General features: G+C 37.6%; 4 protein-coding genes and 1 pseudogene across 4 annotated transcripts; 2 read left to right on the forward strand and 3 right to left on the reverse strand.

Annotated features, from left to right (window-relative positions):
- The first annotated feature begins 14,924 nt into the window (after positions 1-14,924).
- Positions 14,925-19,893, forward strand: LOC104233554 (glucose-6-phosphate/phosphate translocator 1, chloroplastic-like). Its single transcript, XM_009786965.2, has 5 exons — positions 14,925-15,826; positions 16,456-16,681; positions 17,397-17,619; positions 18,235-18,448; positions 19,603-19,893. The coding sequence occupies exons 1-5, from the start codon at positions 15,305-15,307 to the stop codon at positions 19,612-19,614; spliced, it is 1,197 nt and encodes a 398-aa protein (XP_009785267.1). The 5' UTR covers positions 14,925-15,304; the 3' UTR covers positions 19,615-19,893.
- Positions 19,894-20,008: 115 nt separating this feature from the next.
- LOC104233555 (tryptophan synthase beta chain 1-like) lies at positions 20,009-23,804 on the reverse strand. The gene is made up of 5 exons (XM_009786966.2): positions 23,463-23,804; positions 22,232-22,588; positions 20,871-21,313; positions 20,656-20,750; positions 20,009-20,492 (listed from the first exon to the last, which is right to left on the reverse strand). The coding sequence occupies exons 1-5, from the start codon at positions 23,781-23,783 to the stop codon at positions 20,317-20,319; spliced, it is 1,392 nt and encodes a 463-aa protein (XP_009785268.1). The 5' UTR covers positions 23,784-23,804; the 3' UTR covers positions 20,009-20,316.
- A 2,307-nt stretch (positions 23,805-26,111) lies between these two features.
- On the reverse strand, positions 26,112-26,714 carry LOC104233557 (F-box protein CPR1-like). Its single transcript, XM_009786968.2, has one exon. It carries the CDS (start codon positions 26,712-26,714, stop codon positions 26,112-26,114), a length of 603 nt encoding a protein of 200 aa, XP_009785270.2.
- Positions 26,715-31,995: 5,281 nt separating this feature from the next.
- LOC104233556 (septum-promoting GTP-binding protein 1-like) lies at positions 31,996-37,310 on the reverse strand (annotated as a pseudogene).
- Positions 37,311-43,581: 6,271 nt separating this feature from the next.
- On the forward strand, positions 43,582-44,451 carry LOC138873340 (uncharacterized). Its single transcript, XM_070151799.1, has one exon. It carries the CDS (start codon positions 43,582-43,584, stop codon positions 44,449-44,451), a length of 870 nt encoding a protein of 289 aa, XP_070007900.1.
- Positions 44,452-72,089: the final 27,638 nt, after the last annotated feature.

Genomic DNA, 72,089 nt, shown 5'->3' on the forward strand with positions numbered 1-72,089 from the left:
CTTCAAATTAAATCTAACAACATCATAACAAGGATGAAATGATTCAAACTAAAATGAACACTCGACATTAAATCACTTGACGAACAACTAACAAACTTCAAACAAAAAATGAACACAAATTATCTCTAATACAAACAAAGGTCTAGGTTCGAATTCAAACCAAACCATTGGAACACAAACACAAGAAGAAAAGGAACGGAAGATGAATTCACTGAACGAAAACTAAGAGACAAGAGAATGGAAACCTACTAGTTTGAAGCCCGGATTCGAACGGAACCTTGACGCGCTAGTTGACTGGAGTTAGAAGCAGAATGATGGGGGTCACTGGTTGGTCGTTTGGAGGTTGACGACGGGTAGATGAAGCAGTGGGGGCTGGTTCGTTTGTTTGACAAGAAGAAGAACGAAGCAGAAGCAGCAACGCTGCCCAACTGGTGGCGGGCGATGGAGGCGGCGATGCTCGTTTGGACGTGACGATCAAGCTGTGGTCGTTCATGGCTGGAGGTGAAGGACAACTGTGAAAGCTGTGGGCTGTTGGTGGTCGTCACTGGTCGACGAAGAAGGCATCTATGGGAGCTCGAGCTCGACAACGAAGACGAAGCTCGATGGAGCTCGACGACGAAGACGAAGCTCGATGAAGGGGTGGTGCTGGGGCTGTTTGAGGCGATGTGGCTGGAGCTCGAAGTAGTGGCAGCCATGGTCGTCGAGCAAGCAGTGGCAGCCATGGCGATGAGGCGAAGACGAAGCAGTAGGTGGCTGCTTGTGTCGACGACCATGGTTGTGTGTGTGCGTGTGTGTGTCGACGATGAGGGTGGCTGTGTTGTGGGGAAAATGAGGAGGGGGAGGTCGTGGGGAAGCATCCATGGGAGGGGTTGTTTGAGTTTTGGAGAGGATGAAGAGAGGGGGGCGGGTGGTTTGTTAGGTTTAGGGTTAGAAAGAATAAAAAATGAAAAAGAAAAGGGGGTTGGGTCTTTGGGGTTATGGACTGGGTCGACCCGGGTTGAAATGGACCGGGTCGTAGGGGAAGGTTGGGTATCTTTGGGTCTGTGGTTTAAAATTGAAGAAAAGGCCCAATCCGATATTCGTGTATTTTTGTTCTTTTCTATTTATTTAATTTCCTAATTAATAAAGCTAAAAAAATGCTAAGATTAAATTATAAAACCCTAACGTGCTCAAAAAAAATACTAATTAGCTCCTAATAACAATTATCGTACATTTAAATAGCAATTAACGATAAAATCACACAGTTTGGACGTTAAATGCTAAAAATACAACGTACATTATTTTTATGATTTTTTATTTTGTAAAACAAACTTAAATAAATATTAAATGCAAATGGGCATATTTTTATGTTTTTTATTAATTTAACAAATAAACATCCACAGACAAAATACAAATAATTATCCAAAAATGCCACGAAAATTCAAAAAATTGCACACAAAGGAAAATTATTTTGTTTTGAATTTTTGGGAGTAATTCTCATATAGGGCAAAAATCACGTGCTCACAGCTTCCCCTCTTTGCGCGGAAACACGTAGGGTTTTCGTGCAAAGATAAAGTGAGCAGATACGAGCGATTTTTGCCCGTTCGGGTACTTCGTGTGAAGCATCTTTTGAAAGATTTAACCGAACCTCTGCTTCGAAGGTTTCTTACATATCCCTGGCTAAAAGGGAATCAAGTTAATATAGTTTGGGGAGTTTTGGTAGCTGGGACTACCATGACGCTGCGACTTTATTGTTACTGCTGTTGCTGCTGCTACTACTGCTCACTGACCTCCTTATTACATTAAAAAGAAAAATCAAAGCTAAGCTAGCTAACTATGCCTATCAACTACTAGTTACAAGATTCCTATATATAATTCTTTCGCAACTTGATCTTGAGTCTTAGCTGATTCTGCTTGTAGACTTCGATCTGAATCTTGATGCTCGCAAGTTGTAGGCGCTTGTTTATTTCTGCAGCATTGAGTGAAGCGGGATTGGCGGAGCTCGTGACTTCAATCATATTTTGAGCGATACGCACTTTGTCTGTTCCAGTATTTGGGCTCATCTTCTTTTGTTCTTTTCCTCCTTTCTTTTATTCTGGATTGAGACTCACTCCGTAGGTCATCTTGATCCCTGTGCCTCGAGGTCAAACCTGCTCAGACAACAAAACAAACAAACGAACGAAATTTTTCTGCCCCAGTTTCACTAGGAAAATTTCGTGAGTTAATTGCCATAAAAATCTACAGAATTGATGAGGGGATTGGAAACCTCAAGTCTAAAAGACGCAACTCAGGGATTGGAGCCCTAATGTCGGCTAAAGGAAACTTGCTCAACTCAGGGATTGGAGACCTAATGTTGGCTAGAGGAAAATCGCTCAACTCAGGGATTGGAGCCCTAATGTCGGCTAAAAGAAACTTGCTCAACTCAGGGATTGGAGCCCTAACGTCGGCTAAAGGAAACTTGTTCAACTCAGGGATTGGAGCCCTAATGTCGGCTAAAGGAAACTTGCTCAACTCAGGGATTGGAGCCCTAATGTCGGCTAAAGGAAACTTGCTCAACTCAGGGATTGGAGCCCTAATGTCGGCTAAAAGAAAATCGCTCAACTCAGGGATTGGAGCCCTAATGTCGGCTAAAAGAAAATCGCTCAACTCAGGGATTGGAGCCCTAATGTCGGCTAAAGGAAAATTGCTCAACTCAGGGATTGGAGCCCTAATGTCGGCTAAAGGAAAATCGCTCAACTCAGGGATTGGAGCCCTAATGTCGGCTAAAGGAAAATTGCTCAACTCAGGGATTGGAGCTCTAATGTCGTCTAAAAGAAAATTGCTCAACTCAGGGATTGGAGCCCTAATGTCAGCTAAAAGAAACTTGCTCAACTCAGGGATTGAAGCCCTAATGTCGGCTAAAAGAAACTTGCTCAACTCAGGGATTGGATCCCTAATGTCGGCTAAAGGAAAATTGCTCAACTCAGGGATTGGAGCCCTAATGTCGGCTAAAAGAAAATCGCTCAACTCAGGGATTGGAGCCCTAATGTCGGCTAAAGGAAAATTGCTCAACTCAGGGATTGGAGCCCTAATGTCGGCTAAAGGAAACTAGGGAATGGAGGCCCTATGTCTAAAATCTCAACTCAGGGATTGAAGCCCTAATGTTGGCAAATGTGACTAGGGAATGGAGGCCCTATGTCTAAAATCTCAACTCAGGGATTGGAGCCCTAATGTTGGAAAAAGGCGACTAGGGAATGGAGACCCTATGTCTGAAATCTCAACTCAGGAATTGGAGCTCTAATGTTGGCAAAAATAGGTTGATATTGGGGATTCTAAACTAACCCCCTTTTTTGGAACTTTCTTCTTATTTTTCGTTTTTTTTAAAATTATTTTTTGTTCAGTAAAAATGCAGGAAAGAATTTGGAGGAAACTTCCCTTTTGGGTTGATTCCTTGTTGCATAGTTGTTTCTTGCACTTGTGCATTTCTTTTCCCTTTTGGTTGCTCCTGCTTCTTGCACGGTTGCTTTGGATTGCACCTGTTTCAATTTTCCAAACAAAGAACAATTGTCAGTTTGAAAATGGTGGTTGGTTCGGTGACCTTGATCATTCCAGTTGCTTGGTCCCAGCCTCATTCCTATTGAGAAACTTCGCCATTGATTGGCTTCAGAGGCGACCCCCTTTGCAAACTGATAAGACTCAGATTTCACGATTTCATGATGACTCGCCCGTGTAAGGCTTTGGTTCTCATTCCGCTTTCCAGACCTTTGCCTTTGACTTTCTTCTCTTTTTTTTTTCTTTTTTTTTGTTTTCAATGCCTTTACTTTGGAGGTAATCAAACATCATGATCAGTCGGGATTGGACTGACGCACCACTGAGGCTGGGTATTTTCTTTACCTCTTTCCAGACGGAGCTCTGTGAAACCGGTCCTGCCACCTTTTCTTTCTAACACATTTTGGAATTTAGGGTTAAGCCGAAAGGGATTCAAGGAAAGGTAAACAAAGAGCAAAAAAAAACGAATTTAAAAGAGAAGCGTCCTTTTCGGGGGAAAAGAAGGACTTATCTGAAGTGCATGCTGGCTTCAAACTGACATGACATGCTTTTTGGACTGGATGCCCGAACCTCACGAACTTGCATTTCCTCATGAACCAAAACGGATCTATGTTTCCCAACCAGGGAACCTTGCCAGAACTTCTATGGTGAAATCATATTTTCGGCCGACAGCACCCTTTGCGGGTTTTCGCTAGTCGACCTCTCTCATTTCTCTTCTCACCATCACCCGATAGTACCTTTTGTGGGTTTTCACTAAACGGACTCTCTCATTCTTGGTTTCTCTACTCTCGTCGCCTCATGGTGCCCGAAGGTTTTCACCGACAAGACTCTCTCATTTTATTTCTCTCAATTTTAGAATGCATCAGCTTCCAACCATGATATTTCTTGGTTTCCCCCTCCTTTGGCAATTGATCCGAAGGACTTGTACTTGATTTTTGGTAAAAAGAATTGTGGATGAAATTACAACTTCGGAGCCATTTGGTGTGCTCGTGGTTGAACCATTATAACATCTGCCCCAGTTTCAACTTCAGGGAAAATTGGATTTTTGTTTTGGTGTGACTGAACCCCAGAGAGAGACTGCCTACGTATCCTTTTGGAATCAAGTCAGACGTAGTTCAGGCAAATCATTTTATTTTTTCTTCTGTTTTTTTTGATTCGCTTTGTTTTTCACTTTCTTCTTCCCTTCCGTTTCCTTTTTTTTTTCATTTTCATTGTCTTTTCTTCCCCCTTTTTTTGTATATATATTTTCTTATTTTTCCAATTTCTTTCTTCTTCTTTTTTTTCATTTTTCTTTTTCATTTCAATTTCTTTTTTTTTTCACTTTATTTTTCAATAATACTTTCATGTTCCAAAGAGGGTAATCAAAGAAGAGTAACCAGCTCAAATGGGTTTGCAAAGGGTTGATAGTGTTTGGATAGCGAGAATGAAAACCTTCGTCATCTCAACCGAAAAATATTAGAACTATATGTAGGATCCAACATAGTACCTTTTGACTGCATTTGCATTGACAGTTATTTCAAGGGCATTTCCTTCGATGTGTCCCAAGTACAACGTACTTTTTTGGCAATACTCTTGTTACAATGTATGGACCTTTTCAATCTAGAACAAATTTTCCTTCAGATGTTCCAACTCTTTGTCTTATTTCCTTAAACTTTATCTTCATTGCGATCTAATCATTGATTCATTATTTCGAGGTTTGACAACTTTCAGGATCTGGGCATGAAGTCTGCAAGTATGTCGTGTTATTGAAATCTGCATTTAAGAGAATTGAAAAGAGAATAAGAAAGAAAAATGACAAGATTAACATTCCTAGACAATGAAATATTAATTTCATTTATTTATTTTTTTGATTTTGATTGAATATTTTTTGAATTTTTTGAAGATAGAAGGGTTTATACAAGAAAGTAAGACAATAAAGTAAAACATCTGGATCACACCCTGAGATAATCTGGATGCAGAAAGGATAGCAAGACTGGCTACTAAGACTCCCGTCTGATGGGGAACTTTCATGTTTGGCAACCATTTTATGGCTTTTCTTCTATCTCGGCAATGGTTGTAATGACCTTCAGTGCCGGATCAAATTCCTCATCTTCACAAATCATTCCGACTATTGGCCTGTTGTTGTGGGCGGCAACAGATTGTTGATCACATCAGGAGCTTCTTCATCCCGAAAAACGATTCTTTCAGCTTCAATCGAATCTTCAACTGCCCTTTTGAGGATCCAACGGTCCTTTGTACTGTGCCTCACTGCTCCAGAGTGGTATTCACATATAGTGTCAGCTCAGTGCGGTGGGGACTCGGGGTTCAGCCGAATTTGGTCCACTGGCTGCAATAAATCTAGCCTAATCAGCTTTTGGAACAAGCTTGAATACGATTCACCAATAGGGGTGAGCTGATTCTTTCTGAAAGGCTCTCTTGGGCGAGGATTGTACCGGGGAACATCTGATTGAGGATTGTATGGAGCTTGGTAAGGATGGACATTTCTGGGAAGTGGAGCTCAGTTTTGTGGATAATATTGTGGCCGCGTGTAAGGTTGCGCATTCATCAACGCATACCAACAAAACCAATCACCTGAACAGAACCTGGCTAATTTACTCACACACACAACCTTGTTAGTTTTGTGGCATTTAACATATGGGAAATCGCATGTTGGGATGCAATGCACCTAAACAGTTAAATGTTTCTACCATGTGTTTGAACGGGTTGCATGTTTTATCCCGGCCTTAACTAGCCCTTTTCACTATGTACCTCTTCTCTTTTATTCCTGTCTCTCTTTAACCACTCTTGATCTTGTTTTTGCCGCTCTTTTTTTGTTTTTGGCACTTTTTTAAAAAAAAATTCTCTCTTTCTTTTTCATTTTTTACTCAATTATTTTATGGCTATAATCGAATCCGATGGGGATTGCCTACGTATCATGACCCCGCATGAATCAGATCTTGCATAGTTCGGGAGGTCGTGAATGGAGTAAGTAAACTAACTCTTTTTTTTCTTTTTTGGATTTTTTTTAAACAAAAAATGCTTTAAAAGAATAAAGGATTTTTTTGGATTTTTGTTTCTTTTTGGATTTTTCTAAAAAAATGCTTTAAAAGAAGAAAAGGATATTTTTTTGGATTTTTGAATTTGATTCTATTTTTATTTTTTGAAAGAAAGACTTCTAAAAATTCCTTTTCTTTTGATTGGAACTTTGAGAATTTTAGAAGTAAAAAAGAAAATATTTTTGTTTGAATTTTTATTTGTTCTCTCTTTTTCTAAATAAGAAAGAAAATATTTTCTTTGGATTTTGGCTGTCGCCTCTTAATTTTCGAAAGAGGCACTTTTAAGAAAATATTTTGGATTTTTGAGTTTTTTATTTATTTACAAAAGCACTTCTAAAGAAAAGCGAAAATATTTTTGGACTCATATTTTCAAAGTTTTTATGGATATTTACAAAATAAAGACAGCTAAAGAGCAATTTTTTGGATTTTTGTTTCTGATATTTTTTTTGGATTTTTTGGAAAAATACTTCAGAATGAAGGAAACCCGTATTTTAGATTTTGATTTTTATTGATTTTTCTTTCATTTTTGTATGAAAGATATTAGAAAGAAGGAAATCTTTTTTTTTTTTGAGTTTAAAAACTACTTCTTCTTTTTTAAATTTTTTTTAAGGAAATATCTTCAAAGAAGGGACTGGAAGAAAATATTTTTGGATTTTTTTTTGAAAATTGGGGTTGGAACCGATGAGGTTTGCCTACGTATCTCACATCTGGTGAGAATCAGATGCGTAGTTAGGTCAGATAAAACAAACTTCTTTTGAAAAACAACTCTTTTTCCATTGGCAAACAAAACCATTTTTCATAATTGTTTTTTTAAAAAATTCGGCAGAGTTTCGACACTATTTGGACGTTGATTTTTTTCAAAGCAGGCGATTAACTACCTCTATCTCCCTTTCGTCAAGACATTCAAAAGTCGGTCAGCATGCAAGTCCGCAACAAACAAATGCACAAGTAGCAAGTTGGATGCATCAGGATGGTCTTTTGTCATTTTGGTACATCTGTCCTAGAAAGACCCAACCTCTGTGTTGAGCCTCCAAAGTCAAATGCACATGATGCAAACAAGCGTTCCTACTAGGGATACGGCATGAAGCTGAGTTATTCTAGGTTCGTAACCTGGGTATTTGTTCTAGACTGTGTACCCGAGCGGACAACTCGAGTCGAGGAGGGGACTACGTACCGGGGACCCGCGAGATCGTCCGGCTTTGTAGCTTGTCCGGCCTCTTTATTATTTCAGGGTATGACACTAACAGAATAGGAGGTCTCGACCAGCAAGCACATCCCCGTAGATGAGAAGAGGAGGGTTTCAGCACAGTTTATATACAGTTCAGATAATATCAAAACGGTAAAAGGCAACATTTAGCACGTTATGCCCAAACATGTAATAAAGATCAGATAATAAAGCCAAATATAACAATTATTCTAAGCTCGAATTCTTGAACCCTCAACCAGAGATTCTGAGTTCTTTCCCCAGCAGAGTCGCCAGAGCTGTCACACCTCCTTTTTGCGCGCCTACCCCAAAGGATAAATGCGTGAGGGAGTTTTTCCAATTTAAGTGACAATATTCGAAATGAGATTATTTATTTAATTCAGAGTCGCCACTTGGGAAATGTTTGACTTTTGGTGTCCCAAGTCACCGGTTTATCTTGAATCCCAAATCGAGGAAAATTTTGACTTTCCAAATGAAGTCTGCGAACCAGAAATTCTAAGTAAGGAATTCTGTTGACCCGAGGGAAGGTGTTAGGCACCCACGGATCCCGTGGTTCTAGCACGGTCGCTTAAATTGTTATAATGGCTAAATTTATGATTTTAATACATGTTATAACTTGTGTGCTTTTATTAAGTTTAAACCGCTTTTATTATTATTTTTTAATAGAATTGCAACGTCATGAAAATGCATCTCGAACCACGTCGCAATCAATGCACCCGTGGTTGTTAATACATTCCGACTCTGTTGACATTTGGATTTGGGTTGCATAAATGCACACCCATACTTAGGGAAGTAATTTTATTAAAGACGCGCCCTAAGCGATTGGCGTATCGTTATTTTGGGCAAGGCCGTGAAACTTTGCTAAACGGCCCGTCCCGGAGTCTAAGCAACTTTACAAACACGTATAGAGGGCCCCGCAGCTTGTGCATTTTTTTTGTTTGGCGAGGCTCGTCTCATTTATTTTAAAAGGATAATCTTAAAATGACTACATTTTCTATTTTTGTTCGTCTCAAAAATGAAAGAAGAAAATATATGCTAATTAAATTACATGCTTGGCAAGTTCGGGCCTCTTATCAATTATTAGATTACAAAAGATGCTAACGCAAAATTGCGATCGAATTTGCTCAAAAGAAAATTGTTTCGTGTCTTATTCTATAATTAAACATTACCAAAAGAAAAATGAAATTATAAATAAAATATGGAATTGACAAACAATATTATCAAAACAAACAAATTATTCTTTAACTAATTTAGACTTCACATTATTAGATGAATTGAACCATTGGAACTAATTATATTTTTTTAACTATTTGAAACTGAACCAACCTTGACTACCAATGCATACGAAAGTTGTTAAAACTTAATCGACACTTTGAAAATCTATTACATTTAAAGAAACTCTAACAAGCCTTGTTCGAAATCAACTCATGCCTATTAAGTTAATGACCTTAGCTTCACTACATCGAATCAAGCTTCAAATACGACAGACCTACTGATTCTGCGAAATTACTAGCTTAATAAACTACTTTACTAATTTGAGTCAACATTTAACATGCTCATTTTCAGATTACCACTACGGGATATGACATTTATAAAATATCTACATAATTTAACATTCTGTCACAAAAATCTACACGCCTAAAACAGTTCCAATTATACAGTCACATTTCTATTATTCATATAGAATATAAAAACAGAGCTAATATTGGATAAATCTACTTCATTTAACATCTATAGAATTAAAGACGATAAATAGCATCCAAATGTGCAGGTTTGCTGCATAATTCCGTTTCAACTTCAACTCAAGTTACATCAAGGTGATTCGAAATATGTACCTGGAATTCAATGTTCAAAGGAAGAAGAAGAAAAAGTCAGCAGGAGCAGTAGCAACAACACAACAACAGCAGTAATGCGACAGCCCATGTAACAGATTAAAAACCAGCAGAAAAAATTCCAGCTATAACCAATGGAAACAGTAACAAATAACCCCAACAAACTCAGGAGCAACCAATTGAAAACCCAGAAATACCAAAAGCAACTGAGTGAACCAATATAGCAAATTCAACTCCGAAACGAATCAGTGAACCAAACAGAAAACAGAGATTGGCTCACAACACTACCAACACAAGTCAAATGAATTCGAAAAATGCACTAGAGTTACTTAGGATCAGTGTTAATGTGTTTGGATCAGGAAAATGAAATCAATGAAGCAATGGGGTTTTCAACCATCAAATTCTTTTTTTTTTTTTTTAATTCTGACCTCTTAGATTTTAAAAATCAGTCCCCTCTTATTTTTCGGAATCCTTATCTTCTCCCCCCAGAAATCTTCTTCAAAATGTGTCAAATGACTCTATTTATAACAAGACCCTTGTCTTGAACCACTAACCCGAAAATATTTCCCCATGCCTACATGCTTTGTCCCCCACTACATTAAACAAAAGGATTATTCCCCACTATCTTGTGTCTTGTCTCCCATTATATTAAACAAATATATCACCTCCCTACTAACTTATGTCTTGTCCCCCACCATGTACTATTTTAATATTATTAATGCCTAGTGGACGGAGCACTCAAAATAAATAATTGTTTAAATTTTCAATTCCAAAAATACCCCTCTGAAATTACCATTCTACCCCCATCAGCTATAACCAATTCCTAATTAAATTTCATCAACAAATTTAAGCTAGAAACTCAGATTATGTCAAATATCATCAAAACAAAGACTAAGGATTCAGGGAACCAAACCATATGATGAACAATAAGGAAACAACTGAAATTATTTTGACTGAACAAACATTTTTAACAACAAACATACTTTCAGATTCAATAAAGTAACAAATTGAACATAACAAACAGGTAGAGTCAAATCACTAAACTTCAATAATCAATTGAACTTCAAATTAAATCTAACAACATCATAACAAGGATGAAATGATTCAAACTAAAATGAACACTCGACATTAAATCACTTGACGAACAACTAACAAACTTCAAATAAAAAATGAACACAAATTATCCCTAATACAAACAAAGGTCTAGGTTCGAATTCAAACCAAACCATTGGAACACAAACACAAGAAGAAAAGGAACGGAAGATGAATTCGCTGAACGAAAACAAAGAGACAAGAGAATGGAAACCTACTAGTTTGAAGCCCGGATTCGAACGGAACCTTGACGCGCTAGTTGACTGGAGTTAGAAGCAGAACGATGGGGGTCACTGGTTGGTCGTTTGGAGGTTGACGACGGGGAGATGAAGCAGTGGGGGCTGGTTCGTTTGTTTGACAAGAAGAAGAACGAAGCAGCAGCAACAACGCTGCCCCAACTGGTGGCAGGCGATGGAGGCGGCGATGCTCGTTTGGATGTGACGATCGAGCTGTGGTCGTTCATGGCTGGAGGTGAAGGACAACTGTGAAAGCTGTGGGCTGTTGGTGGTCGCCACTGGTCGACGAAGAAGGCAGCCATGGGAGCTCGAGCTCGACGACGAAGACGAAGCTCGATGGAGCTCGACGACGAAGACGAAGCTCGATGAAGGGGTGGTGCTGGGGCTGTTTGAGGCGATGTGGCTGGAGCTCGAAGCAGTGGCAGCCATGGTCGTCGAGCAAGCAGTGGCAGCCATGGCGATGAGGCAAAGACAAAGCAGTAGGTGGCTGCTTGTGTCGACGACCATGGTTATGTGTGTGCGTGTGTGTTTCAACGACGAGGGTGGCTGTGTTGTGGGGAAAATGAGGAGGGGGAGGTCGTGGGGAAGCAGCCATGAGAGGGGTTGTTTGAGTTTTGGAGAGGATGAAGAGAGGGGGGCGGGTGGTTTGTTAGGTTTAGGGTTAGAAAGAATAAAAAATGAAAAAGAAAGGGGGGTTGGGTCTTTGGGATTATGGACTGGGTCGACCCGGGTTGAAATGGACTGGGTCGTAGGGGAAGGTTGGGTATCTTTGGGCCTGTGGTTTAAAATTGAAGAAAAGGCCCAATCCGATATTTGTGTATTTTTGTTCTTTTCTATTTCTTTAATTTCCTAATTAATAAAGCTAAAAAAAATGCTAAGATTAAATTATAAAACCCTAACGTGCTCAAAAAAATACTAATTAGCTCCTAATAACAATTATTGCACATTTAAATAGCAATTAACGATAAAATCACACAGTTTGGACGTTAAATGCTAAAAATGCAACGTACATTATTTTTATGATTTTTCATTTTGTAAAACAAACTTAAATAAATATTAAATGCAAATGCGACATATTTTTATGTTTTTTTATTAATTTAACAAATAAACATGCACAGACAAAATACAAATAATTATCCAAAAATGCCACGAAAATTCAAAAAATTGCACACAAAGGAAAATTGTTTTGTTTTGAATGTTTGGGAGTAATTCTCATATAGGGCAAAAATCACGTGCTCACAGCTGCCCCTCTTTGCGCGGAAACACGTAGGGTTTTCGTGCAAAGATAAAGTGAGCAGATACGAGCGATTTTTGCCCGTTCGGGTACTCCGTGTGAAGCATCTTTTGAAAGATTTAACCGAACCTCTGCTTCGAAGGTTTCTTACATATCCCTGGCTAAAAGGGAATCAGGTTAATGTAGTTTGGGAAGTTTTGGTAGCTGGGACTACCATGACGCTGCGACTTTACTGTTACTGCTGTTGCTGCTGCTACTACTGCTCACTGACCTCCTTATTACATTAAAAAGAAAAATCAAAGATAAGTAAAGAAGGTATAAATCCTAATATCTATTGTATGAGTCAAAATCTATCTCTAGAATATAAGTTAAAATGACATCGGTAAAGCATCTCCAGGTCGCCATGGGTCGAAATGATCTAATCAACAATGAAGGCAGTGGTCGAAGAGTCATCAAGGATCAAGGTCGAGATCGAGCACCGTTGACAGAGTTATAACGGCTAGTTTCAAGATAGGGCAACAATAACAACAACATACCCAGTAAAATCCCACCAGTGGGGTCTGGGGAGAGAAGAGTGTACGCAGACCTTACCCCTACCCCGAAAAGGATAGAGAGGCTGTTTCCAGGAGACTCTCGGCTCAACAAGAGAGACAATAATATCAGAAAAGAAACAAAAGAAAAGGCCTGTAACAACAAAAGATGCCAGAAAGAAAATAACAACAAGGAATAAGGGAAAGGACAATAACACAAAACTATGCCACCAACCATGTGGACACAACATAGACTGCTAACAAACCTAAACAGAACTCTATCAGTCTACCCGGTACAAAGAGAGAAGAACTCTCGACTACCCCTAGCCCACCACCCTAATGCTCGACCTCCACATGTTCCTATCAAGAGCCATGTCCTCGAAAATCTGAAGTCGCGCCATGTCCTCCCTGATCACCTCGCCCCAATACTTCTTTGGCCGCCCTCTGCCTCTTATCGTACCCGCCAAAGTCAACCGCTCACACCTCCTAACCGGTGTATCTAGGCTTCTCCTCCGCACGTGTCCGAACCATCTAAGCAGCGCTTCTCGCATCTTGTCGTCCACGGGAGCCATGCCCACCCTCTCCCGAATATCTTCATTCCTAATCTTATCCAGCCTAGTGCGCCCACACATCCATCTCAACATCCTCATTTCTACTACTTTCATCTTCTGGATATGTGAATTCTTGACTGGCCAACACTCAGCTCCATACAACATGGCTGGTCTAACCACCGCTCTATAGAATTTACCTTTGAGTTTCGGCGGCACATTCTTGTCACACAGGACTCCAGACGCTAGCCTCCATTTCATCCACCCCACCCCAATACGGTGCGTAACATCCCCGTCGATCTCCCCATCTCCCTGGATAATTGACCCTAAGTACTTAAAACTTTCTCTCTTGAGGATGACCTGTGAGTCAAGCCTGACTTCCACATCCGCTTCCCCCGTCACGTCGCTGAACTTATATTCCACATATTCCGGCTTAGTCCTGCTTAACTTGAAATCTTTAGACTCCAGGGAGTTTCAAGATAGGGCGTAAAAGAGAATATTCTAGTAGATATTCTTTTCACTTGTACTGTTAAGATTTTTAGAAACATGTTCCCTATAAATACAAAGAGACAGTGATATGGGGCATGTGATATTCATTTTGTAAAAGACACTTTGACTTGAGAAAGAGAAAATCGGGTTCCAACCATAAGCACACAAAAATAATCTTTTTTCGAAGATTCTTGCATACACTTTTTTACTAGATCCGAAAATATTTTGGGCACTCAAAGATTGATTTATCATTTTCGATTGTCAGAGAGAATATTCATTACTTCCATCTTGTCTTGGATGACTCCTTAGTATTTATTTATATAAATGTCATTTGTTATTATTCATCTACATTCTGCGTTACTTCTATTTTGATTCTTGACTATTGACTATTGCATGCTATCATACCTTTTGGAACAGATTTGCGCATCACTCGTTATACTATTAGGAACTTCTTTTCAGAATATTATTGTTAACAAAAATTTACTCTAGTTTAATTAGTTAAACAAAAATCTACATTTTTGGTCAACATCTACCTTAAGACAACTCCTATTCGACATCTATTAAAATTACAAACTAATCAAGTTCCCCAAGCCCTTATAAATAATTGTTGAGTTGAGGAAGAGAAAATAATTGAGTTGTTTGATTAGGGAATATTTTATCCCATCATATTTTAAAGTATGTTTGTTTATATTTGAAGCTTATAAATAATTGCTGGACTTGTTTGAGGCATTAAACATTTTAAAATTAATTCGAAGGTTTTAAATCATGTGAGAAGTCAAAAGAAAGTTAGGTGCTCCGTACTTAATAAAAATGTATGTCATATTTTCTCTTTTGGTATACTCTGAGACACTATTTCTTTATTTCTAGTAGTTGGTCATAGATGAATAAGTATACCATGGTTTATTTTTCCAATTTAATCTTTTAGTGTTCGAATCTTGAAACTTATCAGTCCAATTAATTTAAATTTGCTTGGGTTATGCTTCTTAGGAATATTAAATAGCACCCTTCAAAAAATCAATAATTTACGACTTGAGCTCGACACTTCTATCATAATTATGCCCATGGTATATTAGAATTCGTTATCTAAATTTTCACAAAAGAAATTCATGGTCAATACTCAACACCATTAAATGAAAATCTTGATTGCACCAACCAATTTTATTTGAAAAGAGCAAGGAAGAATAAAAGAAAACATCATAGCTAGTTGAAATATAATAGGGTTGGCGTTATAACTTATAATAGAAGAACCAAAATTAAGCAGCCACCCTACTTTTCTATACAAACCTACTTTTTTTCTTTTGGATCATCACATGCTGAGAGGATCCTTTGTTTTTAACACACTAAGATTTCACTCTGTTCTGTGTTTATCAGAAAATCTTTCTCTCTCTTCTTTCACATAAATACTCACACGCAGGCCGCATGCTTGTTCAGGCTCTCTCTACGTAGAGCCCTGAACCCTTTCAAATTTTGTAAAATCTTGATCTTGATTTTTGGTGATACTATATTTATTTGTGATCTTTAAAGTTTTTGTCAATTTTGAGTCAAAAACCCCATCTAAAATCTCGCTTGCCAGCTCAAAGTTTTTTTTTTCGCAACTATGATCTCAACAGTGAAGCAATCGGCTGTTACACTCAATGGGTCTGATTTTAATCGGTCAAAGTTCCAAACTTTGACTTCGTTACGCCGTTTCTCACTTTTGCCACCTTTACCGGCGATGAACCCTAGCCAGAGCTCCGGCGTATCTCTTTCAAAGCCTATTTATGTTTCATCTGTTGAAAAGTTTGGAACTTTGAGGAGATCTAAAGGGCATGATCAAGAAAAAAGTTGTTTGGTTAAGTGTAAGGCTTATGAAGCGGATCGGGCCGAACCGATTGATGGGCCCGAGTCCAAAACTGAGGTGGCGAGGAGGGTGAAGATCGGTGTGTATTTTGCTACATGGTGGTTCTTGAATGTGATCTTTAATATATATAATAAGAAAGTGTTGAATGCTTTTCCATTCCCTTGGTTAACTTCAACGTTGTCACTTGCTGCTGGTTCACTTATTATGCTCATTTCTTGGGCTGTTAGAATTGCTGAAACTCCCAAAACTGATCTTGAATTCTGGAAAACCCTCTTCCCGGTAAGAAATTGAATTTTTCGATACCCAATTGCCTAAAGGCAACAACTTTTTGGTTCTTTTCTTGTTTTGATGATCTTTGTGGCCATGATTTTGTTCTTTGATGCCTTGTGTTTAGGTCACTAGCGGTACTTGTGATTTGTTTTTCTAATGTTTGGCTAATTTTGATTGTTTTCCTTCAATTACTGGGGATCTAGTCTTATGGTTATTTTTGTGGGTTTCTGTGGTTTTAGGTTAATAAAGGATTTAACCCCTCTAGGAGGGGCAAAAACCCTACTAACCCAGTTTCAAAATTTTATTTTTCATTTTGTCTGGATTTAACTTTGGGAGAAATATTTTCTGGGTTTGTTGACAGAGAACACAAAACAACAAAATTGTTGGTTTTGAAGTACAAACCAATTGTTTTCTGAAAACAAAGTTTTGTTTTTTTATGGATGAAAACCTTTTCAATGCTAAGTGATTTATTTCCTGCTTAAATTTTGGGGCTCAATAGTTATTCGGTACCTATACTCGTGGAATAGTCAGTATGCACACAAACTAGCTTAGATACTACCATTATCAAAAAGAGCTTTGCTTTTATACCAGACAGAGTCTTAATAAGTCTTTGTTTTTTTTCATGTTCTATGTTCTAGGTTGCAGTTGCACATACAATTGGGCATGTGGCAGCTACTGTGAGCATGTCAAAAGTGGCAGTGTCATTCACTCACATCATCAAGAGTGGTGAACCTGCTTTTAGCGTTTTGGTTTCAAGGTTCCTCTTGGGAGAGTCATTCCCTTTGGCCGTTTACTTATCTCTAATTCCGATCATCGGTGGTTGTGGTCTTTCTGCTCTTACAGAGTTGAACTTCAACTGGATTGGTAATTAATCAACTTTTAATGGTTAAGACTTGATTTCCCATCATTTGTATTGATTTTTCTTGCCTGCGGCATGGTAAAACATTTGTACTGTTATTATCCTCGTATGCTCATAAATTTTTTGAACATTGATGGCAAATTTTTCGTATAAGAGAAGTGGTTTATACACCTAGCTGTAACAGCTGTAGTATAGTGCAGCATTTTCTGAGGGTAATTCTGACTTCTACGTCATGTTAGTACGTTTTCTTTAGGAATAATATTTTTTAGAAGTTTTGTTTTAGTCATGTCAAAGATTTATATGCTAGTAGTATTAATAGAGAACTTCTAGTAGTTTTTATTTTTATCTTTTACAAAATTAGACAGATTACCTTAAACGAAGCGACATGGTCAACAATGATTCATATAGCCAACCCCACTTGCTTGTAATTGAGGCGTAGTTCTTGTTGTTGTAATTTTGACTTCTCGAGTTTGATACCTCTCTGAAAAATGGAAGGACTGTTAGGTGATACACTCAATCACGTTAGATTTCTAAGAGACCTCTTTTATGGATAAAATTGTATCTGGTTTCTGCTAGGCTGACGTAATTCTTATTCAATCAGGTGTCTTGGCATTTTCTGGTGTCTTTGACAATTAAGTTGGTTTTATCTCTTGAAGGCAACTTGCTTATGAATTTGCTTTGCTGATCATTTTAACTGTTTTGTTGGTTTGTCCACGTTAGGTTTCTCGGGGGCTATGATCTCAAATGTGGCATTTGTCTTCAGAAATATATTCTCGAAGAAGGGTATGAAGGGGAAGTCTGTTAGTGGGATGAACTACTATGCTTGCCTGTCTATGCTATCTCTGTTGATTCTCACACCATTTGCCATTGCTGTTGAGGGACCACAGATGTGGGCACTAGGTTTTGAAAAAGCTGTCTCTCAAATTGGACCCCAAATCGTCTGGTAATCACAAAACTGCCACCATTTCTGCTTTACATTTTGTGTCATCTGCACTATGCCAAATACTACATTTGACTGCAGTAAGTTATGTCATGTCAGAGACATATATAAATAAAAATACTTAGAACTTCTGGCACTAGAAAACTATATTTTTAAAATGATATGGACTGACATGGGCTTAATTGGGAGCGACATGGTTAGTGAAAATTCGCATTAGCCGATCCCAACTTGATTGATTGAGGCAGAGTATACAGTAGTTGCTGTTGTTGACTGCAGTAATTTGTAGTGTGAAAGCAGTAAATATTTACTTCACCTGAATTTTACTACGCCTAGAACAATTTAATGCTATTTGTGTAAAGAATAACTGATATGTGAGGAAGTGAATTAATATCAAGAATGGTGGTAGCTTGAGCTGTGTCAGAATGCGACAGGAAGGATTTTGGGAAAATAGTTGCATCACATACTTCACAAGAACTGTGAAAGTAGAATGTCCATGCATTACCCCCGGCCTATTTTCGTTTAATCCAATTAAGGCTTGATAACATATACTTTCTACCTCTAAATTTTAGCTTTGGTGTTGACTGATGTTTTATACGGTGGAATGTTTGTTGATAACAGGTGGATGGCGGCCCAGAGTGTATTTTATCACCTCTACAATCAGGTGTCATACATGTCACTGGATGAGATCTCTCCTTTGACATTTAGTATTGGAAACACCATGAAACGTATATCTGTAATTGTCTCATCCATCATTATCTTCCGTACACCCGTCCAGCCAGTCAATGCTCTTGGAGCTGCCATTGCAATTCTTGGAACTTTCTTGTATTCACAGGTGATAATTTCATTTTTTACCTTTCTGTACCAGGTGTGATTGTTTGTGCTTCCTTGATATGTCTTTCTATGGCCTATTTAGTTTTTTCTGCTCGAGTATGCAAACAAACTAATTTTTCTCCACAACTATTGTCATTTTTAACATGGGAATGAGAAATAACTCTTTTCCTTTCCTCCCAGACGACAACCTTCACTCGGATCTTTTTGTTCCTTTTTTCTTTGTGTTTTTTTGTTTGTTTTGTGTGTGTGTGTTTATGTGTTTTGTTTTCTTTTTCTTTTGGGTTGGCAAAGAGTGTTGGAAAGATTCATCATAATTTAACTATTTTTTGTTTGAAACTTAGATAACCTCTAATTTCCCATGAAATGCAAACCATCTAATGCTGAAATGGATAGAGTAATATTATTATTTCCCGAATTTAAGGGATATCCTATTGGTCATGTCATTCCATCAATTCCTAGCTCAAGTGGGAAGCTCCCTTCGCCTACAACCTTGAGGTTAGGAATTCAAAGTCAGTCAAGTGAGCAAAGTGGGAAAGAGCCATTGGTGACACTCTTGAAGAGGGGTGTGGGGGTGTGGGGTTGGGGGGTTAAGAGATTTAGGTTACCTTATCAAAATAATTACATCAATGGCAGGTGCAATATAACTCAGGAATAAGGAGAAGGGATATTATCTTGAAATTGCAAATGGAATAACAACAACAACAACCCAGTGAAATCCCACAAGTGGGGTCTGGGGAGGGTAGTGTCTACAAATGTAATATATTAGAGAAATAATTTATTGAATAACGGAATGAAATGATTTCAAATGGGCAAAACCGATAGTGAGTATTTATATAAGTTGACCCAAACGTGCATTGGAATGAGAATTTATTGTTGACGTAGTGGGGAGGAGGTTTGCTCAATTTTAATCAATTTCTTTAAATTGCTTGTGGTTTTCTGCCCACTCATTGAGGACGAGTTAAACCCTTGATACTGACATTTGAAGAATTGTACAAGTTTTGGATCTTAACCAATTCCTGCTCCTGATAAGCCTGTAACTTAGACAACTCCTTTGATTCTCATGTTTTCCATGTTTTTGCGCTAATTAGGAAGTTCCATTTTTCATCATTTTGATTGCGACCCTTTCAACTTATAAACTCTTCGATTGTTATGCAGGCAAAACAGTGAAGAGTGGAATTTATATATCGCGCAGGAAAGGTGTCGGAGAGAACCGTGAGGTGTTGAGAAAACGTATCCCAGAATCCTCAATCTACCCTTACTTGAGGTGGAACATGAAACTTATTAGTATGTAGATAGCAATAATGGGTTAAAAATTCAAATCCTATAGAGCTGCGAAGGCGGGTTTCCTTGTTTCGTTATGCATCGAACTTGATAGAGGCATTCAAAACTGTACCAATAAACTGATTACTTGGGTAAGAGTGATATAAATTAGTTCAGTGAAGCAAATTTGGTTTTTACATCTTGAATGAAAAGAGCACGATTGGTCATTCCATGTTCGGCATTGATTGATTTCCAGGGGCAATGAAGCTGAATTTTTTCTCTTGAATTTATACTGAGAATCTATCAAAGTATCTTGTATAAAACTAAACAAAAGAACACACGTTTACTGACAGAAACCAAGTGACAATACTAAGTATACATGGAGAAACCTGAACACTTTCAGATTAGGTGGAAATCTCAGCCTATTAGTAATTTCCAAACGATCAAAAGAATCCTATCAGGTTTGTGAACCAGCAGTTCTAGCAACAAAAATTGAGCAAAATCTTCTTTTAACTTACAAAATTTGTTCTGCCTATAAACAGAAATACTTCAAGATACCTTCATAGAGTACACAGAATCCTCTGGGCCAAGCAATAACAAGGAGCTCCATCAAACCTTCAAATATTTAATAGCAGTCTGAACGTCCTTATCTCCTCTACCACTGCAGTTAAGCACAACCTTAGTTCCATTCGGAAGAGTTGGACACAGCTTCTCTAAGTAGGCCAGAGCATGAGATGTTTCCAGAGCGGGGATAATGCCCTCTAACCGAGATAGCCTTTTGAAGGCTGCAAACATAAAGACATAAGTGAAACTTGAATGGGTTTAGAAGATACATCATAAAAATGCAAGAAAAGTGGAAGCCAGTTACAGACTAGTAAATAGTAACTTCAAAGGGATCCAAATTATACGCAAAGCTTTGAACTAAGAGCAAGTGAAGTCACTTATCACCTTCCAAAGCCTCCTCATCTGTGATACTGTGGTACTCTGCTCTCCCCAAATCTTTCAAGAAGCTGTGTTCTGGCCCAACTCCAGGGTAATCCAACCTAATAATCCGGGGAGAAAACCAGTTAGAAGACATAATTCATAGCGATATGCCTATCCCTCTCAGGATTTCCTAATAGCATAATAAGCACTTAGGTAACAAGTAAAGTTCAAGTTATTACCCAGCACTGATAGAGTGGGGCTCAACTATCTGCCCATCTTCATCCTGCAGTAGATAGCTCATAGCTCCATGAAGAACACCCACCTCTCCCTTTGTCAAAGTGGCAGCATGTTTACCACTGTCTAGACCAAAACCTGCTGCCTCCACCCCAATCAACCTCACATCTTTGTCATCAACAAACTCATGGAACAGTCCCATCGCATTCGAACCTCCACCAACACATGCAACAAGCACATCTGGTTTCCCACCCCACTTGTCTAATGATTGCTTCCTCGTTTCTTTACCGATCACTGCATGGAACTCTCTAACCATCATGGGGTAAGGATGTGGTCCTGCAACAGAACCAAGTATGTAATGAGTTGTTTCAACATTTGTAACCCAATCCCTTATAGCTTCTGAAGTAGCATCCTTGAGCGTAGCAGTTCCAGAGTGGACAGCTCTAACCTACATGTAAATTTGGAGAAGCTAATTAAATATCAGAAAAAGTTACAGTTTCAAGCTGCAAAAGATATTCTTATGTAATTATCCCCATCGGGAATAGCAAACCATGATTTGAATATGAACATGCGTTGCAAGAAGAGGATGGAAAAAATGAACTGAAGATTGACCATCTACAGGAACATATCACAGAAGACAAGCACTGGTACACGTAACCTTCTGTTATTAAGCCATCAGCAGAATGACGAGTGGTCTTCAGATCAAAATCGAGGCAGGGAAATTTATCCAAAAAAGAAAAAGAAAACAATCAATATCAAGACTAATTGGAAGTAACCTCGTGCCATCATCCATTTCTAGTTGGTAGTTGAGGTTTTGGTATTAAGATAGTCAAGCTCAAGAACAAAGATGGCTCACACAAGCATTGCCGATCAATAATTTTTTTAGTTAAACTTCATGCTACCTTCAATTTACTTGACCGATTCATGGATTTTAAGAAGATACACTCTTCTCATCAGTACACATCTAATCCCTACTCTCCAAGTTCATAAAAATTCATAGCATATTCTATTTTTCCCATATACCAATATTTTGCACGCATACATTGTGTAAGGTTGCGTACGATAGACCCTTGTGGTCCGGCCCTTCCCCGGACTCTGGGCATAGCGGGAACTTAGTGCACCGGGCTGCCGTTTATACATTTGTTCCTTGAACCTATAATTCATCCATGGAGCATAGAGAAGAAACCACACAATTTTTCTTGTTAGTGTCACTGAGAGTAGCCAATTCAGTTAATAAAAGGTTGCACTCCTAGAGATTTTTGTGAAGCTGCAAAAGTCAATCAGTGAACTCCTTGTAGAAATTTTCAAAATCTCTCCTGAAGTACGCTAAGAACAGAACAGACAATCCACAATGTAGGACACAAACCTCAGCTCCAAGCAGCCTCATTCTGAAGACATTCAGTGCTTGTCTCTCCATATCTTGAGCACCCATATAAATAACACACTCCAAACCAAACCGAGCACAGACAGTAGCAGTGGCAACACCGTGCTGACCAGCCCCTGTCTCAGCAATAATGCGTTTCTTTCCCAAGCGCTTGGCAAGCAAAGCCTGGGCAACAGCATTATTGATTTTGTGGGCACCAGTGTGGTTTAGATCTTCCCTTTTCAAGTAGATCAATGGTCCTTCACCATCTGCACGTTTATAATGCTCAGTAAGCCGCTCTGCAAAATAAAGAGGGCTCTCTCTGCCAACATAATCTCTCAATATTCCTTCTAGTTCTTTCTGCAGTCAGCATAAATCATGTAAACAAGTTAGAATTTCTATAGGGGTCATAACAAATCTGCCTAATGCAATGCAACTGAAATCAATCAACTACACCACAATCTCAAAACGATTCGCGTCGACTTATCAATCCTCTTTATCTGTTCAGAACTGTTCAAATTATTTTCATTCAAATACTAAATAGTTTCTCCTTTAAGGCAATTACTGAAATTAGGGGTTCTCTAAATCCCAAGTCAAAATGAAAAATAAAAATTTGAAAAAAAGGGGGTTAAGTGAATAAGCTCAGAAGTCATAGCTACAACTGCTTATATCAGATTAAACACTTCAATTATACTAAATTGCAAAACAAAATGCTAGCTCATGCACTAAGAAATTATGCTTAAAGCAAATGTGTATACTTTATTTTAAAACACGCACAATACATGCATTTGAAGCTAGTTCTCAGGAATTTGCTAATTTGTGCCCACCTATTTCATCACGTTATAAAGACACAGACTTTTGATATCAAGAAATACTAGTCCACTAGTTTCATCATTTCACGATTGAATAACTAAAAGAACAGCTTCTTTTTTTGGTCAGTTTCACTATTCATATTTCATAGGATAAGTGAAAAATCAGAAAAGGGTCAGACATCTAATAATAAGTGGCTAACTCCGGGAAAACAAAATAGCCGGTTGTAACGTCCAATCAATCAGATCTGCTCTTCTTACAAAATGCATAATGCGGTTAAAAAAAACAATAACATCAAGTACATCTCAATCCCAAAACTAACATCAAGTAATATACCATTTCGCTCTAATTGGGCCCTATCTCATTCCAATACTCAAAAATTGAAACTAAATCAGCAATTTAAGAATGCAAAAAATTCAAACACCTGAAAGTCATGGTCGGTAGCGAGCGAATTGAAGGCGGTTTCGAGCTCGTCGAGAGCATGCATTAGTGTTTCGGGTACATATTTCCCCCCAAATTTCCCGAACCGGCCGAACGAATCGGGTCGTTGAACGACGGCGGGTTCCGCAACATCCTGAACCGACATTGATTGTACACAAACATTTGCAGGTGGCTTGGTGGGTGAAATCGTAATTTTGCTGAGTTTTAAGGGTATTTGCGATTGGAATAAGGAGGAGGAGGAGGAGAAGCAGTGGTGGGGCTTCGTTAGCTGTGGAGCTGTTTGGCTCGGTGAGGTGAAGGCCATGTTTGGTTGATCTACAATTAAAGGATTTTCATGGACGCCAACTTTATGAAAGGTAAGTGGGACCCAGTTGAATGACGTGGCTGTTTTACAAATTTAGAGTCCAGAGAGATTCTCTTTAGTGACCGAACAATATTAACCCATAACAGGACGAACAACTATTTTTCATCCATATTATATTTATTTATTATATGCATTTCGGTATAAAAATATTTAATAGTAATTTGTTTTTCTTTTAAGGTATTTTTACATTTTTATAAAAGAATTATTAATAGCTTTAGTTATAGAAATATTTGTGTAGAGCTGGAATTGAGGAATGTTACTAGTTTATTTACCATTAAGGGTCATTTGGTCAGGAACAAGGATATTTGGGGATTGTAATCCCACATTCTATGTGGGAAGGTAATATCAAAATTTTGATATAAACTTATACCGATTTTAATTAATATCATCAATCAAACATGAAATAGATGTAACCCAAATTTTATGCTAGAATTAAGAGTTTTCTGAACTCATTTTGAGGCAGAGCTTTTTGATGAATAGTTTTGTTCTTTTTTTAAAAAAAAAAATGGAGGCAATAAGTGTTGCTTTATTTCCTTATATTGCCAAGACCTGATGTTGTAATTCATTGAGGGTAGAGCAAAGTAAATGTGCAGAATACGATCATTTAATCAATTGTTTGAATTGTCTTTCTTATGGTTAATATCATACTTATGCTCTAATAGCTTGTTTGGTCAAGTTGCTAAAATCAATTTATTTTAAAAACTTTTTTTTCAAAAGTACTTCTAGTAAAAAATAATTTGTGTTTGATTAATTAATTTAAAAAGTACTTCTAAACAGCAATTAGTGTTTGGTCAAGTTTTTAAAAAATGTTTCTAAGTATATATTTTTTTCTTCAAAAAAATACTTTTGGGGAGAAACTACTCTTTTTTGTTTCTCCAAAACTGCTTCTGTTTCTATTCAAACGCGTTTGTTTTCCTTCTAAAAGTTTAGCCAAACATTTCAACTTTAGGGGGAAAAAAAACAAGTTTTGAAGGGAAAAAAGTGATTTTGGATTTAGAGAAAGCTTGGCCAAACAGGGTATATGACAAGAGCATAAATACTTAATTAACTATAAACCTTTTGGTTCTTTTACAAATATTTGAGACACAATTGTTCCTGTTCTTATCTTCTAATGGAGAAAGTCTTATAGGGAGTTCTCTTTTTTATTGGCCTTAATTATATGACGTAATATGAATTAGTTCTGGTGGATACCAAATGGTTATACCAAAAGAAAAGTTGTTTTAATGGTCCGTGTAATATAAAATTATAGTACTCTTGATCATGCTTAAAATGATAAATCAAAAAGACACTTGTGATCTTGCAAAAAAAAAAAGAAAAACAATTCTCATTAATTCTATATAAAAACCCCTTTGCCTGCAGTATTACGTGTTTAAGAATTTACTACTCTCTTTTTCACTCCTTTTCTACATTTTTCTGGCCATAGGCCAAAAGAAAAGAAGTGTAACAATTGAAATTTCTATTTACAACAGAATGTTACAGGCTTACAGCTGAAGGAAGACCGAGCAGACTTGGCAGTTTGTAACAGTTTGGCTAGTGTTTATAATAGTTTAATTTTTTGGCTAGACTTAGTAATTATGTGCCCTAAGTGGCATAACTATATATGGTTTGTGATATTTCTGTACGCAACTAATATTAAATTCTATGTTGCTCGGATTCTCCAAAAATATCGATGGGTGTGTGTCGGATCCTCCAAAAATAATGTGCATAGGCTACCGGTTCCCGGGAACCCAATAACTCTTGCGTAGACCCTGTATTTATATTAAGAAATTCACTAAATATTGGTAAATATTTGACTGTGAACCCAGTTATTATTGCATATTAATCTAAAATTACGATAGGAACCCATAGGAACCAATAAGCCTCAAATCCTAGATCCGCCTCTGACGGGTACAACAACTGTTTTGGAGAGTCCGAACAACATAGATATTAATATAACTACTTCCTGTTGGTAAAAAAAAAAAAAAGCATTAACATACAAGAATTCCTGTGCACCTATATAATTCTATTCCTCCAGATTACAGAGTATGCAATTGACGCTATTCCTACTGAGCTAAAAAGTGCTGGAAATGCAATTATTAGCGAGATCAATAATTGAAGTTTTGAAGCGAAATATAAATAAGCACAAAAAGAAATGTTTTTTTTTCACATTAAAAAGATGAAATAATTCATGTTACAGGCAATAGCCACCTTACTTTTTCCGAGTAACTCAATTTCTGGTATTTTCTTTGCATAGGCGACGGCAATCCAAACTTTTTGTGACGGTCGTCACTACAGTAATGTATCTTTCAAGTTTAGCGTATAGGTAAAGGCTGATATACAACCACTCATATACTCGACAAGAAAAAGTTTTCGCATTTTATCATTCTTAGGATTGTATACAACAAGTTCAGTTTTATGAGCGTTAATTAGCAAAGCAACTTCTCCGTTGTCTGCGGCGGTAATGGGCAATACTGCAAACTCTCCATGAGGATCAAAGCATCGGTTCTTTATAAAAAATAAGGATGTCCATGATTTCTTTACTCCATATTCCTTCATGACCAATATCTCAATGCCGTAATCATAATCACAAATAAAACCACGACTCATACAAAGACAATCATCTAAAACTCCTAAACCACCTATTTCACAATTAAAGTGTTTATGCTTAGGCGGCTCGGGAATTGGAAACAAACCGAAATTTTCAGAGATGGGATCAAAAGTAATAACTCTATAAGGATTTTCATATGAATATATCCTACAGTGAAGTCGTCCATGAAACGTAATCCCATCTTTCACTGAGTGGACATCATCGTAAGGCAAATCGACTCTCCTCCACGTTTTGTCGTCCTCCTTAAGACTAGCAACCATAACAAACTTCTCTAAAGGAAACATCACATCCTTGTAAATATTCTTGGAGGAGTCAAAACAAAGTCCGCCCCTTGGAAAACTATATCATATATCGAAATTGTACTTAATCTCTATTTTGGTGCATAATCGAGTCGTAGGATTCCACAAGAAAAACATATCCCAATTTGCACGTATTAATAGGAGACCGTCACAAGAACCCAAAATCCTATAATGATGACGATAATCAAAAATAATATTCTCATCCAAAGGGCTGCTGAGTTTTTCTTCATTGAGTTGTTGGTTTATGTAGTGAAAGGTGGGTCCAGGATGCTGCTCGGCATGCACAATTACGACGACTCGACTTTCTTGTCGTTGTTGATCCAATAACTTGAAGTTTGGACGTGAAATCCAATAACACCATGGCTTTGAAACACACCTGAATCGTAAGAGAGATTTCACCGGTAATTTTGACAGAATAAGGCTAGTGATGTCGTCGGGTACATCTGCCATATTACAATATTATAAGAAAATAGAATAATGATCGGGGGAATAAAAAATGGTGAGTCTCCAATGGAGTTTTGGACGCAGAAAGAAAGAAGGAAGGGCGGGCAAGGTGGCTAGGGTTTTCTTTTGTTCTAAATTGGCAAGTGTGAGTACATTGTACTTAAATATTTGTTTTGAAAGGAGGAATGGAAGGAATAGGCAAAATGGCACCGGGTGACAACACAAACACATAATACAAAAATTTTAGCTTTAGATTACGTTTGGAGGCAATCCAAAATAATTGGGGTTGTTTAGCCAAATCCCCCCAAAAAACTACTTCCCTGCTTATTCTCTTCCAAGAAAACCTAATTCTCTATTTATTCCCTCTCCCCTAACACCCTTCTCTACCTCTCTTTATTGTTGCCTTACTTTTCAATCACAAATTCAGTCACCTTATCATAACAAATTCAATCCATAAAAATTCATCAAACGCCTATGAGATAGGCTTTGAACAGAAATCATAATTAGAAGCATGCCCTTACTTTTTTTTTCCTTTTTCTATTTTAACAAGGTATCAACTTTTGATTTTTGGGGTTAGAGATAATGGTTAATTTTGGAAAAATGAGGGGGCTTGGTCCAAAACTTTATTGAGAGATTTTCATAAAGCACTATCTTTTAGTGGTAATTAGCTATCTATAGATACCATTTGCTATATTACGGATTGTAGATACGTTTTTTGTTGTTATAAAATGTATTAGATGTATTTAAGCTACTATATTCATGAATACAGTAGCAAAAATAGGCGTGAATCAGGGAAGTTCAACTAATCAGTTGTTGTATTTGAGTGTATTCGACTGTATTCATGGCGTGAAACATGGGATTATAGCTGGACATATTATTGTATTCGACCGTATTCACGGCGTGAAACAGGAGATTACACTGTTTTTAAAAGAAAAGTAAATCAATTAACATAATAGACTCCTAATATAACTAAACAAACCCAATTATAACACACAAAAATTGTATTTCCAGTTATAAAAAAGATTCTCAACCGAAAAATACCCCAAAAATATAGCAATCTTAAGAGAAATTATATAATACATCTGAATACATAAATTATATTAATTAAAAAAACATATAAATACATTCATGGCATATAGCGAGACAGTGAATACAATGAAATACATAGAATACAACGGAATACATTGAAATATAATGAAAAAAAAGACAGTGAATACAATGAAATACATAGAATATAACGAGATACATCGAATTACAATGAAAAAAAAAGACAATGAATACAATGAAATACATGAAAATACAGCGTGATACGTTGAAAAAACATTGAAATATGTTAACAGAAAATTAAGTTGCTCAGCCCCAAACTCCGTCGTCTTTGTTCAAGAACAAACCCTAATTTCTGGCGAATCTGTCGTCGAGCAAAAACCCTGGCTTGAATCTTGTATTGAAGATGACGGAAGTTGAGAAAGGTTTGTGGGTTTGTTGTGTTGTGCGCGCCGATCAGAGGCTTCATCTCCTTTGGATTCAATTTCGGTTGCATAAATTACTAACACTGCTTTTGAGTCGTCGTCTATGATGGTCAAGTGCGACCCACGTCATGGGAAGTACATAGCCTGTTGTTTGATGTACAGAGGTGATGATGTGCCTAAGGATGTGAATGTTGTTGTTGCCATAATTAAGACAAAGAGAAAGAGAGAGAAGTCTTTGTGGTATACCAGGCAAATCACCGTTTGTGACTAATAGTAGGTGATGTGGGTGAGAGAAATTTTGAGATTGAGCATCGTGTTTTCAGGAAATGGGAAAAGAGAATGGCATATATCAAAGTAGAGAGAGAAAGAAAATAGTGTAACTAAATAGCGTATTTAGTGGCTTAGGAATAGGAGGTAACCAAAATTAGATATTTTACTATAAACATTAAAAGGTATCTATAGAATATAATTTTTTTAAATGGTATTTATTTAAAATAAATAATGTGTTAACCTTTGCTATAGGAGATAAAAATTCCAACTTTATTCCCCTTTTCTTTCTTCTTTTCTAAAATTTAAAAAAAAAATAGTTCTAATTCACATCCTCGTATATTAATGTATCTCTAACATTTGTGTATATCCACAAAAAATTATATGTTATATACTGAGATACACAAAAAAAAAATCTGATATACATTTTGATATGCAAAAAAAGGAAAATAAAATTGTGATATACACATTTGATATAAACATTAGTTAATGTGTTATACACTTTGATATACAAGCAATACAATTATTTTATATTATTATACACTTGGATATAGAGGCAATTTTTTTTATAGACACTCTATTTATAGTAAAGTTATGATACACATATTTGATATACACAAAGAAGGAAAATGACGGTGTGATATACATTTTGATACACACATTATTATTGTGATATATATTTATTGGCTATCTGGTATCAATATCTATAACTATGATTTTTTCGGCTAATTATGTGATTAAGTTGTCACACCATGCCATTACCCCAAAGGACGAATAGAGATTTTTACATACTTGGTCCCTTTTTAAAAATTATTATCATAAATGATAGTAGACTTTGTTTGTTCCAAAAACAACACTTTTTTTTTTTTTTACTTTTTAGTACTTTCATTTTGATAACTCCATTAACTAAGGGATCCCTCTACATTAATACACTTTTTACTACATTTCCTTTTCCCTCACTCTTCTATAACTTCTTTTTTCTCTTCCATAAATAACACTTACCCAAATATATCAAAGATTCTGAAAGAAGAATATCTCAAAAATAATTCTCTCTGCACAATGAGAATTTTAGTATTTCTTTCTTTTTTGAGTTTTAAGCTTTTTTCTGTACAATTTTATTTTTAACTTTTTTCTGTATAATTTTATTTTAACTAAAAATATACATTTAACATATTTCAAGTATATTATATTGTGATAATTTACAATGTAAATATTCCATCAATATATATATACATTATACTGCATTATTATATTGATATTATTCAAAGTATATAACTTATATATACATTATACTACATTATTATATTGATATTATTCAAATTATATTGCTAGCATATGCCTTACATAGAATTTAATCTAAAATATTAGTATGCCACTAATATGTATATAGAAGAAAAAAAATATGTCACATATACTATTTATATACGGATAATTTGTACAAATATGAATGTTATATTAGTGCAAAATATAAATTGCATATTTATAATATCACTTTAAATATAAATAAGTGATAAATAACATATGCATATATACATAATTTTTCCTAAAAAAACACATGCTTTATAATATACCATAAACATACATTATATTTTTTTCACGAAATATATGTATTTTATTCCATTGGAATATACAATATATAATTTTGCTAGGATTAAGTTGAATAAAAAGGTCCATGTGTAAAAAGAAAAAAAATATTATGGAATGAATCGATGATATATAATTAAATATAAAGACATATATAAACAACATATGCATATATATATGAATTTTCCTAAAAAAAAGATATATGATTTATAATGTATATACACCACATACATGCATTATAATTTTTTCGTAAATATATGTATTTTATTTTGTTAGAATATAAAGATGTATAATTTGCTACATTACATTATATAAAAAGGTCCATGTATGGAAAGGAAAAATCTGTTATGGAATGGATTGGTCTCTATAAAAAATATAAAACATGATATGGAATGGAGAGAAAAAATAGGAAAATATATTAAATACTAGGACTGCATTTTTAAACAACTTGATTCTTGCTGATTTGAATTGAATTAAATCAGCTATATATATAAATATTTTACTTCCATATTTGTTAATCATTAATTAATGCTAATCTTTTGTATTATATTTTTAATAGTGTGCTATTAATGAAAGTAGCTCAAGGGAATATGGCTAACTGACTTTGACAATGGTCTGGATTTTACTTTTGGGCTTTCTTAGTGAAGCTATCCTTATGGGCCTACTCAGCAAAGTATGTAGAAATGGCATCAGGTAGCCACTCTAAAGGACTACTATTTAATTAGCCAATGCAACTTGAATTTCAGTTTTTTAGTTTAAATACTTGAGATAAAATGTCCTGAAGTTAAAATTTTTAGTTTAAAATTTCAGGATAAAAATAAATACGGGCTATTCTCTAAATAGATTCATTGTTCTTGTATATAGACGTAGGTATGTACAACGATGAATACATTGAATACACACAAAAGGAAAATTTCAAATCATTCTCTGATTTTGTCATGTAATGTATTCTTAGGAGCATTTTTAGGTTTAGCAATAGATCAAAACTTATAATAATAGATGAAATTAATTGATAAGTACTAACCATTTATCGTTAGTATGTCATTTAGGCTATGACTGTCGTCCAGCAGGACCCTTAAATCCACATATGTGTCTTAACCTTCCGAAGGTGTTCTACCAACAAATATCTCTGCACTTCATTAAACTTTTCTACTTTGTCTACTAAAAATTACCTTCAACTTTCATGTAGTCTTGCTTTCTGTTGATAATAGATTTTTATGACTATCCGTTGTTTTCTTTCATTGTTGATCATCTTACTATCTTGTTGTTTTTATTCTGCTTTTGTATGGCTTTTTGGTATTGTCCCTTCTTGTCTATATTTTCATTAATGTAGTGCTTATGCTTTCTTGAGCTGAGGGTCTATTGGAAACAGCCTCTCTATCTTCACAAGGTAGGAGTAAGGTCTGCGTACACATTACCCTCCCAAAACCCCACGGTGTGGGATAATACTGGGTATGTTGTTGTTGTCTACTAAAAATTACCTTCAACTTTCACTCCGAAAATTAAAATAATAAGAAAAAAACTATGAATCCACAGTTTTACCAATTATTAAGAAAAAAGTAGGGGGGTGAAAAGGAATGCAATATTACACGTTAAAGAATGTGCTACTCTTTTCTTCGTCCTGTTCTCCCTTTTTCTGACAAGGGTCAAAAGAAAAGAGTGTCAAAATGAGGTCTGTATCTACAACAGAATGTAACAACAACAGCAGTAGGAAGAGCAGAGCAGAGTAACTCTAAATCTAGAAGTCAATAATTGGTTCCCCAATAGTGAGATTCCTCTGGACAGTCCAAGGCAAGTTAAAGAGTTTTGCCATGATAAACTTGAAGATCTTATTCACATTGATGTTATGTGTTGCACTCGAGAAGAAGAGAGTTGCTTTCATTGCCTTTGCATATGCCCTTGCCTGCAAAAATACCATTTCAGCAATTCTCAACATGTAAAGTCAGTAGGTTCAGAATGAATATGATCTATTTATATTGTTCGAGCTGGTGGTTCTTTTGAACGTGTTCTAAACTCCTCATTCATAAATATTATCCTACTAGCATAAAAAGCTACCCCTGTTTACACGAAATCCAGAAGTTTACTATGGTTAAGTAATAAATTGTGGTCGTTATAAATTAAATAATCTTGACTAGTGATAAAGGTGCATCTAACGGCACGTGTCATGCATTTGTTAGTTTGATATAAACAACTCTATGTAAGTATTTTCTGTAATACGCATTCAATTATAAAACTGATGATACATATATATAGATTACGGTAACTTTAATGATTTAGAAGAAAGATGAGGAATCAATTTAGCAGAATTGTACCTGTGTCACCACAGTCCACTGAATGTCTGGTGGAAGCTGGACAAAATCATCAAATTTGGTCCCAATTAGTATGGGAATAGCAGTCTGTAGTTGTCAATTGTAGAAGCAAAAGATTAGACTTCTAGAACCAAAAAAATTAGGGGTTAATTTCACAAATGGTCATATAACTATGACGTTTTTTCACTAAAGTCATATAACTTAGTTTTCTCACACAAAAGTCATATATCTATGACTTTTTTTCTCTAAAGTCATATAACTTTGTCTTTTCACACAAAAATAATATAACTATGATTTTTTTTTACCAAAATTATATAATTATATTTTCTCACACAAAAATCATAAAACTTTTACTAACTCGCAAAAATCACAGTAATCGAAAAATATAAATTTTCAATAGTATTTTCTTTGTAGATTTTTATTTTCTTATTTCAGCTTAATAAATAATAGTAATCAAATTAAAATATGAATGACTCAATCCGACCTGGCCCACCCGACCCAATACTCATATATATAAATTAAAATAATACTAAAAGTGAATAGTAAATCCTTCAAAACATGATACTTCTATTGTTTATTTTAATTTTCGAGATTTTTATTCAAATTTATAGCATTTTTATTTCAAGTGCTCTCTAATTATACCTTTTATTTCTTTATTTTTCTTTATAAGAATCTCATGTATTTCGAATTGAATTTTTTATGGGGAAAGAATTCACTTTTAGTAAATAGGAATGACCCAACTTTTAATTTATATATATGAGTATTGGGTCACGGTGGGTCAGGTCGGGTTGACGCATTCCTATTTTAATTGGATTATTATTTATTAGGCTGAAAATAAGAAAATAAAAATCTACAAAATAAGAAAATACTAGCGAAAAATTATATTTTTCGATCAATATAATATTTGTGAGTTAGTAAAAGTTTTATGATTTTTGTGTGAGAAAACATAATTATATGATTTTGGGAAAAAAATTATAGTTATATAATTTTTGTGTGAAAAGACAAAATTATATGATTTTAGTGAAAAAAAGCCATAGTTATATGATTTTTCTGTGAAAAACAAAGTTATGTAACTTTTGCGAAAAAAAGTCATAGTTATATGACTTTTGTGTGAGAAAACAAAATTATATGACTTTAGTGGAAAAACGTCATAGTTATATGACTATTTGTGAAATTAACCCAAAAAATTAGGTTAGCTAACAGGGTTTTTAAGTCTACAAATAATGCATATTTGAACACTAATGTTCCATCGGGGAGAGCAGTGGTAATCTTTACTATTCCCCGGGTCCACTTTAATTGATTTATGGGCCCTTCTTTTGTGATCCACATTATTTGATTTTTTTGGATATAAAAAAGAATTATTCATTTTTCTGAAGTTGCCTTTGGAGTAAAGAGTCTTGAAGTATCTGTTATATTTTCAATGAACAAATTAAAGAAATAGTAAAGGCTAACATGATCAATTTTATTGTCAATTAATGTTAAAAGGTGAATTCTTTAATATGTGTGAAAACAGTCAAAAAGTCAATTAAAGTGGACCAGAATAATTAATACTAATAGTCTAATATACATATTAAATCAGAATTTCATTGGTAAAGAACGAACTGAACTTAGTGGTCAGTTCATCATAATTGTTGTTTAATTCATTCTCAATAATTCTTCTTGAAATTTAAAGCCATTTAAGGTGGGCATCAAGCTTCAATTATTCAAATCAAATGAGCCAACTGATTAAGTTATCATCTTCAAAAACAAAAAGTTACTCACTAAAGTACTCCCTCCGTTTCGTGTCGTGGTTACTAAAAATAGTTGTCTCAAATTATTTGTCATTTTAGAAGTTCAATACAAAATTGATTATATTTTACCTTTTTTACCCTTAATAATCATTTGCATTCACATTTAGTACAATGGCGAAGCCAAATATTGATAAGGGTGGTTAACTGACCACTCTTTGTCGAAAAGTTATATTGTTTACATAGGTAAAATATTACATTTTCGAAGTATATAACACATATTGAACACCATTTGTCGGAATTTTTTGCACTTCTTTTAAATTTGAACACCTTTGGAGAAATTTCTAGCTCCGCCACTGATTTAGTAAAAATATTTTAATTAATAGAGATGACACATAAATTGAAAAAATATTTAATAAGAGTAAAGTAATCAAAAACTATTACTCCCTCCGGTCCAAAATAAGTGATTTTTTGGATGTTTTCACACAGATTAAGAAATCCACCTTTTAACATTAATTAGCAATAGAATTGACCATATTAACCTTTACTATCTCACATAAATATTCCTTAACACATATTCCAACACTATTTATTTCAAGGACAATATAGAAAAAAAATAATTAATTCATTCTTGAAATCTGAAAAAATCACTTATTTTGGACCACAAGAAAAAAGCCAAAAAATTACTTATTTTGGGCCCGGGAGTATTTGTTAACATATATTATGGGAGGGAGGGAGTACTACTCTAAGCCATTGGCTACTTTTTTCCCGAAGCAGTGAAAGTAGTTCCAACCACTATCATTACTCAATTCCTTTTAGCTTTACTTGAATATATCAATAAAGTCCCAACCACTGTAGTTATATTGCTGTGGATTACTACTAATTTTTTGTTTGGTGAAAAGAAAAGGAATATTTGCTACTGGCTAGTGAAAGTGTCATCTAACTTTTACTAGATTTGTTAATAAGTAAATTTAATTCTTGGTTCTAAAGTTTACTCCTTTTCAAGAAAACAACATTAATTTGAAACATAAGTCAAGTTTCTTACCTGATTCCACTTTCTTGCTTCACTATACCAACTTATCACACTGCAATTGCAAAAAAGAAAAAAGAAAAAAGAAAAAACTTTTAATAATGGACTTTTAACTGCTGTTAATAACAATGTTAGTGTAAAAAAATTTCGTACCATCATATTAAAATGACCTACTTGTTCAATGTACTCCGGCTAGTGAGATCAAACATAAAGAGAATGGCGACAGCATCTTTACAAGCAATTGGAATCTGATCAAGTGAGCTATGATCACCTACACCCAAGTTTGAAAATTCAAAACACAATTCATTCAAGCTGTACTACGCTTCCGCTATGCGCGGGTCTGGGGAAGGGCCGGACCACAAAGGTCTATCCTATGCAACCTTACCCTGCATTCATGCAAGAGGCTGTTTACACGGCTTAGAAGTGTCAAATTTGGTCTAAACTTAATAAAATAAGAAGTCAAAATTAGCTAACCAGATTAAGTAATTAGAAATTAATGAACATACCTCCCACATCCCATATTCTAAATGCAATTCTAGCACCTCGTACAACTAAAGTTTTATTCATCAAATTCAATCCGTTCATCTGCAAACATCTCTTTTCTTCTTCATCCCCTACATACTTAATCTGGAAAAAAGAAAATCCAAAAAAGTATCAGAAAAAGGTTGTTTCTTGGTTTAAGCATAAAAACAAACATTGAGTGACCGTAACACCATAGAGTTTAGACTTGTGGTAAGGTCCTAGGAGATCATCAGAACTCAAATCTCACTAGAAAAAAAAATGTCACTCGGTGATTTTTTTCTCTATCTGCCTAAGTTTTGATGGATAATATAATTCTATACCGGTAGGAGATAGTAGATACTTGATAGAGTATTAGTCGAGATGAACAGTAAACTGATCCGAACAATTAAAAAAAATCCAGCATAATCTTATCAGTGAAGTCGGGATCGAGTAATGTGCACGTAGAGCTTACCCTATACTCTCGGTCCAAAGAAAAATAAAAAAGGCAATAGCACCATAACACCAGCAAAATAACATGAAAACCGAATCGAAAGAAACAACAGGCTTATCTGAACACTGTTAGAAAAAAGAGTAACAAAGTACAACATAGTAAGGCTAGAAAGAGATTAAGTTAAACTTACCACAAAACTTGTTTTACCAATGTGGCAATCACCCAAAATACTGATTTTCAAGGTAACTAAATCTGAATCACTATCATACCCACTACAAGTTGCAGTCAACGGATCATTTTCACCGGAGTACTCCTCACTTTCCTCCATTGGCGGAGTTGCAGCAGCTCTTCGAGACAAACGCCGGTACTTTCTTACCGGCTTCCGGCCAGTTGAGCAAATCAAAATTCTTTCCCAAATGAAACGAAAAAATTCTCTAAAGATTGAAACTTTATCAAATATCTTCCACCTAATATTCACATGAACGATTTTCCGGCAGAGATTAGTCATATTTCTGCTATTACTTCATGGATGTTTTGAGCCATATTGAGGAAATATACATAGGAGCTAATTTTGGTTTCCACATTTTGGTAGTCTTTTTATTTTTAGATGTTCTGTTTGGAACAATTTTCAACTCTGTTCACGACGGCGACAGAAATTAAGAATGGGAAAATGTTGGGTTTTTTTGGTTTGTATTTTGAGTTAGGCGGTTGACCGGTTTATGTGTGTTTTTTGGAATTTCCGGGAAATAGTCCAACTTGCCGGCTTCTTGTTCTTGATTTTGATGTGTAATTACTTGGACTTGGGTATTTAGGTCAATTGAGTTAGGCACTACCTAGTACCTACCATATATAGATGTTTTGTAGGGGTAGTTTGGTCATTAAATTTAAGGGTATCTTTTGGTATGCAGCTTATAAATAAACTGGATTAGATGAAGGTTAAAAAGTCAAGTGAGATGATTAAAAAAATTGAAAAATAAAAAATATATAATTTATATACACTGACAATATACATTATCAATGTAATTATGTTTTAGCACATTACCAACTTCTTGTTTTATATTGCTTATTCTACAAATCAAGGATACATATATCAGGTGAATTGATAGTGTAAAATATTTATTTTGTAACATTATCATAAAGAAATAAACCAAAAAAAAGTGGGAGAAAAAAATGGTATAAAAAATGTTTTGCAATTTTTGCTTCTTTTAAACCAATAATACACTCGACTCTCGTGTCAATTATAAAAATGGAAACACGTAATCTACATATTTATTAGGCCACAATTAATTTAAACAGCTTGATGCTAGGATTTATAATTAATGAAGCATCTATGATAGTATTCTTTCCGGACCACTTTAAATCATTTTTTTTGTCTCTTTTTACACATACTAAAGAATTCACATTTTAGCATTACTTAATAATAAAACTGATCATATTAAGCTTAATTTGCTCGTTGGAAATATAATAAACTACTGCTAAGCTCTTTACTCCAAGGACAACTTTGGAAAGAAAAAGTTAATTCTTTCTTGATATCTGAAACAATCAAATATTATGGAATACAAAAAGGGCCGAGAATCACTTAAAGTGGACCGGAAAGAATAGCTTTATAGCTCATAATTTACCCCTTTGTTGTTCTAAATGTTGAAAATTTAGAAGATGAATGTTAAAGAAGATACCTAAGATCAGAGAGAGCAAAGAGGAAACAACAAATGACAGAACACGATACTAATGATGATGTTATGTTGTGCTTTTGGAAGTTAATGGAAATTATTTATTTCGTGAGCAAAGCTTGGAAAAGAAAAAAATATTTGTGATGATCATCATTTTAAGCACAAGAAATAATGATGTCATGATAATTTTTCTGTTGCTTGTATTAATGTTAGCATTATCTTAAGAAATTGTTTTTTAATAACGTAGTTTCCTGCTTGTTTGCGCGTACAAGTTATATATCAATATTAAAAGTATCAAATAACTCTAGCTATCAAGATATAGATATATGGGAAAATATCACCTAGTATTTTTGTTATTGCTGAGATTAAAATTCTAATACCTTGTGAATTTTAACTATTTTACTAATCACTAGGCCAGGTCCGTAGAGCATCTTAGAAAATCCTTCCCATCCTAGATAGAAAGATAAAAGCCATGTATGCATGTTTACTTAAATAAATGAATGAAGAATTATTTATACTATATATATATAATATTTTTCTTTGAGAGAATTTATAAAATATATATACATAGTGATAGAAAGAAAGAAATAAAACACAATCAAGATTTGATTGGTGGATGCAGATCAAGGATATTTTAAAATTTGGCATGCCAAGGGAATAAAGTAATTAAAAGCTGCAAAATACCATCAGAATGACTCATACTTTTGTGCTTTTCTACAAAAGCATTTTGCTAGAATTAATAAAGTTCATTTGTGTTCTTGCCTTTTCCCTGCTAAAGAGGTCCACAAGTCTTTTAAATCAACAAATCTCGATCTTGTCTCTGGTATAAATTGATCAAGTTAGATCCCAACCAAAGTGGACAAGAATAATCTAATTACATAAGTTTATTCCGTTTAAGTTTCAGCCAGAGGGGAGTTAGGTTGGCAAAAGGGGTATATTATCGAAAATTATATTATCGTCCAATATATATATGTGTGTTGAACCCCTTAATTTGTTAGCATATTTGTTTTTTTAATTTTTTTAATATCCTCGATGAAAATCTTACTTCAGCCACTGATACTTTCAGCTTATAACGTAAATGGGGTGCTTAAGTTTTAAAGTAATCATTTGTTTGTTTTTAATTATGATTCTGTAACGTAGTTTTTATGCACCTTTATTTTGCCCCTGCAAATTTAGAATTGTGAAATTCTAGAAGCCGCTGCTAAGTAGGCGTTTGGGCATAAAAATTGTAATTTTTTTATAAAAAAATAGTATTTGGAGTTAAATGAAAAATGATATTTGAAATTTAAAATTATGTTTAGACATACATTTTACTTGAAAAAATGTTGCATTTTTGTTGGGAGGGGGGGGGGGGGAACAAAAATTTCTGAAAAACTCATTTCCGATTTTTTTAAAAACCTGTAAAATTTCATGAACACACATGTTTTTGAAAAGAAAAAAAAACCGTAAAAAAGAAAAAAATATTTATAGACAAACGAGTTCTAATTATCGGACTAAACAGACAAATGGAAAAGCCGATGTCTTTATCAACTTCGTAACGAATACGACACGAATTTTACGTGGGGTTCTTCAATCTTATCATTAAACAAAATACACAAAATTGACAATCCATATTCCAATTATCTAAACAGAAAAATAATTCATGCATGTACTATATAGAAATAGAATTTAGGTAGAAGGCGTGATCGTGAAGAATCTAGCATGCCACAGGTGCAATTATTAATGATTATAACTGAAGACGACCTTGTCATTTGGGTTATTATATTTAATTTGATTCCAACAGTACCAAGAATGACTTGTTAAGAATGTTTTTTTTTAATCTGTATCTTTTAAATTCATTTAAGGAGTAGGGTAGGTATTCAACCCTCCTAGGGTGGACGTTGGTTGCTGTTACATGTATATAAAGTCATTGCGTTGGGTGCAAGCCTGCAAGATTTTGGAGGTTGGAGAAAATAAAGAAAGATAAGTAGTGATACCAAACCTAAAAGAATAATTTACCAAAAAAGTCTGGGCGGGAGATTTCTGTTATTCGGTATCTATACTGGTGAAAAATATTATGTATTTATGTACGCGTATAAGTTTTATGAAATATGAATTGCTATATTATCTCTTTAGGGATGGATGATGATCATGAATTGATGAGAAATCTTAAATTTCTAATTTTTACCTTTTTTTTCTAATATTCTAACAATATGCATTCAAAATAATAGTTGGAATGATTCTAATTTAAGTAGGTCGTCGTTAATTTTTTTTTTTTAACTCTCTTTAAGTATGTTTAAAATATTATAAGAACGCAAGCGATTGAATATGAAACGTGGACTGTCGCTAGAAGAAATCAAAGACAATTAGTTTATTTCTAATAGGTGGTGTTATTCGGCTTAAAGTATGTGTATTTATATGCATGTTGCCTCGCATTTTACTCGTATTTTATGGAATTTGGATGTGTAATGTAATGATTTATTCTAATTCGTAACAATTTTATGTGTAGGAGTCACCCGGAGGCAATATGGGACAAAAGTGCACGATTTGAAGCAGAAAGGGAACAAAACAAAAAATGGGCCAGTGTAGCGCCTTGGGTAGCGTGGGGCACTACACGTGGCACAATTTATAGATGCAAAAATTTTCCAGCTCCCCACGCTACCATGGGCACTGGGTGACGGGAAGTCTCCTATTTCGGCCCTACACACCCCCCAACTTGTATAAAAGGATCCTAAATCTATTTTGGAGGGGGGGGGGATGGAACGTTTTTTAGAGGAACTTTTGACCCAGGGGCTAAACTTCTCGTTCTAGGGTTGTGGTTCTTTCATGACTATTGTTATTTGGGTATTGATTTTGGTTTCTTGATTATCATATTAGTTTATTTATTCAATCATGAACTTAATTATTTGATTGCTTGAGCACCAATTGAATACTATCTACAAATCTATAGTTGGACTCGAAAGTGGGAACTCTAGATTGCATATAGGATTGAGTAGAGCAAGTTCTTGAACCTGGGCATTGGGGAAAGAATTCGCGGTTAGGATAGACATGTACCTAATTGCCTTACTTGGTTGATGTACCGGAATTATAAATACGTTCTTCTTAGTTCTAATTCCATAGACATATAGGTGTTAGGTTAGCTTGAATAGGCGAGTAAGAACTCGACAGATTCTTATGAGAAATATTTACCCCGTCAACCAATAAACTAGAAAAATAAGTTAGTCAAGTCAATTGAAGAATACAATTGGAATGTTAGATAGGCCATAACCCTAGATCGTTTCCATTATATTGATAACATAAGAACATGCTCTTCCTTTGTTCAGAGTTCATTATTTGTTTCTTTTTATTTCAATTAGATTAGAGTCATATATTTCTAGGTCTAATTCTTGTTTAGATAATTAGGATTGTCTAATTTAGTTAAAAGTTAATCACAAGTCCTCGTGGGTTCGATGTTCGACTTTTAGTCACTTTATTACTTGACGATCGCGTATACTTGAGTGTGCGCTTGACCGCAATAATTTTTTTGCGTCGTTTTCGGGATTTAGAATTAGTTGTTTTTGTAGAATAAACTTTTACTTTTATCTTTACAATTTTTTTTGTAAATATTTTTATTTTTATAACTATTTGATTTTTCTCTTAGTGTGTTTCTAGTTTTTTTCAGCATGACATATGGGGATGAAATATACGGAGGTAAGATTATGGAATGACCGCTTGAATGACTGAAGACTTTTATGGCTCGTCTTTTTGGGCTTGTCATGACTTGAACTCTGGGAAGTCTGAATTTGAATATTGGAGTAAGGGTTGGCATTGGGATGAATATTCTCGACTAAGGGAATATGCATAACGACATTGTCTTCTAACAAAGTTGGTGAATGATTGGCTGAAGGAGAGAGTTGAACTTGCACAAGAAATTGACAGGTTTGACTTGGCTTTGCACAACTTGGATGCAGATTTTCATGCAACGGTTGATGCGTGCAAGCCCAACAATTTAATGATGAATTGTGTGACGCTGAAAAAAATCTTCTAGACTAAATTGAGGAGCTACGAGAATATCAATCATTAGACCATATTTTTCTTAAGGACGCTAATGTTGAGAAGAGTGCTCTAGAGTCATGTGAGAGAGTAGATAATATTACTCTGGGAGACTTGAGTGTGAGTATGTATGGGGATATAAATAGCAGTACAATTCATAAGTTAGGGTGTAGTTTCTAAATATGTTAATTTTATTTGAAAAATATAAAAGATTTAATGTTCAAATTTATGATCAAAATTAAAAGGTTTGAATCTCGAAAAGTGAAAAGTACTAGTACATAATTTGGGACATAAAAGTACATACAAACACATATGTCTATCTCTCTATATATTGTTGGCCCAAGTTCAGGTGAAGTTTTGAAGAATGACAAATGAACTCAGTCATGGACCAGGTCCATCATGTGAAGTGCAGTATTTATCAACCTAGACATGTGAGATACACGTGAAGGAGATAAGTCTAAGTGATCAAGCAGCAATATCTCCTGAACTGATCGAAAAGGTTGCATATTGGATGAGGAGAGAAAGTCTTCTTATGGGAAGAGGACACAATCCGGATAAAGGATAGGGTTGGAGTTTGTATTGAACAAGGACTCAACTTCGATGGAAGATCAGCAATTGAGTCTCAATCAAACTCTGATTACTAACTCATTAAATAACAGTGATTATTCTCTTTTACAGGTGTTGCACATACACAGAAGTTAAACTAAATTGAGAGCAAACGAGCAAGACAATTTTGCGAGCAATTTATGTGAGATTTAAGTGTGCACACCTGAAGCTACTTGAACGAGATAGAAGAACTAGTTTCGTTGTGTTTATTCTTATTCTAGTTCAATTGTAGTAGGTGGTTTATAGTTGTATCTTATCAGCTTTCATAGAAGTATTTGTAATAGATACTTTGAGTGTTCAAGTTATAGGCTAAATTTAAGGTGTCGCAACAGCTGAGGCTGTGTGCTACACATGGATTAGAGTTAATCCTTAGGTTTACAAAGAGTTTTTGTAAATGCTGTTTTGACTTAGTGATTTTAGTGGATGTTTGGAAAAATCTTACTGAGTAGTAGGTCGTGGTTTTTCACCTTTTGAGCCAGGTATTTTCCACGTAAAAATCTCTATGTTCTTTATTTTCTGTACTTTTAATTCCGCAACAGTAGTAGTTAGAACACCTAGAAGAACTAGGTTCTTCTAGATCGAAAAATTGGGTACCACACAAATCATCCCCTTTTGTGTGGTATTGATATTTAGAACATCAATTGGTATCAGAGCAGGTTATCCTTGAAGAGGCTAACACCTTAGGAAAAGATCAACCTGAGTGCACCACCTGGGAACTGGGAAGGGCAATCCACTGTAAGGCCTCCACTGTTCAATGGACAATACTACTCTTGGTGGAAGAACATGATGAAGGATCATATCATAGGAGAAGACTATGAACTCTGGGACATAGTCACTGATGGTCCTTTGGCAACTACAATGAAAAATGAGGAAGGACTGGATGTGCCGAAGACAAGGGCTAACTACACTGCTGAAGACCTAAAGAAGTGGGAGAAAAATGCTAAGGCCAAGAAATGGCTTGTGTGTGGACTAGGTCCAGATGAGTACAGTAAGATCCCAAGCTATACTACTACTAAGGAGATATGGGACACTTTGCAAGTGGCTCATGAAGGAACACCTCAAGTGAAAAGATCCAGAGGAACACTACTGTATTCTCAATATGAGAATTTTACTATGAAGGAAGGAAAAACTATCCAAGAGATGTATACTAGGTTCACTACACTGACAAATGAACTTAAGTCTCTTGGAAGGATTATTCTTGAAGAAGACAAGGTTGAGAAAATCCTGACAAGGGTTTTGCGAGTCTCATGGGAAAGCAAAATCACTGCCATTCAGGAATCCAAGAATATTGCTACTCTCAGACTGGATGAACTAATTGGAAATCTTACTACTTATGAACTAAGAAGGAAAACCATGAAGATGGATACACCCAAGAAGGATAGAAGTCTAGCTCTCAGAATTGCTGAAGGTTCAGATCTGGAAGATGATGAGATGATTATGATCACTAGAGATTTCAAAAAGTACCTGATGAGAGGAAAGGGTTCTTCAAGAGGAACAACCTTCAACAAGTCAAGAGCTCCTAAGAAATATACCAATGAGGGTTGCTACAAGTGTGGTAAGACTAATCACATGATCAAGAATTGCCCTCAATATGAAATTGAATGGAAGAAAGAAATGGCTGAACGAAGGAACATGAAGAACGAACAGGTTTAACCAGAAAGGAACAAATGTTCAACCAAGGCTATGGTTGCTGCTTGGGGAGAAACTTCAGATGAAGACTCAGAAGATGAAGCTGAAGAAGAGCAAGCATTGATGGCCATCGGAGAATCAAATGATGTTTAAGAGGTAAGTATCCTTCATCTCAAAGACAAGATTAAATTTTTGTCTAAAGAAAAGTTGGTTGAGCTATTACTAGACTTCATTGATGAGTCTGAGATAATTAACAATGAGAAGGAAGTTCGGTCTAGGGAATGTGTGACCCTAAAAGCAAAATGCAAAAGTATAGAGTCTAGGGCTAATGAGAGTGATAACACAAATGCTGAGTTGAAGAACCAGGTTCTTGAACTTGATAACAGTATCCTAGAACTTAGGTCTGAAAACTTAAAACTGAAACTAGGAACAGGAAAGAAGAAAGTTGATCACACATATCTCACTCTAGAAGAAAATTTAGGAAAAATGAAAGATGAATTGTATAAGAAAGATGAATTCATCAAAGTCCTAAAGGAAGATCTAGGAAAGGTGAAACATGAACTAGACAGAACTTGCAAGTAGAACAAGTCTTCTGATGCACTCTCTTGGCTGCAAGAGCATCACAGTAGAAACAAAAGAGGACTTGGCTATGGGACTCAAGATCCAAAATGGGACCCTAGAAGCAAGTACCTCATTCTTCCTGAAAATAAAATCTGCACATACTATGGCAAGGCTGGACATTACAAAAATGAATGTAATGCAAAAGAAAAGGCCAGTCAAAAGAACAAAGTCTTTGTTCAAGAGAAAAACAAGCTGCCTGGGTGGGCAAGAAGGAATTTGGTTCATCCTTTTCCTATAGAAAGGGACCCAAACTAGTTTGGGTTCCTAAGACTAACCCCTGATTTCTTTTTGTAGGTCCAAGTGAAAGGGAGGAGCCAAATATGGTATATGTATAGTGGCTGCTCAAAATATATGACAGGGAACAAAAACCAGTTCCTTTCACCTGAGGACTTAAAAGGAGGTAGTGTCTCCTTTGGTAATGGAAAGAAAGGTGAGATCATTGGGGTTGGAAAGTTAGGCAAAACAGATTCTCATTCCATCAAGAATGTCTACCTGATAGATGGCTTGAAATATAGCCTAATAAGTGTGTCACAATTGTGTGACAGAAGTAATCTTGTAGCTTTTACCTCTACCAAATGCTTTGTGATTAACCTTACCACTGACAAGATTATTTTGCAGGAAAAAAGAGTTAACAATGTTTACATTGTAGATTTGTCTACTCTCTCAGAAAATGAATTCACTTGCTTAAGTGTGTTGGTTAATGATCCCCTCCTGTGGCATAAAAGACTTGGTCATGCAAGTCTAAATCAGCTAAATAAATTAGTCTCCAAAGACTTGGTGATAGGGTTACCTAATATCAAGTTCAAGGAAGACAAAGTTTTTGAGGCATGTGCAAGGGGGAAGCCGGTAAGATCATCCTTCAAAAACAAGAAAATGGTAAGTACAACCAAGTCGTTAGAACTGGTGCATATGGATCTATGTGGTCCAATGAGAACCATGAGCAAAGGTGGAAAGAAATATGTAATGGTGCTTGTCGATAATCATTCTAGATTTACCTGGGTTTTATTTCTAACCTCCAAAGATGAAGCATTTGACATGTTTATTGCATTTGTTAGAAAAAGTCAGAAATAATTAGGCAATCAACTTGCATCCATTAGGTCTGATCATGGAGCTGAATTTGAAAATTCCAAGTTTGCTGAATTCTGTGATGAAAATGGTTTAGATAATAATTTCTCTACCCCTAGGACCCCTCAACAAAATAGAGTAGTTGAAAGGAAGAATAGAACTCTTGAGGACATGGCTAGAACCATGCTGCTTTCTAGTAAATTGCTTACAGCTTCTGGGCAGAGGATGTTAACACTGCATGTTACATAATCAATAGATGCATGACCAGACCTCTGGTAGAGAAGACTCCATATGAGTTACTTAAAGGGAGAAAACCAAACATATCCCATCTTAGGGCATTTGGTTGCAAGTGCTATGTGCACAATAATGGAAAAGACTCCCTAGGTAAGTTTGATCCCAGAAGTGATGAGGGAGTGTTCTTGGGATATTCTTCACATAGCAAAGCATATAAAGTGTTTAATAAAAGAACTATGTGTGTAGAAGAAAGTGTACATGTAGTATTTGATGAAACTAACATTCTTTCTGAGAGACATGAACATGAAGATGAAGCCATTGGATTGGTAAAGGAATTGACTAAATCCCCAGCACAAGTCAAGGTAGCATCAAAAGAAGGAACAGGTAATGGAACAGGTCCTTCAAATCAGGGCAACCTGACAGGGGGAACTAATCAAGGAGAAATTGAATCAAAACCCCTAGAGGAACTTGTTCATAAACCTGTTCCTTAGAAACAGAACATGGGAGAGACATCTAGCAGAAACCAGTTGGTTGTGAAACCTCACAAGTATCAAAGTTCTCAGCCCATTGAGAACATTATTACTGATCCAACATCTGGAGTCAAAACTAGATCACAGGTAAAGAATCTGTGTGTTTTTGATGCTTTCCTATCTCTTATTGAACCTAAAAATGTTGTTGAGGCTTTGCAGGATACAGATTGGGTGAATGCAATGCAGGATAAACTCAACCAATTTGAAAGAAGTCAAGTTTGACATCTTGTTCCGAGACCCAAGGACAGATCAGTCATTGGTAAAAAATGGGTCTTCAGAAACAAACTTGATGAAGATGAAACAGTTACAAGAAACAAAGCAATACTGGTGGTACAAGGATACAGTCAAGAGAAGGGCATAGACTATGATGAAACATTTGTTCCAGTTGCAAGACTAGAGGTAATCAGACTCCTCATAGACTTTGCAGCACACATGGAATTCACTCTTCATTAGATGGATGTCAAAAGTGCCTTCCTGAATGGCTACCTAAAGGAAAAAGTGTTTGTGAAACAACCTCCAGGGTTTGAGAGCAAGGAATGTCATGAGCATGTGTACAAGTTAGACAAGGCTCTCTAAGGGATCAAGCAGTCCCCAAGAGCTTGGTATGAATGACTATCCAAATTCCTACTGGAGCATGGTTACAAAAGAGGTAAAATTGACAGTACCTTATTTTTAAGGGAAAAAGGTAAAGATCTCCTTGTTGTGCAAATATATGTGGATGATATCATATTTGGGGCTACCGCTGATAGGCTGAGTAAGGATTTTGCAAAACTAATGGGAAGTGAGTTTGAAATGAGCATGATGGGTGAGCTTAACTTCTTTTTAGGCTTGCAGATTAAACAAAGTCCAAATGGAACCATGATCCATCAGCAGAAGTATACAAAAGAGCTAATCAAAAGGTTTAAAATGGAGGAATCTAAAGAAATAGACACACCCATTGTAACTGCCACTAAATTAGATATTTATGAACCTGGTTCATCAATTGATCAAAAGTCGTATAGGGGTATGATTGGTTCACTCTTGTATCTTACTGCAAACAGACCTGACATTGTTTTCAGTGTAGGGTTTTGTGCTCGTTTTCAGGCAAATCCAAAAGAGTCCCACTTGACTGCTGTAAAGAGGATACTGAGATATCTGAAAGGCACCACTGATATGTGTCTTTGGTATCCTAAAGGTAGTAATTTTGATCTAGTAGGATATGCTGATGCTGATTATGCAGGTTTCTTAGTGGATAGGAAAAACACCTCAGGTATGGCACACTTCCTTGGTTCATGTCTTGTGTCATGGGCTACCAAAAAGCAAAATTTTGTGGCCCTATCTACTGCTGAAGCTGAGTATGTTGTTGCTGCTTCTTTTTGTACTCAATTGCTATGGATCAAACAACAACTGGCAGATTTTGGAATTGAAGTGGGATGCATTCCAATATTTTGTAATAACACTAGTGCTATAAGCATGACAAAGAACCATGTTCATCATAAGAAGACTAAGCACATAGATGATAGACACCACTTCTTAAGAGATAACTATGAGAAAGGATTGATTTCAATAGAATTCTGTGCTATTGATAAACAAATAGCTGACATTTTCACTAAAGCACTGAGTAGGGAAAACTTTGAGAGGAACAGGTTGGAATTAGGGATGATTAAGATCATCTAATAGGTCCAGTTCAGAATGCACAATGAAAGTTAGGAGTTCTAACTTTGTGTAAATATCTAGATCAATTCTTACTCAGTTTCATACTTTAATTAGTATACTCTTGTGACATATGTATGACTCACTGATCTCTTACAAAGTTTTTTATATTTTGGCATTTGAGGCATGTTCAAGAGAGTTCTATATAAAGAACCTGGTTCATCAGTATGTGTTCATATGAAAAGCTCAGGTATGTTTTCTATGTTCTGCACAATTAGAAAGATTATTTTTCCAATCATGAGAAGAAGTCCTACAATCATCAAATTCCCAAAAATTCTATCTGTTGAGCATTGAACCAGTTTCGTTCCCCTAGAACTCTAAAAACCGGATTTTTGCCTAAAATCTAGCGATGCTTAATAGTCACTAAGAGACCGAAATTACACCTTGATTAGACTTCTAATTGACCTCTGAAAAAGCTACCGTTACTTCATTTAATTCTAATCATCTTTAAATACACACCACACCTCTTCTTCATTAGTCCATAACCGTCAAAACTCTTCTCAAGTTCTAATCGCCCTTCTTCTCTCCAAAAAATTCCCAAGTTTTTCTCAAGAAAAAATCCACCATGACTAACCCCCAAGATAATTCTGGCACTCCTCCACCAGTATCCCCTTCTAATACATCGTCATCTACACCCCCTAGTGAAACCCCAAAACTAAGGTTTCGTAGGCAGAAAATGTTGGCCAGAAAAACTGTAGCTTCTGGAGCTCTAAGAAAAGTTCTAAATGAGAAATTGAAGGCTATCCATAGGAAGGAAAGTCCTACTCAAGAATCTAACTCAAGCTCTGAGTCTGAAGCTTTTATTTCTGCCAGCGAAAGTGAAGAACATGGGTCATCTGACACTGACAAAATTCGAGAAACCCTTGGTGAGGTAGGTTCTTGTGTGGTATTCTCTACTGTGGTTGAAAATGTAGAAAATATGTTTGTCTTGGTTGGTCCTTTCAAAGATGTAAAGGGGGTTGAATCTAGTATAAGTGAAGGTAAAAAGAAAGAAAAAAGAGAGAGAGTGAGCAAGTGGTGATTAGAGGGGAAATGGGAAAGAAAAAGTTCTGTCTATCTGTGAAGGTGTTGAAGAAGGTGGCAACAAGTCAGGGAGAAGTGGTTCTGGGGAGGCGGCTGAAGGGCTTGTGCATCTAAGCAAGCAACAAGATGAACCTTGTTCATCTGCTGAGGAAACACTAGCTGATCTTCTGAAGAGGGTTGGTGCCAGTTATGATCCAAAGAAGCGTAAAGCTTCCATACAAAAGGCTCCAACTGCTTCCAAGCCAACAAAGAAAAGCAAAATGTCAACCCCAAAACCTAATGTACCTTCAGTATTTAAGGGAAGAGACACTAGAAGCAGGGTCAAACAAAGGGAAGCTGAGTTACAGAAAGCTCTGGAAGAAAGTAAGAAGAAAAAGAAGGAGAAGGGAAAAGCAAAGGTTGCGGAAAGTTCTGAGGTTGCAGAAGAAGAAGAAGAAGAGGAGGAGATGGAACTGGTTCATCAAGAAAGGGGAACAACTTTGGAGGTTCCTACACCCAAACCAAAAAGGGCCAAGGCTTCTTCCAAGAAGTCTTTCTCTGAACCTGTATCTGTTGAACCCTCTTTAGCCAAAAGAACCAGATCTACAGTGAAAGGTAAGCAGGTAAAAATTACTGAGGAAGAATAAAAATGGAGTGGAGAAGAAGAAGAGGAATCTGAAAAGGAACAAGATAGGTTTGCCATCTTTGGCAGAAGAATTTTTTTGAAAGGAAGACTATTGAGAGACCTGGATGAGCCAAGAATGAGAAGACTGGTGGATGCCCTAACTGCACAAGGTTGGAAGGACGTGGTACTTGAAATGGATGGGAGGCTGGCTAGGAAAGAATTGATTGAGTTTATGTCCAATGCCACAGTGAAGAATGTGATAGTCACCAGTCTGGTGAAAGGAGTAAGGGTGCAGTTTGATGCACTCAAATTAGGTAAATTCTAGACATACCTAGTGAGGGGTATGATGATTATACAAGGCAAAGGTGGCCATGTCTAGATTCTCTCCCTACTACTCTTCAAATCACTAGGAATTTTTGTGATGCTGCAACTGCTGAAGATGTGCCTGAAGCCAGGTTTGTGCTGAAAAGTGAGATTAGGCCTGAGCACAAGGTCTTGTTTGAATTTGTTAACAAGTGCCTGCTGTACAGACATGAGAGGAGGCACACTGCCAACTATATGGACTTGGTTCTTATGGAGTGCCTTGTGAGAGGAATGTAGATCAATTGGCCTGACTTTACTGTCAAATTACTGGACAGGGTCATAAATGGCTCCAAGGCTCATGCCACCCTATATGGGTTCATATTGACTACTGTTCTGGACAGGCTAAATGTGCCTTTGAAGAAATGGGAGATGTCATCAAGCAATGAACACTTTGGCGCCAAGACTCTTCAGGATTGTGACTATCCAGTCAATGCCACCCCAGTTGAACTCAGTTCATCTCTGAAGACACCTGTGAACAGCAAGGTTAGGGCTTTAGTTCAAGAGTGTGGATTTAAGGATGCTGAAATTGCTAGGCTCCAGGCTCGTGTAACTGAACTGGAAACTGAAAGAGATGGCCTTAAAACTGAGCTAGCAAAAGAAAAGGAGAAGAGTGATGGGATGCTTAAGAATATGCTCAACCTTCTCCAAACCCATCCCTCTAGTCCCTCCAAGCCTTAATATGTCCAGTTGTTGTCTTCTGAACCAGTCTAGTACCCCCAGTGACCCATGTCACACCTCCTTTTTCCGCACCCGCAAGGGTACAAGGAGTTTTTTCTAATTAAAGGACAATCGAAACGGGATTTGTTTATTTATTTCAGAGTCGCCACTTGGGAGATTTAGGGTGTCCCAAGTCACCAATTTTAATCCCGAATCGAGGAAAAGAATGACTCCATATTACAGTCTGCGTACCAGAAATCTGGATAAGGAATTCTGTTAACCCGGGAGAAGGTGTTAGGCATTCCCGAGTTCCGTGGTTCTAGCACGGTCGCTCAACTGTTATATTCGGCTTGATTATCTGATTTTATACAAATATGAACTTATGTGCAAATTTTAACTTTTAACCGCTTTATTATTATTGTTTTTAAAAGAAATGTGAACATCGCTTAAAACACGTCTTTGGACTGCGTCACATGAAATGCACCCACAATCCGGAACACGTTGTATTTGATGTTTTTGGGATTTGGATACGGGTCACATGAAATGCACACCCAGGCTTAAGAAAGTAAAATATTAAACACGCGCCTAAAGAGACTATCGCGTTATTATTTTGGGAAGACCGTGAAATTCGCTAAACGGTCCTTCCGAATTCTAATTAAACCATACATTTTGTGAGGGCCCCGCAATCTATACGTTTTATTTGGCGAGGCTCGTCTCATTTTTATTTTAAAGGATAAACCTACAATGACTATATTTTCTATTAAGTTCGTCTCTAAAATAAAAAGAAAATCTCTTAATTATTTACATGCTGAAAAACGTAACTTATTAGTTTTTAGTTTACGGCTAATGCGAATGGAAAATTGCGATCGAATTTGTACAAAGAAAAACTGCTTTCATTTTATATTCTGTTATTCAATAATACTAGAACATGAGATTGACCATAATATCAAAACAGATTAATTATTCTCCGATTAATTTAAACTAACATTATTAGATGAAGAAAGTATACATATGCAACCTCATTATTCATTAATCATTCAACTACATCTTTATACGAAGAAAGAAAAATTATATTCAACCACAAATCTAAACAGGAGGAATTCAACAGGAACAAAGCCTGATTAATATTTCATTTTTGCTTCAAGCCGAGATTGTACAAATGTGTACCTGGAAACAGCAGTACAAGAACAAAAGAAGGAGAAGTCAGCAGCAGTAATAACACAGCAACAGCAGGTTCAGCAACACCGCAAACCAGTAACAACCAGTAGAATAACCCAGTAATAGATTGAAAACTCAGCAATACCAAAGTGCAATTGTAGTCAAAGCAGAAGAGAGACGGATACAAGATGCAGTAGTTTACTGATTTTCAATAACACTCGAGAAAAGACAAACGGAATTTATTCAAGTAGAAGTTCAAGTTGTCTTTCTCTTTTACTCTCTAACACTCTTGAAATTTTCCAGAATGTATTACTCTCCAAAATATTCTCCCAATATCTCTCAGTCTTCCTTAATGTTTTTTTAGTCCCTTTAATGTGTCAAATGACCCTATATATATAGCAAGACAAGTCTTCAATTCCCAACCCCAAATTATTCCCCAAGGCATGCTTTGTCCCCACTATTAAATGTCTTCTTTATTTTAAACCTTGTCTCCCATGCCTACATTAAATAAATACCACATTCCCAACCCATTATAATTTGTCCCCCATGCTTACATTAAATAAGTACAATATTCCCTCCCATTACATTTTGTCTTGTCCCCCATTATATGAAACAAGTACATCAAAACCCCACCCCATTATATTTTGTCCCCCATGCTTAACATAAAGAATCAAAATAATGTTCAATTACCAAACTACCCCTCCGACCTTATTGCAATTACAAATCTACCCCCGAATGCAATGCAATTTACCAAATTACCCTCATCAGCTCTAAACACTCAATTAATCATAATTTGACCAAAATATAGTCAAGATGACCAATTTCTCAACAATCTTCAACAATAATTATATGAACACGATGAACAACAATACAAACAACAATATGCATGATTCAAATTAAATCGACAAATCACAAACAAACATAAACTCACATTAAATCACTGGATTTAAACGTGAACTTCCAACAAAGATGAACATGAACTAAATCTATTCTTTAAACAACAAACATGACGGATTAAATGATTCAAACAACATTAATAATTTCTGGAAAATACATAACAACATGAAACAAATTGAAGAAATAATTAATTAAATTTCAATTTGAATCTAACAAACATTAAACTAACAAATATTTATCTAAACAACAATACAAACATGAAATAACATGAAAAACAATTAATTAATCTTTCATTTGAAATCTGAAAAAATTAATTTAACAAAGCACATGAACATGAACAAAACCAAAAATCAAATATCTAACCATAGACATGAACAAAACAAACATTTGTCGATTTTAGATTCGAAAAATATCAAAACAAAATACGGACAAAATAAAACTCAAAAACTATTAACAAGAGATTGTATGGATTGTTTCGACGAACCTCAAATGGGAATAAATCTGTCCGGACTCAACGACTAACTCAACGACAAACTCGACTTTAAGAAATTGACTGCATCAACGTCGAACAGTAGCAATGGAGGTTCGACGCAGCATCAATGGAGGAAAAGGAGAAGCAGCGGCGACAAAGTCGACGGGGGAGGTCGACGGACAGCTGCTCGATATTGAGGCGATGCAATGGTAGTCATGTCCATGCCGAAGCTGGAGCAATCAACATCCGTTTGGAGCAGTCGTGGCTACTCGTCGCAGCTGGACCCTCATGGCTGCTCGTCGCAGCTCGTCGCAGTCATGGCTGCTTGCCGAATCGTGAAAGACGCAGCAACGGGGGGGGGGGGGGGGGGGGGGGGGCTGGACGAGGCCGATGAGGCAGAAGGCAGCGCAGTAGCAGCTGCGTGCGCAACAATGGTCGACGCAACAATGGCGGAGAAGATGACGAAGGTGAGGTCGAGGAAGAAGAAAGAGCAGCAGCACCAACTGAAGAAGCCATGGTCGTCGAGTTTGAAACAGAAGCAGCAGCAGCTGGAGGTGAAGCAGAAACAAAAGGGTCAGCCATGGATGGGGTCTTTGAGCTTTTGGAGAAGAAGGAGCAAAAATGGGTGTGGGGGGCGGATGTTTTCTTAGTTTTAGGGTTTTTGGTTTTGTTTTTCCTTTTTGTTTTGTGTTAGGACAAAAATGAAGAGTGGGTCTTGGGTTAATGGGTTAATGGGGCGGACCGGGTCGACCCGTTCTGAAGTGGACTGGGTTATGGGGAAGATTGGGCAATTATTTGGGCCTGGGGTTGAATTTTGAAGAAGTGGCCCAATCCGATTTTTCTTTGTATTTTTGTTCTCTTTTCTTCTTTTATTTTCTAAAACTAAATTATAAAAATACTTAAATTATTATTAAGAACTAAATTAAGTTATAAAAGTGCAAATTAACTCCCAATAACAATTAACGCACAATTAAATAATAATTAAGCATAAAATTGTTCATTTGGACATTAAATGCTAAAAATGCAAAAGATGCCTATTTTTGTGATTTTTTAATTTTTGTAAAACTAATTTAATTACTAACAATTGTAGAATTAAATCCTACATGCAAAATGCGATATATTTTTGTATTTTTTATTAATTTAACAAATAAGCAAACACAGACAAATACAAATAAATATCCAAAAATATCACAAAATCTCACAAAATTGCACACCAAGGAAAATCATTTGATTTTGAATTTTTTGGGAGTAATTCTCATTTAGGGCAAAAATCACGTGCTTATAGCTGCCCCTCTTTGCCCGTAGACACGAAGGGTTTTCGCGCAAAGATAAGGCGAGCGATTTTTGCCCATCCGAGTACTCCGTGTGAAGCATTTTTCGAAAAAGATTTGACCGAACCTTTGCTTCAGAGGTTTCCTACATATCCTGGGCTGAACAGGAATCAGGTCAATGTAGTTCGGGAAGTTTTGGTAGCTGGGACTACCGTGTGATTGTCATGTTTGCTGTGGTTGTGCTGTTACATTCTGTTGTATGCTGTCATCGCTTACCGATCTCTTTGTTACATTGGGATGAAAAGAAAGCAAGAAGCTAGGCTAGACTACGGATCATAAGATCTCATCTATCTTCAACTTGTTCTTGTCGCCTTGCTTTCTTGTCGGCTTGCGTTTTCCTCCGATGCTTTTATTTTGTGAACTTGAGGGATGGTATGGGCCTTTTGCTCTTCTGAGTACCAGTTTTCATCATTTTTCTTGGTCCGCTAGGGACATGGCTTTCTTCATCAAGCTTTTCGGCGGTTCCTCTGGTGGGTACGACTCTCTTCATCAGACTTGTTATGCTGGACATGATTTAATGTTCACCAGCTGCTTCTTTCAAGACGCGTCCTTTCTTCCTTTTGACTCATGCGCCTGAATTTGTGCTGGGACCTCTTGTTGCAACCTTCTGCTTCCCGGTGTTGGGGATTTTATTGTTTACTGCTGGGGATTCCTGTTGTAGCCCTCTGTTTCATTGTCTTCTGACTTGATCTCGAAATGTATGCATCTGTTCTATGGGCGGGCTCCCAACTTCAACACTTGAAAATTAAAGACTGAAATGTATGCCTCTATTATCTGGGCGGGCTCCCAACTTCAACGCTTGTAATGAAAAGACTGAATGTATTCCCGCATTGTACTAGTGGGCGACCTAGAATCATGAAATGAAAAGACAGAAATGTATTCCCGCATTTTACTGGTGGGCGACCTAGAACAGAATGTGTTCCCGCATTTTACTGGTGGGCGACCTAGAACATAAAGTATTCCCGCATTTTACTGGTGGGCGACCTAGAACATAAATTATTCCCGCATTTTACTGGTGGGCGACCTAGAACAGAAAGTATTCCCGCATTTTACTGGTGGGCGACCTAGAACATAAAGTATTCCCCCATTTTACTGGTGGGCGACCTAGAACTGAGAGTATTCCCGCATTTTACTGGTGGGCGACCTAGAACAGAAAGTATTCCCGCATTTTACTGGTGGGCGACCTAGAACAGAAAGTATTCCCGCATTTTACTGGTGGGCGACCTAGAACAGAAAGTATTCCCGTATTTTACTGGTGGGCGACCTAGAACATGAATGTATTCCCGCATTTTACTGGTGGGCGACCTAGAATCATGAAATGAAAAGATAGAAATGTATTCCCGCATTTTACTGGTGGGCGACCTAGAACAGAAAGTATTCCCGCATTTTACTGGTGGGCGACCTAGAACATAAAGTATTCCCGCATTTTACTGGTGGGCGACCTAGAACAGAAAGTATTCCCACATTTTACTGGTGGGCGACCTAGAACATAAAGTATTCCCGCATTTTACTGGTGGGCGACCTAGAACTGAGAGTATTCCCGCATTTTACTGGTGGGCAACCTAGAACAGAAAGTATTCCCGCATTTTACTGGTGGGCGACCTAAAACAGAAAGTATTCCCGCATTTTACTGGTGGGCGACCTAGAACATAAAGTATTCCCGCATTTTACTGGTGGGCGACCTAGAACTGAGAGTATTCCCGCATTTTACTGGTGGGCGACCTAGAACAGAAAGTATTCCCGCATTTTACTGGTGGGCGACCTAGAACATGAATGTATTCCCGCATTTTACTGGTGGGCGACCTAGAATCATGAAATGAAAAGACAGAAATGTATTCCCGCATTTACTGGTGGGCGACCTAGAACATAAAGTGTTCCCGCATTTTACTGGTGGGCGACCTAGAACATAAAGTATTCCCGCATTTTACTAGTGGGTGACCTAGAATCATGAAATGAAAAGACAGAAATGTATTCCCGCATTTTACTGGTGGGCGACCTAGAACAGAAAGTATTCCCGCATTTTACTGGTGGGATACCTAGAACATAAAGTATTCCCGCATTTTACTGGTGGGCGACCTAGAACATAAAGTATTGAATTTGTTTCCTCGTTCTTCCGAGAAAATTTTCGACAACGACAGAAAATTTTCTGCCCCGATTTTGATGATTTCCCTGGCATCGCGTCTTGCTGCCATCATCAACCTTTATTTTCCTGCAGCAGACAAAAGGATTTAGTTAGTTTTAATCATGGTGAGCAGCGGTGTCTTTCCGCTGGGAGATGATTTTTCTCTCTTTCTCTTTTCTGGCTTTGTGCCCCCCCCCCACAACTGGTTGGCGAACATTTATCCCCCTTTTTTGCTTTTCTCTTTATAGAACCAACTGTGGGAGTCTGCTTCCCTCCCAAAACCACTCCCTTAAGAGTTTACTTCCTCCCGGCAGGGCATAGAACTTTACTGCCTGGGGATAACCTTTTGGACTGTTATCTTGCATCGGATCAATTTCCCTTTCCTATGGAGTTTGACCACTTCGGACTTGGGTCCATGATTTATCGACGTTCTGCGGGGAAACCTTCTTGGAACTTGGTCCACGAGTCCTTCACCCGTCATTTTCCGCTCTTTTTGCGTCCCCATTCTTTCAATGCAATTCGACGCCTTTCGTCTTATTCTTGGCTTTTGGCCTATCCCTTTCGTATTTTGTTTTTGGACCCCCTTCAGTCTCTGGTAGTAAACTTTGAAAGATCTTTTTCAAAACAAAATTTTTAGAAAGAAAACGAAAAAGGTAGAGAAGGCGAAAAATCTTCCTGAACCAAAACTTATCTGGATGACATGACTGGTCCTTATGATCACGACGTGCACCATAGATTCCCGACCTAGTCTGTTTGTATCAATCATCTTGCCCGAGGGTCTTACTTGCTGGGGATAAATGAGTGTCCATTTCTTTGCGAACGCGGACCCTTTTGCTGATCTGCCTTGTCGCCTCATAGTGCCCTTCGAGGGGTTTTCACTAATGAGACTCTCTCTTTTCTCTCATCTCCCGGCGCCTTATGGTGCCTGTGAAGGTTTTCACCGATAAGACTCTCTCGTTTTATATCTCTCATCTTTCGTCGCCTTACGGTGCCTGTGAAGGTTTTCATCGATAAGACTCTCTCATTTGATTTGTTCAGCGGGGAGTTGGGGTGCTGTTGATATGACCCTATCTTTGGAGATTCCTTTGTACTATCAATTCATTTCCAGTTTTATGATCCTCTTCTTTGTCGGGGATCAGTGTATTATTCTCGGCTTCATTTACCTGACTTGGCACCTCTTGGATATTGATCGGGAGGTCTTTTGGACGTCGATTTTGGTTTTGGTGTGGGGCTAAAAGAAAGGCTTATCAAAAAATGAAATAACTTTGATGGGTGATCCGCTACAACTTTTGGAATCAAATCTTTGTTGGAATTTTAAAACATAGCCTCTGCCCCAGTTTTCTTGCTTGGGGGATTTTATTTTTACTCTATGTTGAGCTATGTGCATTTGCACACTGTGCCTATTATGCGTACCTATGTACACTATGATGCACACTATGTGCACTATGATGCACACTATGACCGAGCCGTGAGGCGCCTACGTATCCTCTTTGAGGAATCAGGTCAAACGTAGTTCCCACGGTTTGTGATTTTTATCTTCTTCTTCTTTTCCCTTTTTTTTTTTCATTTTCTCTTAAAAATTTTCTTTTCTTCTTCTTTCTCTTTTTCATATCTTTTCCGTCAGTGATTCCAAAAGAGGGGTATGAAAGAATAACTTAAGGCTCAAAAGGGGGAAACAAGGGTAAAAAGTGTTTGGATAGAAGAAAGAATTGCCTCCATCATTTCATTATCCAATAAGTACCAAGTACAAACAAACGAACCAATAATTGCCATAACAAAGAAATTACGCATAGTATCTTTTGACTGCATCCGAATTGATAGCCATGTTAACATATCTTCCCTCGATATCCGTCAAACACAACGCGCCGTTGGACAATACTCTGGTCACGATATAAGGCCCTTGCCAATTTGGGGCGAACTTGCCTTTTGCTTCGACCTGATGTGGGAGGATCTTCTTCAATACCTGCTGCCCTACTTCAAACTTCCTGGGGCGTACCTTCTTATTATATGTTCTCACCATTCTCTTCTGATACAGCTGGCCATGGCACACTGCTGCCAATCTTTTCTCGTCTATCAAGCTCAACTGTTCCAATCGAGCTCTGACCCATTCATTATCATCAATCCCGGCTTCAGCGACAATCCGGAGGGACGGAATTTCGACCTCCGCTGGTATTACACCCTCAGTTCCGTACACCAACAAATAAGGAGTTGCACCTATGGAAGTCCGGACGGTAGTGCGATAACCCAACAAAGCAAAGGGTAATCTCTCATGCCATTGTCTAGATCCTTCCACCATCTTTCGCAGTATCTTCTTGATGTTTTTATTGGCTGCTTCGACCGCTCCATTCGCCTTGGGACGATACGGGGTGGAATTGCGGTGTGTAATCTTGAATTGTTGGCATACCTCTCTCATCAGGCTACTGTTAAGATTTGCACCGTTATCCGTAATGATTACTTTTGGGATCCCAAATCTGCAGATGATATGGGAGTGCACAAAATCCACCACTGCCTTTTTAGTTACCGACTTGAAGGTTTTAGCCTCAACCCATTTGGTGAAGTAGTCAATGGTTACTAGAATGAACCTATGACCGTTGGATGCTGCCGGCTCGATAGGTCCAATGACATCCATGCCCCATGCCACAAACGGCCAGGGTGCCGACATCGTATGTAACTCTGTTGGTGGAGAATAATCAGATCTCCATGTATCTGACACTGATGGCATTTCCTCACGAAAGTGATACAGTCATGTTCCATGGTGAGCCAATAATACCCTGCTCGAAGGATCTTCCTTGCCAGTACATATCCGCTCATATGTGGCCCGCAAACTCCGGCATGTACTTCTGCCATAACCGTCGTGGCTTGACCGACATCTATGCATCTCAACAATCCCAAATCCGGGGTTCTTTTGTACAAAACTCCTCTGCTGAGGAAGAAACCATTTGACAAACGCCAAAGGGCTCTTTTTTGGTCTCTAGTGGCCTGTTCCGAATATATCCCCATTCTGAGGTATTCCTTGATATCATGAAACCAGGGCTCGCCATCTGCTTCCTCTTCTACGGCGTTGTAATAAGCGTGCTGATCACGGACCTGGATGTGCAGAGGATCAACATACATTTTGTCAGGGTGGTGCAACATTGATGCTAAGGTGGCCAATGCATCCGCAAACTCGTTATGAACCTTCGGGATATGTTTGAACTTTATTGATCGAAATCGTTTGCTCAGATCGTGCAAGCATTGTCGATATGGTATGAGTTTTAGATCCCGCGTTTCCCATTCACCCTGAATCTGATGTACCAAGAGGTCCGAGTCTCCCAAGACCAAAACGTCTTGGACATCCATGTCCGCAGCCAAACGCAGACCCAGAATGCAAGCTTCATACTCGGCCATATTGTTGGTGCAATAGAAGCGTAGTTGAGCCGTAACAGGATAATGGCGTCCTGTTTCAGAAATGAGCACTGCTCCTATTCCAACCCCTTTCGCGTTTGCAGCTCCATCGAAGAAAAGCTTCCAACCCGGTTCCTCGGGTAACGCCAGCTCATTTGTATGCATCACTTCTTCGTCAGGAAAATACGTTCTTAAAGGCTCGTATTTTTCATCAACGGGATTCTCTGCCAAATGGTCGGCCAACGCCTGGGCTTTCATGGCTGTCCTCGTCTCATAGACGATATCGAACTCTGTGAGCAGAATTTGCCATTTTGCCAACCTCCCTGTGGGCATAGGTTTCTGAAAGATATACTTCAATGGGTCCAAATGGGATATGAGATAAGTAGTGTACGAGGACAGGTAGTGCTTCAACTTCTGAGCTACCCAAGTTAGGGCGCAACATGTTTTCTCGAGTTGAGTGTACTTGACTTCATATACTGTGAATTTCTTGCTAAGATAGTAGATGGCCTGCTCCTTCCTTTATGTGTCATCATGTTGCCCCAGTACACAACCAAATGAATCTTCCAGGACCGTTAGATAAATAATTAAGGGCTTCCCTGGCTTAGGCGGGACCAATAATTAAGGGCTTCCCGCAGCATCCTTTTTCAGCAGCCGAAATATGGGCTCACAAGTTGCTGTGAGTTGAGCGATGAACCTGCTGATGTAATTGAGTCTACCCAGCAAACTCATTACCTCTGTTTTGTTCTTTGGCGGTGGCAAATCTCGGATGGATTCGATTTTGGATGGGTCTAACTCAATCCCCCGTCGACTGACGATGAATCCTAACAACTTTCCTGATGGAACCCCGAATGCGCATTTGGCCGGGTTAAGCTTGATATCATACCTTCGGAGTCTTTGGAAGAATCTCCTTAGGTCTGCTACATGGTCTTCCTGACGCCAAGACTTTATGATCACATCATCGACGTACACCTCAATTTCTTTGTGTATCATGTCATGAAACACAGCAGTCATTGCTCGCATGTACGTTGCCTCAGCATTCTTTAGTCCGAATGGCATTACCCGATAGCAGTAAGTTCCCCATGGCGTGATAAATGCTGTCTTTTCCGCATCTTCTTCGTCCATTAGGATCTGATGATAACCCGCATAGCAATCCACAAATGATCCGATCTCGCGCCCAGCGCAATTATCGATCAAGATATGGATGTTGGGTAATGGAAAGTTGTCCTTGGGACTTGCTTTGTTGAGGTTGCGGTAGTCGACACACACCCTGATTTTTCCGTCCTTCTTTGGAACTGGTACCACATTGGCCAACCACTCGGGATATCGAGTGACCCGAATGACCTTCTCCTGCAACTGCTTAATCACCTCTTCTTTGATCTTTACACTCATTTCTGTTTTAAATTTCCTTAGCTTTTGCTTGACCGGAGGGTATGCCGGGTCAGTGGGCAATTTGTGCACCACTAGATTGGTGCTTAATCCCGGCATATCATCATATGACCATGCAAAAATATCTTTGAATTCCACGAGTGTTTTGATCAACTCTTCCCTGACATTTGGCTCAATATGGATGCTGATTTTAGTTTCTCGGACATTATCAGCGTCTCCTAAATTCACAGCCTCAGTGTCATTTAGGTTAGGTTTGGGTTTTTCTTCAAATTGGCACAGTTCTCGGTTTATCTCTTCGAAGGCTTATCTTCGTTATATTTAGATTCATCGTCACAAACGACCTCTTGTATCATTAAGTCGGATTCAGATTGATTTATTAGACTAGGTCGAAGATCCGCTGTGCATGCCATGTCATTAGAACCAGTAAAAAGAGAACTGTTCAGAAAGAAAAAGAACAAAACAAAATTAAAATGAGACAAAAGAAGAGAACTTTATTAAACTTGCGGGATAAAAGGGTTCACACTTTTACAAAACAAAAGTAAAATTTGGATTACACCCTGGAATAATCCGAACAAAACAAAACAAACAAAACATAAATCAAAGCCTACTACCAAGACTCCCCTCGGACAGGAAGAGGAGTAACTGTCCAATTGTTGGTTTTGGCCTCAGGCCCCACAAACTGTATCTCTGCTCTGCTGGAACCTTCTCCAGCTTCTACCATACTGACATCAGCGAATAGCCGCTCGAAACTCTGATTCAGGTCCCCATCCATACCAATCAATGGTCCTAGAATCTTTGGGACCGGTGGCCTTTTGGCGCTTGCTCTGACAAAAGATCTTGAGAGACGTGGCACGGGTTTGGGAAGATACCAGACTTTCTTCTTCATTTTCTGCGCTTGCTTCCTATCTGCTGTGGTTGGTTTGAACCCCAATCCGAAAGTTTCCAGATTTTTAGGCAGGGAGACAGGTTGGACAATCCCCTGAAGCTCGACTCCCAGGCCTTTTCCCAGCACAAATCCATTACCCATCATTTTCGAGACCATCATGACTGTTGAGGCAGCTACCCTAGGGTGCGGGATGATTTCTCCTTCAGAAATTTTGTTTTGCCGACACTGTATCGAAAATCTGGTAGACCCAAGGACCTTTGTCATAAGCGGTCTCTATGAAAGGTACAATGGTGCCACCCATGGTGCACGCCGTGTCCTCGCCGTGTAGCACGACCTCTTGTCTTTCCCACTCGAACTTTACCATCTGATGTAGGGTGGAGGGGACTGCTTTGGCTGCATGAATCCATGGTCGTCCTAACAGAAGGTTATAAGATACTGTGGCATCTAACACCTGGAACTCCATGGTGAACAGGACTGGACCGATGGTCAATTCAAGTACAACATCCCCTACAGTGGCTGTTCCATTTCCGTCAAATCCTCGGACACAGATGCTATTCCTGTGGATTCTTCCGTGGTCGATCTTCAACTGGTTCAGAGTGGATAATGGGCAGATATTGGCACTTGAACCGTTATCCACTAATACCCGAGTAACTACCGAGTTTTCACATTTGACAGTTAGGTAGAGAGCTTTATTATGCTCTGTACCTTCCATCGGCAGGTCATCATCTGAGAATGTTACCCTGTTTACCTCGAAAATCTTGTTAGCAATGGTTTCTAGGTGGTTTACAGAAATCTCGTTGGGCACATGAGCTTCGTTTAATATCTTCATCAAGGCCCGACGATGATCCTCAGAATGGATCAGTAATGACAGCAGCGAGATCTGGGCCGGTGTTTTCCTCAGCTGTTCAACCACAGAGTAGTCCTGCACTTTCATCTTTCTTAGGAACTCCTCAGCCTCTCTTCGGATACGGGTTTCTTGGTTGCAGTTGGGTTGGTTCTTCTCAGCTCTACCGGGGCGAAACACCGTCCTAATCGAGTCAACCCTTGCGCTTCACAACTAACCTCTTCCACTTGTTTTTCTTTGTACATCACCACCGCCTTTTCATATTTCCAAGGCACGACCTTGCTATCAATTATCGGCAGCTGGACTACAGGCTTTATGGTGACCAGTTCTTTGTATACCCCCTTCAACACAACTGCAGGTATGGGCGGAGTCCCTGATACTACCAACTTGTTTGGCTCGGGTTTGCTTGTTATGACGGATGGGCTCTTTCCCAATATCACTACTGGCTTGACGCCTTCTCCCTGCGACTGTACCCTCGTCCCCCCACTGGTTGAACCTTCTTTCGGGGCGGCCTGGATCATCATCACTGTCTGTGAGGGTTTTCTCCACTCTCCTCCCCCATACACCAACTCAATCATGTGAGTCTCGTGGTGCGCTGGCAGTGGGTTCTGGTTGATGTTGGGAGCCTCCGGTGTCTGGACCTCGATCTTATTGGTGTCGATAAGATCCTGTATGGCATGCCTCAATTTCCAACACTTTTCGGTATCATGCCCCAACATCCCTGAGCAGTACTCACAGCTTATTGATTGGTCCAAGTTTTGGGGCAGGGGATTTGGTCCTCGAGTCTCGACCGGACTAACCAAACCCAATTGCCTCAATTTGTGGAACAAAGCGGTGTAGGTTTCTCCTAACTCAGTGAAGGTTCTCTGTTTCCGCAGCCTGTCATTCCTAGCAGCTGGATTTCCCCGAAAGCCTGCCCCTGGAGGGTTTCTATATGCCCCTGGTGGAGGATAGGTGTTTTGTGGTGCATATGTATTCTGGGGAGCCGGCGCGTGCCATTGAGGGCAAACCGGAGGCTGAGTGTATGTCTGGGCCTGGTGTACGGAACAATGTGGTTCTCGAGGCGGATAGCAATGTTGTGGCGGGTTGTATGGGTAGTTTGGCTTGTGAGGTCTGGGTTGGTTGTAGTGTGGCTTGCCAGCCCTGGACCAACTGCCTGCCTCGATCGTGGCAATTTCTTCTTTCTTTCTTCTTCCCAGTGCACCTCCTATGCCACTCTGAATAGCCTGGGTCGTGTCCTTGAGTGCCGAATAATTCAAGATTTTGTCAGACCTCAGTCCTTCTTCTATCATGACCCCGATCTTTACCACCTCGTTGAAGGATTTTCCAACCGTTGTCACCAAGTGACCAAAGTAGGTTGGATCCAATGTTTGTAAGAAATAGTCCACCATCTCTCCCTCTCTCATGGGAGGATCGACTCTGGCTGCTTGCTCTCTCCAGCGGAACCCGAACTCGCGAAAGCTTTCCCCGGGCTTCTTCCCAGTTCTCAATAATGTGAGACGGTCAGGGACTATCTCGAGATTGTATTGGAAATGACCCGTGAAAGCCTGCGCCAGATCATCCCAAGTGTACCATCTACTGGAATCCTGCCTGGTATACCATTCTAATGCAGATCCGCTCAGACTTTGGCTGAAATAAGCTATCAGCAGCTTATCTTTGCCGCCTGCCCCTCTCATTTTGCTACAGAATCCCCGCAAATGTGCCATGGGATCACCGTGCCCTTCATATAAATCAAACTTAGGCATCTTGAACCCAGCCGGGAGTTGGACGTCCGGGAAAGGGCATAGATCTTTGTAGGCCACGCTGACCTGGTTGCCCAATCCGTGCAGGTTCCTGAAGGACTACTCCAGGCTTTTGAATTTCCTCAATACATCATCTTGTTCTGGGGCTTTAACCGGATTTTCAATCTCTGCCGGAACCTCCAAGTGTGGATTGTAAGTGTGTGGTTCAGGGGCATGGAATGTGGGCTCAGGGGGATAGTATTGCGTATCGTGAGCCTGAAACAATGGCTCGCTGGTCGTTCTTTGCAGGGTGGCTGGTGTGGGTCCCACAAAGGTGGGAACATTTGGTGTTGGGAGAGGTTGATGGAGTGGTGGAGCTTGGGAATCATGGGGGCTTCTTTCCTTATGATAACGGGGATTTGGGAGGCTTGTTGAAGGGCCGGAGTGAGGGTATTCCGGCATGTGCCCCAGTGGCTCAGGGCTCTTTTGTGCTTTGGCTAGAGCTAGCTGTATTGCATTCATCTCTAGTCCCATCCTTTCAATCTTTTCCATCGCTTCTTTTAACAACTGGCTCATCGGCCTTTCTTCCTCGGTACTATTCTCCGAAGTAGTCATGCTTGTTGCTACCGGTCCTTTGGATCTGGTTTGGTAAGGGTGTGTTGCCAGAACTCTTTAACAACTAACTGTCTGGTTTCAGACAACAACAAACTTTGTTAGCGTTAGAGTTTAACAGATTTGATCACAACACATAGAGGATGCAATGCTCCTAGGCAGTTAACCGTTTCTACATGCTTTGCTTCAAACAACATGCGTCATCCCGGCTTGCTCATTTGTCCCTTTTTAAAGTACTTTGGGAAACCCTGTATTTTATTTTATTTTGTATTTTTTTTTCTCTTTTTTTTCTTTCTTTCTTTATTAAAAGCGGTCGAATCTTATGGGGATTGCCTACGTATCACGTCCCCGCGCGAATCAGACCAGGCGTAGTTCTGCCATAAAATAAGAAACACAAAATTCTTTTGGAATCATTAAATTCGTTCTCAAAATTTTGTTATTACAAATTACTTCAAACAAGGAACAACAATAGTACAGACTCCACAGTTCTTAACCAGATTTGACTAAAAGAAAAGAAAACAACATATTGGAAAGCAACAAAGCCAAATAAACAGGACTCGACCAAAGATTAATTTTCCAACTTAGGGGCTCGCGAGGCATCATTCGGAATTTCCGCGGCCCTTGGTGTGAGGTCCCTCTGCAAGCTCTTCAACTCGTTCATAATCCGGTGGACGCAGCCCATGATGGAAACAAGGAGGGTCTTCCGAGGTGTTCGCTCACATGCTAGGCATTTCATGTAGATGTAATACCCAATTTCATCAATCCTTCCTCGAATGTTGTCCCTTTCATTGAACAATTGCCTGATTTGTCGGTTCTTCAATCCCAGTGCCTGAGCATTGTCGGCAAGTCGATCCTGGAACAACTCCATTTGTCTTTCCATGCAGGCCATTGCATCGTAACAATGTCTTCTGTCGGCCTGGGCATCTCGTGCTTGTTTGATGATCCGATCATGTAGAGTGGAGTTCGTTTCCCTTAATATCCCGATGCTCATTTCATAATCCCTTATGACCTATTGCAGACGCTGCCTCCGAGCCATTGTGCATTTTGCCCATCTGTCCTTCATCCTGGCTACGCGAGCTTCTGATTGTTCTAATTCTTCTTGGCTTTGGACGACCTGATTTTTCAAACCTGCTATCAACCTTTCGTCGGAGCGACGTCTCTGTCAGTCAATGTTACTTTTGCTGGCTTGGTGTAGGCGGGCCTTTAGTGTCTGGTTCTCTTGGGCTAGCATGTTCTTTTCGCCCTGCTCCGAGGCTACTTGCACGTTGTTCTCAAATATAAGTCTCTCAACTTGCTGCTTTAGCCTCCCGATTTCAACCCGGTAACCTTCTTCCCTTTTTAACCATCCCCATTGCTCCTGTGAATCATCCGTGAATTGTTGGATGTGAGCTTTTTTAGCAGGTCTCTGCCGAATCTGGAATCTTCTTTCGAACCAAGCATCGTACTTTGGGTCTACCTCACCTTTAGCTAGTTCTCGCACCATGGTCTTGGGTTCCAAGAATCTACATTCGTGCCACAGCTTTCTAATCTTTCCCTCGGGAAATATGACTCCCGGGCTTAGCTCAATAGCGTGCTTGCTCAGGTCTTCATCAGTAGTGATTACTTGAAACCTGCCCAGCTGGCGCAATACCCGATGAGGAGCATATGGCTGGATGCTGCGAAGTCCCATTAAGAGAACATGACATTCTTCAGCTGCCATGTATATTACCTCTGTATCAACCAACTAGCCGAATGCCCATTCAATTTGGTCAGCTGTTGTTGACCTTAATCACGTAAACCATGCTTCGACACCTTCAGGAAACCTGACGCCTGTCATGCGCTTCTCGAAGCCGCTGATACAATTCCTCCCGGTCAACCCGTGATTCATGTATCCTACTCGGTGATGGAGGTGCTCTTGCATCCATAGCTGAAGTAACAGATTGCAACCCTGGAAGAACTTGCCTCCTTCACGGCATATCGTCAAGGCTCGGTAGATTTCGGACAAAATCAAAGGAACAACAGTACTGTCGGTTCTTTTGATTGCAACGTCGGCCATCCCTACAAGGCCTATCTCTATCTTTTTATCCTCCCGTGGACAGACCATGACTCCCAAGAATGCTGTGATGAAAGCCAAAGTACGTCTTGCTTCCCATTTGTTTCTGTTCCCGCCATGAGTTAGTCCAAGGTTTGGTTCCTCGAAACCTTGCGGAGTTCCGTATCATTGATACAAGAATTGGAGAGCACAACGTCCTCTCGATAAATCGTCATGTTGTACCTTCCGACTGATGCTTAGCAAATCCAGGAATGCGTGCGGAGATACCGGCCTTGGCGAAAGTAGGTATTGTCCTCTTAACCTTCCATTCAATCCCGCATATCCGGCGACTTCCTCTAGTGTCGGTGAAAGTTCAAAGTCAACAAAACGGAATACATTGCGGGTTGGGTCCCAAAATGGTATTAGAGCTTCAAGAATATCTGTCTTCGGCTTAATACTCAGCAAATTGACAAAACCTCCCAATACTCTTCCCACTATCTCTTTGCTATCGGCTTCCAAATCATTCCACCACATGTGGAGTTGTAGAGGGACCTCGCTGAGGGCAGAGAACGGTTCATTTTGCTCTGTGCTCATCCTGCACATTTATTAAGGTGTTTTTTAGACGAAAGCAAAAATCTTTATTTTGATTCCAAACAAAAATCTTTGAATAAAACAATATATGTATATATATACATGTGTATATATATATATACATATATACTTTATTATATATCATTATTGGTAAAATGAAAAAGGGAGTTGGACCCGATGAGGGTTGCCTACGTATCCCACATCTGGTGAGAATCAAACCGACGTAGTTCGGGCAATCAAGAATAAGTAGATGAACTAACTCTTTTTTTTTGAATTTGTGAAAGAACTACTTTAAAAGAAGAAAGGAAGTATTTTTGGATTTTTTATTGATTTTCGTTCTAAAAGAAAGACTTCTAAGATATTTTTTCTGGATTTTCATTTGTTTTTTTATTTATTCTAAAGAAAAAGAAGAACACATTTTCGGAATTTACCTTTAATAAAAGAAATGCTTCTAAAAATGTTTTTTTTTTGAATTTTGAATTTTCTTTTCAATTTTGAAAGAAGAATCAAAATATTTTCGGATTTTTTATTTTATTTTATTATATATATATATGTATATATTTTTTTTAAAACAATTAGAAAAACTTTCTAAAGAAGTCAATAATGGAAAATATTTTTGGACTTTTTTTTTGTTTTTTTGAAAATTGGGGGTCTAAAACTTTTCTAGACTTTTTGGCGAGACAAATATTTTTGCAACAAATAAAGACATATATATATTTTTTGGAAATAAAAAAAACTTTTCGGATTTATATATATATATATCTGTCACACCTCCTTTTTCCGCACCCGCAAGGGTACAAGGAGTTTTTTCCAATTAAAGGACAATCGAAACGGGATTTATTTATTTATTTCAGAGTCGCCACTTGGGAGATTTAGGGTGTCCCAAGTCACCAATTTTAATCCCGAATCGAGGAAAAGAATGACTCCATATTACAGTCTGCGTACCAGAAATCCGGATAAGGAATTCTGTTAACCCGGGAGAAGGTGTTAGGCATTCCCGAGTTCCGTGGTTCTAGCACGGTCGCTCAACTGTTATATTCGGCTTGATTATCTGATTTTATACAAATATGAACTTATGTGCAAATTTTATCTTTTAACCGCTTTATTATTATTGTTTTTAAAAGAAATGTGAACATCGCTTAAAACACGTCTTTGGACTGCGTCACATGAAATGCACCCACAACCCGGAACATGTTTTATTTGATGTTTTTGGGATTTGGATACGGGTCGCATGAAATGCACACCCAGGCTTAAGAAAGTAAAATATTAAACATGCGCCTAAAGAGACTATCGCGTTATTATTTTGGGAAGACCGTGAAATTCGCTAAACGGTCCTTCCGAATTCTAATTAAACCATACATTTTGTGAGGGCCCCGCAATCTATACGTTTTATTTGGCGAGGCTCGTCTCATTTTTATTTTAAAGGATAAACCTACAATGACTATATTTTCTATTAAGTTCGTCTCTAAAATAAAAAGAAAATCTCTTAATTATTTACATGCTGAAAAACGTAACTTATTAGTTTTTAGTTTACGGCTAATGCGAATGGAAAATTGCGATCGAATTTGTACAAAGAAAAACTGCTTTCATTTTATATTCTGTTATTCAATAATACTAGAACATGAGATTGACCATAATATCAAAACAGATTAATTATTCTCCGATTAATTTAAACTAACATTATTAGATGAAGAAAGTATACATATGCAACCTCATTATTCATTAATCATTCAACTACATCTTTATACGAAGAAAGAAAAATTATATTCAACCACAAATCTAAACAGGAGGAATTCAACAGGAACAAAGCCTGATTAATATTTCATTTTTGCTTCAAGCCGAGATTGTACAAATGTGTACCTGGAAACAGCAGTACAAGAACAAAAGAAGTAGGAGTCAGCAGCAATAATACTACAGCAACAGCAGGTTCAGCAACACCGCAAACCAGTAACAACCAGTAGAATAACCCAGTAACAGATTGAAAACTCAGCAATACCAAAGTGCAATTGTAGTCAAAGCAGAAGAGAGACGGATACAAGATGCAGTAGTTTACTGATTTTCAATAACACTCGAGAAAAGACAAACAGAATTTATTCAAGTAGAAGTTCAAGTTGTCTTTCTCTTTTACTCTCTAACACTCTTGAAATTTTCCAGAATGTATTACTCTCCAAAATATTCTCCCAATATCTCTCAGTCTTCCTTAATGTTTTTTTTAGTCCCTTTAATGTGTCAAATGACCCTATATATATAGCAAGACAAGTTTTCAATTCCCAACTCCAAATTATTCCCCCAAGGCATGCTTTGTCCCCACTATCAAATGTCTTCTTTATTTTAAAACTTTGTCCCCCATGCCTACATTAAATAAATGCCACATTACCAACCCATTACAATATGTCCCCCATGCCTACATTAAACAAGTACAAGATTCCTCCCCATTATGTTTTGTCTTGTCCCCCATTATATTAAACAAGTACATCAAAAACCCCACCCCATTATATTTGTCCCCCATGCTTAACATAAAGAATCAAAATAATGTTCAATTACCAAACTACCCCTCCGACCTTATTGCAATTACAAATCTACCCCCGAATGCAATGCAATTTACCAAATTACCCCCATCAGCTCTAAACACTCAATTAATCATAACTTGACCAAAATATAGTCAAGATGACCAATTTCTCAACAATCTTCAACAACAATTATATGAACACGATGAACAACAACAACTCAAAATCAATGGAATGAATTAACCATATCGGGAACCAATCCTGGTTAATTTAGACCATGAATGTATGAGCAAGAACACCAATAAAGATGAACATGAACTAAATCTATTCTTTAAACAACAAACATGACGGATTAAATGATTCAAACAACATTAATAATTTCTGGAAAATACATAACAACATGAAACAAATTGAAGAAATAATTAATTAAATTTCAATTTGAATCTAACAAACATTAAACTAACAAATATTTATCTAAACAACAATACAAACATGAAATAACATGAAAAACAATTAATTAATCTTTCATGTGAAATCTGAAAAAATTAATTTAACAAAGCACATGAACATGAACAAAACCAAAAATCAAATATCTAACCATAGACATGAACAAAACAAACATTTGCTGATTTTAGATTCGAAAAATATCAAAACAAAATACGGACAAAATAAAACTCAAAAACTATTAACAAGAGATTGTATGGATTGTTTCGACGAACCTCAAATGGGAATAAATCTGTCCGGACTCAACGACTAACTCAACGACAAACTCGACTTTAAGAAATTGACTGCATCAACGTCGAACAGTAGCAATGGAGGTTCGACGCAGCATCAATGGAGGAAAAGGAGAAGCAGCGGCGACAAAGTCGACGGGGGAGGTCGACGGACAGCTGCTCGATATTGAGGCGATGCAATGGTAGCCATGTCCACGCCGAAGCTGGAGCAATCAAC

This window comes from Nicotiana sylvestris, chromosome 7, assembly GCF_000393655.2.
Source record: "Nicotiana sylvestris chromosome 7, ASM39365v2, whole genome shotgun sequence".
NCBI classification, from domain to species: domain Eukaryota; kingdom Viridiplantae; phylum Streptophyta; class Magnoliopsida; order Solanales; family Solanaceae; genus Nicotiana; species Nicotiana sylvestris.

What these genes read in the sequence shown, in the direction of transcription:
- LOC104233555 (XM_009786966.2), bottom strand. Translation starts at nt 23,783, where the DNA reads ATGGCCTTCACCTCACCGAGCCAAACAGCTCCACAGCTAACGAAGCCC. An exon ending in TGAGGCTGCTTGGAGCTGAG is followed by an intron (nt 21,314 to 22,231) that starts GTTTGTGTCCTA and finishes ATTTACATGTAG; the next exon opens with GTTAGAGCTGTCCACTCTGG. An exon ending in CCCCACTCTATCAGTGCTGG is followed by an intron (nt 20,751 to 20,870) that starts GTAATAACTTGA and finishes CCGGATTATTAG; the next exon opens with GTTGGATTACCCTGGAGTTG.
- LOC104233557 (XM_009786968.2), bottom strand. Translation starts at nt 26,714, where the DNA reads ATGTTTCCTTTAGAGAAGTTTGTTATGGTTGCTAGTCTTAAGGAGGAC.
- LOC104233554 (XM_009786965.2), top strand. Translation starts at nt 15,305, where the DNA reads ATGATCTCAACAGTGAAGCAATCGGCTGTTACACTCAATGGGTCTGAT. An exon ending in GTTGAACTTCAACTGGATTG is followed by an intron (nt 16,682 to 17,396) that starts GTAATTAATCAA and finishes TGTCCACGTTAG; the next exon opens with GTTTCTCGGGGGCTATGATC. An exon ending in ATTGGACCCCAAATCGTCTG is followed by an intron (nt 17,620 to 18,234) that starts GTAATCACAAAA and finishes TGTTGATAACAG; the next exon opens with GTGGATGGCGGCCCAGAGTG.
- LOC138873340 (XM_070151799.1), top strand. Translation starts at nt 43,582, where the DNA reads ATGATGAAGGATCATATCATAGGAGAAGACTATGAACTCTGGGACATA.